Below are 71,569 nucleotides of genomic sequence, written 5' to 3'. Positions count from 1 at the left end.
AAGGTACAGAATTATGAATGATAGGTTGATATGAAATCATACAGGCTACCTTTTACTGTGTAAAGGCTAATGACATTAGTTCAATATTCTGGTACTTTTAAAATGTGGTGTTCTCATTATAGGTTATGTTAATCTGTAAGGTATGTCATGATGGGGCACCCTCACACATCAGTCAACCCCTCCAGGAGGCCAGTGAGGGTGGAGCGACGCGATGTGTCTTAGAGTCTAAGGTTATATGAATAACGGACCAAAAGGAAGTCATAAATACATCTACAAAAAGAATAACTGTTGTTTATACCGAGAAAACACCTTTTTTATCAAGGGAGTTTACTCATCATACAGGACTACATAATTATATAGTATGCATATCACAGTAAGATTTTTTTTACTCGTTTAAGTTTTATTTTGTAAGCATGAAACCTATACAGGTATTTTATACTGTTCTTTCTTCTTTATGTTCAATCACACATATTGGTATGTACAGTCTAGGATAAAGTTCAATTATGGCTTTGATATTGGCAATGTTAGCAAGTCACTTTAGCCACTTCAGTCAGGGCATGTTATACTGCAGGCCACTGTGTCTACCCAAGTTTCATTTCACTGAACAAAATCGTTACTATTGGGCATGTTTTAATATCGTTGTAGAAAATGTATGAGTTTATAAAGTTCAGAATTTGCTGTTAAACATAATTTACAAAAGCGTCCAGGACAGTGTAACTTAACACTAGGCAAGTAAAATGCAGATATTTGCATGTTTCTAAACAACTTGTAAATTAATGTGATGGTCAAAAGTTGATGACATCAAAGTTAAAGTCAATCTCTTCTGTCGGTCATATTATGTTGAATTTTTTCTGAGAGAACAACAGCGATTCAGACACAGGAGAATGTAGTTCTTATTAAAATGTTAGGCTAAGCCAAGTTTGCATATTTTCTTTTCAAGCAAAGACACAGATTAATAGTGAACAGATGTACTTATCTGACCTTGAACTTGTAAGGAATGCACAGTATTTGAAAGTGCCTAGATGCTTGCCTTGTTTCTAGAGAAATAAGCCCCGTCCCCATGTGCAATAGTAAAATCGGTTCAAAATCTTTGTACTTTCTATGATTGACATTGGTTCTCCTGTCCCCTCACACACTAAATTGGTTTTGAAGCTATTTAGTTGAATCAGTTTGAAATCACCTGAGGGGAGCTGGATTTTGTACCAATTCAAAGTAAATTTGTTCAAAACCAGATTGTCGATTCATATACAATGCTCATTTTTCTCATAGGGAAAGAAACTGATTTCAAACCGATTTTACCTGAATTAATTCAGTTGGAATCGGCTTTGTATCAAATCAGGTGGGGACAGGGATAATAGTCAGACTTAAATCTGAACTGGCAATGTGGACATCTTTGTTGATTCAATTGAAAAAATTGAAAAATATCTTACCAAATATATTGATATGTTATAACCCATTGGTCTTGAAAAGTACTGTAACTGTTATTTTTAAATCTGCCAAGTCATTAGTACTGTACATCATACATCTCAACCACACTCCGGGTGATATAACTGGCCGCCTTCACAATGTCAAACATTTTTTTTTGGAATATCATTTTGTGGATTTGTCTAGACAATCTACTGATCCATAGTCCCACAACTGTTTGCTGACCTAACTAATCGAACATATTTTATTTAAGGTCTGTAAATAGGTACGATTGAAATAATCTTGGGTAATTTTCGGAGATTCTCCACCTACATGTAAATTACAGTGCAGGGTATGGAAATCTACCACATTTCATCAATATGTAGGCAGGTTTACCAAACCTCAGCAAAAAAAACACTGTTCCTTCTCTATATAACAATTTCGCCATAAGTGAGAGAATGAGAAATCCAAATTAAATGATGATATTTTAGTGATGACAGAAGAAGTCAATCCCATGCAAATAGGGAATTCTGCAGTGTGTTGATAATAGAACCAGAACATTTATACAGAATAGGTGTTCAAGTAAAAGCACTATTTCATTTACATATTTATGTTGAGCCACATCGGTGGGGCTTACATGTATGCTAAACTGTCTGAATGAAAACCGTTATTATTTAGGCACGAAGAGATGTTTTTCCAAGGACGATCTGTACACCTAGCAGTGCCACATAAGAGAGCCAGCCATTCAATCATACCAAACAAAGCTGATGCACAGATGTGACAGGATTATGTCATTGTAGGGTCATGTGACACATAGATGTTACATGACAGACAGGTAGACTATAATAGTGAGCATGCTCAGTAGGCTAAACAAGGGCTGAATTATCACCATAGAATTTTGTAATTTCCAGTTTATAAACATGACGTTTTGTATAAATATTCAGTATTACTCTTTTCATGTAGCATATAAGGCTCGCAGGGACGAAGTGCCCCATGCATCGCTCAACCCTTTTTGTTAGTTTGCAAAAAAAAATATCACATTTTTTCGTTTAATTAAATAGAATCAATTTCACGCATTGGTGTAGGGTAGTGAGCAAAATTATGGAAATGATGGCGGGATAATTATGTATGTATGTATGTATGTATGTATGTATGTATGTATGTGTGTATGTATGTATGTATGTATGTATGTATGTGTGTGTGTGTGTATGTATGTATGTATGTATGTGTGTGTGTGTATGTATGTATGTATGTATGTATGTATGTGTGTGTGTGTGTATGTATGTATGTATGTATGTGTGTGTGTGTATGTATGTATGTGTGTGTGTGTGTGTGTGTGTGTGTGTGTGTATACATGTAGATTTAAAACATAAATTTATGATTCTCAAAATTTGCAACAACATCAAAATACAAAATATATGAAAGTAGAAATCCAATGAAGTTTATTCTGCCAAGGCATAGTGCAATAATAAGGTTTTTGGAATGTACATAATTCTGTGATGTAATAAATTATTGTCCAAATTTGGATTACCACCAAAAGAGTTATATAATTTTCACATGTTGACTGTTGTAATATTTACTGGCAAATAAAACCAGAACAGTGATATAATATCTTGTGTCAGTTGTTAAATTTACTGGGAGAGCTTTATAGTGTGTGACGTGTCATTAGGTCTTGAGTCCTGTCTACAGACTACCAATTCTTGTCATGGGGCTACCGTAATTTGCAGCTGGTAGCCCACTCAGGCTACCACTGATTATGCAATGATTTAAAGAATGGAAGATTTATGGACATGAAAGTATTTTAATAACAAACATATTTTCAATAGTGGAACACTCTGTTTTCAGTTCAGGAATATAGGACTATTGGTCACCATCCTTGGGCTACCACGTTTTGAAATTAGTAGCCCACTAGGACTACTAAAGAAAAAAGTCAATTTTGCGCCCTGGTCATGTATGTTCAGTTTGTTTTTACAAACACATTAAAACATTGCACTCCACCACTTTGTACTTGGATAAATTGTAGCTTTTGACGAGTCTTCTTCAGGGATAGTAATGAAAATTTCTACTCACAGTCAAAATATTTCTTGTATGTTGTTTATGCATGCATGACTATCATAATGTCATTTTGTAGGTTGTCTCAAATATATCTGGACTGTAAGGTATGTCGTGTCATTACAGTTCCACCCTCACCAGACTCCTCAAGTGGGAGGAGGTTGACCAATGTGTGAGGGCACCCTGTCATAGCCTACCTTACAGACTAAACTATATATCTAGCCCTTATATTGCCATGTTAGTGTCTATTTAACATATGTCTCAATATTCACCTGTAAATTTGTCACTGTTTCGGACGAGAACATTTGAGATACTTGTTGAGCAGATGAAAGTTATATAGTTAGCAATATGCACAAAAAATAGACTCACAAATGTAATCATTGTTGGCACTCCGAGTTTGTAACAAGTAAATTAACCAGGTAAAGGAATTTACATAATAAGTCTAAAGAAACGGTAATGAGTCTTCAAATTGTAAATTTTACAGTGCCCCCCCCCCCCCCCCCCCCCTTCCATCATCTTGGTAAAGTAAACAGTTGTGAAGGTCAGACTTGCATACACATAGAGTATGTATTTAAAGTAGCTTGAAAAAGCTTGCTGTGTTGTGAAACTTGTCAAAGATTCAGACCATTTTGATATTCATTTACTACTGAGACTTGTAAGTCAAAACACTATCATAAGTAACACTCATTCAACCTGTAATCAATATATTGCCACCCAACCCCACCCCCTCTCCCTTCACTAGTACCACAAACTATATACAACTGTCAACCTTTCAAGCCAGATCTCATACTACGGCAAAACAAGAGCCAATGTATTATTCTAAATTTTCAGACTTCAAAATTGTACAAACTAGTTTGCATAAAGTCTAGATCTGTACATCAAGCAGGGTTAAAATGATTGCATCTACAAATGAGTTGCTCCTTTCCAAAATCATTTTTCTCAAATGAAAGGATATTATGCATTTGTAAATTATGGTTATGAAAAGAAATCAAATTATTTACATATACATATGCAGACATAGCCTAGTAATATAATATATATATATAGTTTAATGTCTGTATTCTTAGTTATCAGTTAGGAACAGAGGCCAACAAGAGATGGGTAATATGTCAAGTTACAACATGATGACACTGACTATACATGCATTATACATAAACAACAAAATAGCAAAAACTCTTTTTGTTACAATTGAATAAAAAATATTTGAATTGCAGCGTTTCGAAAACCAAAATTGATTCAATTTCATAAAATGATATGATGTGCCAATATGCATAGCCCCCTAATGAACTCAAACTGTTGTGTATTTAGTTGGTAATTTATATAACGTGTATTCAATTGGTCATCATCGCAAATCACAACCTCTTTTACGGCACCGTACAAAACGCGCCACTATTTCACAGAAAAAATAACAGCTCTGGTTTGCGAGAATGTCACTAGGTAAGTTATTTCTGTTCACAAGTTGACCGATGCATTCATTTGGGATAAAGTTCAACCAGTGCAAATGATTCTGAAAATGACCCGTATTGTTTACTTACAGATAATAAAAAAACACACATTTTAGTATTTTGTAATGAAAAAGACATTGTAAAACCATGACATCTTCAAAAATTGCAGCACTGTATAAAATATACAATTTACAAAAATCACCATATATTTCCATAAATAAATGTCCATTAAAATTCAGCAAGTACTCCAACATGTACTTTTAATAGGAGGGTATAAATAGCATTTGTGGAAGGTGATTTAGTATATCATCTATATTTTGTGTAATATTTATAAAATATTACATAATGATTGTATATCAATATCTAATGAGTTTGGTAAGGTATCCTGGAATCCATGCTGTCATGTTCTAGTAGTACAGTATAACATGGCTGTCTGTAGCCTGGAATCCATGCTGTCATGTACTAGTAGTACAGTATAACATGGCTGTCTGTAGCCTGGAATCCATGCTGTCATGTTCTAGTAGTACATTATAACATGGCTGTCTGTAGCCTAGAATCCATGCTGTCATGTTCTAGTAGTACATTATAACATGGCTGTCTGTAGCCTGGAATCCATGCTGTCATGTTCTAGAAGTACAGTATAACATGACTATCTGTAGCCTGGAATCCATGCTGTCATGTTCTAGTAGTATAGTATAACATGACTATCTGTAGCCTGGAATCCATGCTGTCATGTTCTAGTAGTATAGTATAACATGGCTGTCTGTAGCCTGCTAATGCCATATTTCCTGTGTTATGTTATAGAGTCAAATCATGTGGGAATTCAATTGTTTTCCCTGTAGCATTTTCCTGATGGAATGTAGTAGTAAAATTAGACACATGATATGGTAATGTTAATTTAGTCAAAATTCCAATACAACTTGACTCTAAGCCATAGATAAAGAAATAGTATTATGCTATTAAACTTACTGGGGGTCATTATTATACCTGAAGTTTTCTAGAAGTGTCTCCATTTCACCAGTACTTTGTAAAAGTTTTTTTAATTTATGAAACAATTTTATCATGGCTTCCAAAAATCAATGTGACACAACATATGCCAATTTATAGTCCTCAGTTTGTATCTCAATAAATGACAAAATTTTTAAATGTGTAAAATTTTTGTTATTGTAGTTTCACATTAATTTTCAAAAAGGAATTAAGCAATGATAAAATTGTTATATAATTCAAAAATCAAAAAAAATACCCCATCCTTATCCGTATGGCCACTTTAAAACATGTGTACATACATTTGTACCTAGTCACAATTTAGTGTTTGGGAGCTACCAGCTGTTGATTGCCAGCTGGGCTAGTATTGCATACAAAGTGAAAGCATGTTGGTAAAGCTAAGCCACAAGTGCAGAGAAATTAATATATGTTCGTTGTCGACTAATACACACCTATTAACTCACTAGAAATGTTACGTACAAACAATGTGATTCATTCTTAAATTCTACACAGTGAAACAAAAAGTGACAATTTACCCTGGTTTGTGAAAAGTTCCTAAAATTTACCCTGGTTTGTGAAAAGTTCATGGAACTGTCACTATTATACCGGCCAGCATATACTCAAGACTAGTATACAAAATCATAACTTTTAAAATGTATAAGATTCTCTGACTATATGATGAAAATAGTATGATAATTAGGAAAGAGGCTTGATTTGCTTTAAACTTACCGGTAGAGTCTTTTACACGGACTCTATTCAACCTTTGTATTGTGAGCATTAAGAAATTCAACCATAGACCATACAGGAAAAGTGATTCAACCAAAATACACTCGAGATGCACATTGAAGTTTTTTTTACAATTAAATAGATGTATGCTTGTTGTTGCAGCATCAATGGGTATTTATTTTTCTTTTCTTTTTTTTTATGTATAAAGCAACTTTACCATATTTTTTCTACTTGAAAAAAAACAATTGGAAACAGCATCACCAAAGTCTGTGTTTGTACTTCGATACTTTGCAAAAAAAAGTATGTAGAGAAGTTGTTATTGTATGTACAATAACAAACATTTTTACACATTTTTGTCATTTTTAGCAATTTATTGAGGTAAAGCACAGACTTGGTATATGCTATTTGACATTGTATACAAACATAGTAGAGTTGTCTTTATTGATTTAAAAATCCAAAATAAATACCCAAGTGTCATCTCTTTAGTCACTTTCATGAGCTTTACCAGTAAGAGGTTTTGGAATCATCAATGAAGTAATGTAATAATGATACATCAGTTAGGTACTAAAAGTATTCATTGATGATTGAATCAAACTTATATCTCTGCATGTCTATCTGTATAGGTCTGCAGTCATCAAGTGGCCCAGGTTTCCAAGTAGGGTGTATTAAAGAGGATAGGTACCTTGTGTGAATTCACTTGGATATTTAAATGAGAACAAAATGCACTCAGATTTCAGTCACTTTCACTTCCAGTTCTGAGTTGGCATCTATCTGATCTTTTAATAGGTGGAAGTCATGGATGGGTGAGACTTGCAAGGCAACTTCTGCTTCTACTATTGTTATGGTAATTGTGATACAGTTAACAGAAGTTGCCCAGCAACTCTCCTAGATCACTTCCACCTAAAGTTTAGATTTGATGTCAATTCTATACTGATAAGTGAAAGTGAATGAAACCAACACATTTCTGTCATTTTAACATCCAAACGTTTAGCCTACAACATGAACTTACAAGCCTTAGATATCCTTCCACTTTGCGGCCCTGGTGAAGAGTTGCTGTATTAATCCTATTTATACTCATACCTTTCAATTTATAACATGTGTACTGTATTGAATAAATAATTAAAATTAAAATTATCATTGTAACTACCACAACTGGTGAAAGAAATTTGATAAAAACAGTAATTCAAGCAAATCAAACCTCTTTCACAGTGACTATATTTTGAATTACATTGACAGAAGGTGTATCAAAAATACTACCAAAGTGGTAAGCCTCTTTGAAATCTGTTCATTATATTTACTAATTTTTAAAAAAGTTATCAATTTATTAATTATTTAATTTGGTAAATCTTCTTTTCAAAATATTATTCTTGAGTCATCTGTCGATTCTCTAGGCTTTTGGATTCTTGTTCTATAGGCGTGTTCTGAAAAACAAGATAAAATGAACACTATGAAACTGCTACATGTATTTCAAAGAAGGAGAATAAAGAAAAGTTACTATGAAAAATTGCACAATACATACATACATACATACATACATATATACACACACACACATACATACATACATACATACATACATACATACATACATACATACATACATACATACATATACACGCACATACAGACAGACATACATACATACATACGTACGTACATACATGCATGTACATACATACATACATACATACATACATACATACATGCATACATACATACATACATATGCATGCACGCACATGCACACACGTACGTACACACACACACACACACACATATATATTTATATGTATGCATCATGCAATTTTTTATCATAACTTTTTTAAGGAAATATCTTTGATGTAATTGAGAGTGAACCATCATTCAAAGTAAATGTAAGTACTCATGCAAATACTCTGAGTACACCACATTTGTACTCATACATCATGGAATTCTGTCATAGTATGCTTTTAGAATTTGTTATCATTTTTTTTGTCTAATCTGAATTTTGATGTGTCACTGATATTGATGTACAATATCCCCACTGAAATACACCAATAGTTGTGGCACCAGACATACAATTATAAAATCAGCTATCACGGCATTTAGATGATGTATCTGACAAAATGCTTACCAAAGTTTTCATGAAACATAAGAAATTTCCCCAAAGTAGACCAGCGACTCCTATTGCAGCAGCTCTGTAGTGGTGTGGAAATACTCTGAAAGCTAGGAACTACAACGAAAATTGAAAAAAAAAATATCTTTTATTTTAGGAAGAATTAAAATTGTAGCACTAAGGTACAGTTATACATATGTTGAAACAATTTATACCTATAGAATGCTGTTTTGTATTTGTGTGATGCACATGTATGTTTTCTATTCTGAACAAAGCCTCCAATTCTGTATTTGCACACAACAATCAATGTAGTCTTGTAAACAAGACCTCGGATCTGTGCTCGGATCAAAGGTTGCCGAACAAAAGCCAAGGATGAGAGTACCTCTGTGCAGCTCCAGTTTCAAGCAAGCCTTCGACATGCAGTGCCTCTGGTGCTATATCACTGTTTAAGTGTATTAGTATAATTGCTCAATGGTCTAGTACCTAGACTATAAGCAATCATAGAAGTATTTCCCACAATGCAATGGAGACCTGGAAGAATGTATGTTGTACTTTATTTGTATATTAATTTAATTTGTTCAGGACATTGTAGCATATTTTTGTTTATATTCACACACACACACACACATACACACACACACACGCACACACATGCACACACACACACACACACACACGACACTTACCATAAAAGGGGGCCAGAAGCAAAGTCCAAAAAAATATGTCCTCCAGAATTTCTCTTTGAGTTCAGCTAAAATATCTGGTTTGCCTTCTAAGGCATTGGTAACTTTTCATGTAAAAAGGAAGAAAGAAATTAGAACAACAATAGTTTAAATTTCTACAAACATGTTCATATTACAATAATCAACAGACAATGAATAGTTATTAATAGTATATACATGTATTTTTACTATGCATAAACAAATTTCTATGTTGTGAATCGAAATTACTTGTCAGTTGATTAGAAATGAAGCTCAATTCTTCCCTTATTGGTGTATAGTTTATGGGACAAGCTGGGCCCAGGGAGAAGGAAATGATAATATTGTCTGTCATGGAGAGATTCTGAGCCTTACATGTAAGCGACAACAGCCTGGGTCTGAAGACTCTGAACATACATGTTTTTTAGTAAATTTTAATCAACAGTGCTCAATATTTGCGCATTTTAACTATATTACATTACTAACTGCTACACTTGTAATGTAGATGGTATCACTTTAAAAAATATTAATTTCTTTCAATATTGGTGGACTTTGTTTCTCTGCAATGTCTACATTACGTGTGGAGATTTTAATGGGCGCCACCAACGATGGTAATATCAGCCACTTGTTAATATGCGCTCATATCATTATGTACTAATGTAGTAATATTATGTAATGAGTACAAGGTTACACATTATAATAACAATGGATATAGCCATGACAGTGTTTCATCTACCTACCCACGTAAAACATTGAAACTATTACCGGGTTGATAGTAAACTGTCCAATGACAACTTTCACAGCAATCCGTCGTAACGATAAACCCGGTACCTGTCTTTCAATAAAATTTAACCATGCGTAGTTAGCTGGTCCGTGACATGAGAATCCATAAAAGGCAATACGACCTATTCTGGCGCCGTCGTATTCTTCAAAGTTCATTATAGTTTCCTGTGTAACCTCGGAGAGTGCGAAAATTCCGCCATAAAATACGGCATTTCTGAACAGATGACTTCGTAGTATCTTACGAAGTACGGTAGTGGCCATAGTCCAGGTCCCGGGTCCAGGTACTAATCCTTCGATCTGACAGTGCGGTGATACCGTTGGTAGGCTATTACATTTGTAAAACCTCTCGGCTTGCCGGTGACGCGTCGACGAGTAAATCAATGAGTAGGCGTGTCTAACTATGCAAAGTCCTACCATATCCTGACTTGACCTGACCTATATTCATGATATTACTAGTATGACCCTTTGACAACAAAACATGTATACTACACGTGACACTTCCTTGCTTGCAGCTATTAAATGGTACGCGCGCGGATACAGGACGAATAATCACGATTTTCCTAATTTAACGCGCGATCACTCGGAACAAAAAAAAAGACACAAAACGATAGAAATAGAGGTAAATAAAGCATTTAGCTGCTTTCACCACATCATATTTTAATCAGATTGATCAGTTTATAACGTACCCTCAAGATGTCAAAATGTTGACACAGTGTTTGACAGAATTCGCAACTCTCTACCGGGATTGACATTGAAAATTTGTAGTAAAGTTTGTGCAGCCGCTTCCATCAACTTTGAATTAATTAGTACTTTGCTAATCCTGGAACAAACTCACGGGGGTTTTGATTACGCAGTGAGTGTAAACATCTACTGATCCCCAGACCACTATCTGAGAATGATCCGACTAATCACAGACAAGTAATGTCAGTGGACTAATGGAGGTACAAAGAAGGGGGAGGGGCAACTCCAAACGGTGGAGGTTCTATGATGATTCTGACATCTTTCAATGTCATTTTGAAACTATTTTGTAACAATGAGTGGGAATCAATCTATTATTTCATCTCTCAATTCGAAAACCTACATTTTTTTACTTCCGATCTAATACTTATAGTTACAATAATTGTCACAAAGTTGACATCTACAAGGTCACAGTAGTTGATCGATAGTAGTTGATCGATAGCATTTCGGATAACAACACCTTTCAACCGGCAACATACTATCACTACATATATACGTGTATTCGACAGACTAAAAGTGCTGTTATCTATCTAAACAACGACAGTACAGTGGTGGGAACATCGATAATTGAAAAGCTTTGTCATTAATTGTGATGTTCATCTAAAGTACAAAAGTGTTGGGGTCTGTAAATAGGTACTCCGTGACGGGGCGCCCTCACACATCGGTCAACCCCTCAAGGAGGGCGGAACGACACGACGTATCTTATGATCTAACAGAACGCCTTCAGAAATTGAGCTCTTTGAATGATGAACACCTTTTATCAAGAACAATAAATGGACACATTATTTCTCTTTATTTCAATGAATATAACCACTACCAATTTCTAAAAATAGCATATGCTTACATATTATAAAAGCGAAGATGTTACAATTGTATATTTCCTTACTTCTATCATACGTTATCTGCACTAAGCTTTCTATGGTAGCATACATTTTACATGATTGGTTGAATGGCACTTTGCATCGATTTACCGGAGTACAGACATTTATTACAGCTAAAATGATTTTGGTTTGGTGTTTCACTCATCTTACATACTATTTTTTTTTCACATTCAGACATAACTTCCAATACAAAAAAAAATTATTAGAGGTGCTACACACAGTGGGATGTTGAAGTAGTCAAATTGATATTCTGCATGTCATTATGTAAAGTGTGTGTAGACTATCGCCCACACCTTATGTATGTTGATTAGTATTACAACTGCAGCCATTAAAATCATCTCATACCTCTTTTTAGTGGTCTGAGAAATCATCAAGTCCACGTGTAATGTTTTCATTAAAAGCTGTACTGTGAAAGAATAGTAATGCTTATCAGTGTTTCGGCAATGGATCCTTCTGTGTTTGTTTGTTGTTTCTCTGTTATTGTTAGTCTAGAGTTGGAATATGTCTATCTTTGTGTCAAAAACGTAATGTCCATGCATGAGTGAAACACCAAACCAACATCATGTTTAGCTGTATCTTACCCTATATACATGTTGGTGCAGCAATGCAAGATGAGTACATTATTCAAATGTATAGTAGTTCCTCTACTAAAATCTTTTAACTCAAAATATGTGACACCGAACATTTACTGCAAGTGAGGTTTTCCTGTACAATTACAATTTCGATGTATTGTCAAAATTGTTTCACGGTAACATCCACTGAAAGGTATACATCTTTTAAATAAAAAAAGCTTTACAAAGAGATACAGTACAAATGATGTTAACATGGTATTTCACTTTTGAGATGTGAGTTTTTACACATTCTGAGACCTCAAATGAAAAAAAAATTATATATAAAGAATTGAAGCCATTAAAATCATCAAGTCCATGTGTAATGTGTTCAGCAGAAGCCTGTTTCTACTGCACTGTTCAAGAATTCCAATGATTTATCACTTTTTAATGCGATTGGGTGAAGGATCCTGCAGTGCTGTGTGTTTGGTATCTGTTATTGTTAGCTTGGAGTTGAAATAAGTCTATTATTGTATCAAAAACATGTCCCATGGTGAAACACCAAGCTAACATCATTTCTACTGTAAAATCTGGGTTATTATCTCTCATTTTACTCTCTGTAAGGTAATGTTAAACTCAGATGTGTCTGTAAACATATCACCTCTACACGACTGCATACATACTACCACCAGACACTTGCATAACAACCTTACAGCTACTCTATATACATATCTATTGAGTTTATGTGTTCATTATTATTCTAGATCTCTTATGCAACGAATCCCAGCACAGTGACTGATTTCCCTTTTGTAGTATACTCTTCTCACAGTACATGCAATACCAGCTAGTCAAATAGACACTGTGAATAACATTATATATGAGTAATATAAGCCAAGCTTATAGTATTATAATGAGCTCATTATTATTTGTGATATTATGCCCCTTTTCAGTCATGATCACATGGCAGTTTTTGAAAGAAATTGGGATGTGAAGTGTAAGTTTTTTTGTTTTGTTTTTTTCACCCTTTTTCCTTGGGGAATTTTTCTTGGTGTCTGGGTTTGGGGAAGCTTATCTTCCCCTACCTAGGTATCCTCTGTTTATTGCAACAGTGTGTTTTTTGTGTTTTATTCTAGTTAGTGTTTGCAGTTTTGCACTGTTAATGTTCTAATTCTCATCTGTTTACAGTAGTATGTTAGAACATTACACATAAATAATACATAAATAATACAAGTACAAAAATGTATATATATATACCATGCACAAGCCGAGTTACTGTCTTGCAACAGAAAATATGGACTATATTAACCCTGATCGTTCTATGTCATGACAACTTAGGCCTTAAAAAAAAAAATTGTTTGGTTCCGGCTACCCGACCCTACCAAGTTTTTCACTGCCAACCCTAAACTTTTTTTTTTTTACATATTATACATAAAAAATAATAAAATCATGGCAATTGTGAAGTTTCGCCAGCAATAGTGGATGCAGAAACTGACAATATAAAACTGTTCTTCCAATCTGTAATGGCTGGGAAGAAACCAATAGCACAGAGACCATTTGGAAAACAATGGAAAACACATAACTACCTGAACTAGACACTCACAACTGAAAAACAAATATAATGAAATAAAAATAAAAAATCTACCTACCCCACCTATTCTAAAATTGGGAATAATCGGAACCACACAATTTTTTTTCTTAGGCCTTACATCCATGTCATTGGTTCTATGGTGTTCAAAATATGAGTCAAAACTTTCAAAATCACCATTATTTTTCGTAAATTATGCTTGAGAAGGAATAAGTTTATCATTTCCCAATATTTTTCTTCATTCAGCTGAAAACTACTTATGAACTAAGGGTTGTCACTATGAGTCACTAGCGACTCAAGGTGACAAGGACCTTCAGGACACCCATATTTTCCTTTGCTGGATGAAGAAAAATATTTGAGAATATCTAAATGTACAAAGTATATACATGTATACACTACTGAGGTATATGCATGTGTGTTCATTCTTTGGAAAATAACAGAAATATTTGTCTATAATATCCTTGTATACTGATGAACCTAATTTGCATATTACTCTCATAAGAAATCCACACTTCAAGAAGTATTAGTTCGATAAATCTATTATACCTATCTTTACATACTTCACAGAAATATATGCATATTAATCAGATTAATTTGCATCTCATTCTATTTTTGTACTATAAGCAAATGAATATAGAATGTCACTACAGGTATGGCACAGATTGAGTTGTATGTTAATGTATCACCTAATGAAAACATGCATATTAATGAGATTAATTTGCATATTACCATCCTATTTTTGTAATATGAAACATTTTATGCAACGTAATACAACTATATGAATATAGAATGTCAATACAAGTATAATGGTCACATTGAGTTTTATGTCCACAGATGACCTAATGAAACCAGATATACAGATAAACATGCATATTAATTATATTAATTTGCATATTATTATCCATGATGTCATTTCCTAGTCTTACAGACTTATCTAACTATTGTGAGACTGTTAAAAGCTGGAAAATGGAAACTCAATAAGAATTTTTATGTGATATAAAACTTTAAAGAACCATGAAAATTTCAGAAAGAACCTAAAAAGCAGTCAACCTTATCAGTTTGGAAATAAATACATCAGAAAATTAGAATTTTGAAATTTGCTCTGAAATAGTGCCAAATCGTTACATCTAAAATGAATCCGTTCATTAAAAAAAACATTTGGAGTTACACATTTATGACTTTTGGCAGATATTTCTGTGAAAACATGGTTGATACTCAACTACAGCTGACTGTATGAGCTTTGATATTATATAATATTTTGGACAAACTTTCCTGTGTTCACAAAAAAAAATACAACAATGGAAATCAAGCTATCAGCAAATTTCAACAGAAACAAGCTAAAATTATTATTGACATTAGCCATCAATGGACACCAGTGTACTTACACTCACAGTAGGGTAGCATCTCTGATAGAAAGTTTTGCGACCGCACATTCAACCATTTTCATTGTTTACACTACTTTTGATTACAGGGTTATTACTTATCCACATTACCAAGACACTGTTATCACCATATGTACTACATGTACTACACTTCACACTACCACATACAAAAATAATAGTGTTAGCTTGCATCTATTTTAGTTTGCTGATATTACACTGAAGTAAAGCACTTTCTCTGTGTGCTACACTCGTTTATAGCATTCACATCAAGTGTAAAGGTATGCTGTTTCAATTGGTTTATTTACAAGCCTAGCATGTGGCCTTTCTAATGTGGTCAATTAGCAAATGAACACACAGTATACTTTTACACTTGATATGGATGATGCTATAAATGATTGTAGTATATACAGAGAAAACGCTTTACTTTAGTGTTATGGGTTGTATGTTTTTCCGTAAAGTAAACTGGACCATAGACTCTGGAGTGATTCAATTGAGGGTCTGTGATTGGACATGAGATACTAGTAAAGTCACCAGTATACAGGTGGCAACAAACAACAAATTCTTCAACATATTTTCGTGATTGCAATGCATTTAAAAAAAAGAAGAAGATAATAAACTTTAGGCATAAAAAAATTTGTGTGGTTCCGATTACATTTTAAAATAGGTGGGTAGATTTTTATTTTATTTTATTATATTTTTTTTCATGTATGAGTGTCTAGTTTAGGTTTTCCATTGTTTTCCAAATGGTCTGTGTTGTTTATTTCTTCCTATCAGATGTACAGCCATTACAGATTGGTTTTAGAATTTGGAATAGTTTTATATTGTCTTTTTAAGTTGATGTCAGTTTCCGCATCCACTATTTCATGTGAGATTTCACGATTTTCGTGATTTTATTATTATTTTTCTCGAATACGTTAAAATAAGTTTAGGGTCAGCATGAAAAACTAGGTGGGGTCAGGTAACCAGAACAAAACAACTTTTTTTATTTGGACTTATACAAAAATAGTGTTCAGTACATGGCATTTGGCATTTTCAAAGTTTTAGGAAAATCATCTTTAAATTTATGCGAATGTGAATTCAGTGGTATGTATATTGCACAATCACATGATGGTTCTTAACCAATCAGAAGAAAGGAAATGGCACTTGTATACAGGTAAAATAAAAATATATGTATGCACTCGGAGGGATATTAAAATTGCCCTGCCTCATACAATTAAAATTCAAGATTTCTTAAAATGTTATTTGTGCAAAAAAAAAATCTACCAACAACAAACTGTGCTGGATCATCTTCATATTTTGTATCTAAAAGATATCCTGATTTATATTAATATCATTTTAATAAATTATAAGAAGTGTCCTGATTGGATAAGGGACTTCACAGTTGTTATCATGTTTTGACTTCTACACTCTTCTCCACCACTTCATTCTCCACTATTTCACTCAAATCAACTTCTGCACTGTGCTAAAATTTGAAGCAAAAAAAAGATGAAAAGGGTCAGAATAATAAAAATAATGTATATGATATATATGATGTTGCTTAAACGCTATCATAACATAACTCTAGCTACCATAAGTGGACTCTCTGCATCAGCGCATGTAGTTTCTAGCAAGATTTTGTTATCTCATTAATGATTCTAACATGTGTTTTAACTAGTTAGTATTCACGAAAATTCAAATCTCTGCCTTGAGTCAAGGAATTGTAAAAATTTTATGGTGACAAACTTGAAGTTCAACTACAGTACTGACTACATCACATATAGCTATTGTTTTGAATTCGAAACTGATCATGTCTGTGCATTAATTTATCTTAGCTCCAATGTGTTCAAAGTTAGAATACAATATTCCAACCAGCTGGTTCTAACCACTCAAGAAATTACTCAGGGACCACCAAATGATGGTTTTTAATATACTCCTACATGTATGTGCACTGAACTCAGCTATGATAAAACAAATCATATCAATAAATCTAGTCAGAGACTCAAATGTATCGCATGTTCTATTCGGAAGTCCTTGAAATAGACCAGTCACAATGAATTTGTTTAGTCCTCTTCGGTCATTTCATTTATTCTCTGCTCATATATTTGTAAGCTTACTATTCCTGATATACAAACATGTATAAGTATAGCATACATACATGTATATTAATAAGTTATAGCTATTATGAAAAAAAGAACTAACCATCATGTGTGATGGAACCATATCCACCATTGTTATGAATCAATGTACAGATTAAGTCGGAACATTAACGTTTGAATGTTAGAATTCTAGTTTTATTCACAAAGATGTTACTTACAATGTGCAGTACACTATAGCTTTGTTATTATGTTTAAAGGGACATGGTCTGCATCTTGTAAGTATTTTTCATCATTTTCATTTCCAAATAAAAGGTTTCTTTATATTTTACCCTTCACTGTCACCTGTTTAATGATTAGTAGTCACTCCCATCGAATTAACTGCTGTGATACTGTATTCTCATACTACATGCATGTGAATAAAACAAAGTCACTTTATTCTTATATCATATCATATATCATAATCGTATCAAATCACAGCTAAAAAAAGGCTGATAGCCTATGAGCTGATCAAGGTCAAATTGTCCAAAAAAACTAATAAATCACCAAAACATACATTTAGTAACAAAGTATGTGTGAATAACTTCATGGTCCGAGTGTTCATCTCAAAGTACAAGTTTTTGCAGAGTTCAAGATACGATCAGACCACAATATCACAGCATTTTATACAGTGGGAGTTTTGCCAGTGGCGACTGGCGTTTAAACAATTGCCAGTGAATGGTAACATATAATTTACATTTTATTTTGAAACAAAAATTGAAGTAAAATACTGAACATGTCCCTTTAAACTGAAATATTAGGATAAAATACCAAACTTGCAGTTTCAGTTATTTTTATAAAATGAAACACTTACTCTTCTGCGCACATAACAAAGGAAATTAGCCCATAGAAATGAGACAGTGCCAACATACACAACTCGTAAGTAAGGTGGTACAAACATGAAGTTGATTAACTGAAAGGAATCAAAATTATGAAACATTCAGTAACTTGTAACTTATAGCAATTGGGCTATATAAGTCATTATGCTTTTTTTTTTGTCGAGTGGTCTCCTGGTTATTTCAACATTGTCTAACCACTGTCATTTTGTTTTCTAGATTTCGGACGTTTAAAGCCTGTTGGTCGTGCTTTTATTGTCTGTTCCCCATTGCTGAGTAAAATGAAGTGGGTGTCCAAGTCACATGTTCACGTCATGGGTTCCTATAGTCTCGGTTACCCAGACTTTTGCAGTTCAGGGCTCCACCCGTCAGCAGAGTCTGGAGAAAATACAATGTTGCCAATTGTTACAAGATGGCTGTACGGAGAGCTGACCCATAACATGACTTCTGTAGTAAAATCACATGGTAGCAACTATTTCTAGGAGTATTTTGATTTATGTCCTGATAAAGAAAAGATGATCTTCAAAATGTTTATACCATGATTTCTGTTTATATATACAGAGTTGATGAAAAGGAAATTCTGAATTATTTTGTCCAGTCAGTGACTGTCCCAGATCTTGACAGCGGCCATGTTGCTCCATTATCCATACAATAGGAGACTTTCTATTTCCCCAGACTATGCTGGGGTGTGGAGCCCTCAACGGCAAGAGTTGGGTAACTGAGATTGGGGTTCCTCTACAGCAAAGTATTTACTTAACATGGGACAGAAAGAGACTCAAATAGGTACAATTATGAGAACATATCAAACCAAGATATACCTTGGGATTACATACAATTCTTGAAAAACCATGAAACTTTTGAATTTTTAGTGCCAAACTCTTGTTTGTATTCTTCCCAAAATATGTATTATGTACACTGGAGGATGCACAGTTCACAACCTCTGAGTTTTAAATTACATTGTGCTCTAGGCTACCCTGCTTTATTGGAGAGAACATTGTTATGTGAACATTTACATATATTTATTTATTTATTGATGGCAATGCATTCATTAAATTTTCTTTTTTCATGCAATTGAGATCAATATAAAATAAGCACATTACATATGCACAAACTAATATTAAGTAAATTATATCAATACTTCTAGGGCGGGAAATGGGGTAATGATACATAAGTGCACATTTTTGGCCTGAACTGTTTCCTTCATTAAGTCATCTTTAAGGGGAGGGGCACTCCAGGAAATGAAATCATTTTCATAAACTGGGGGTTTTGGAGAGTCATTTCATGATTTTACATCACCTGCAATTACTTGTGATTGTAGAGACGCATCAAGTTGATCTTGTGAAGTTTATAGGGTATCTTTGCTGTGGGACATCGCCTCATGAGAGTCAGTAGAAATAATATATTCATGGTTTCACAATGAATATTCATGAGAGATGTTTTACACAGAAAAGAATAAGCACTCAAGAATCATATACTTTTGTGCTTTTGTAACTTTGGTTCTCAAAATCTAATGTATGTGCATGGATTTCAGTGTTTTTGTTAAGTAAAAGTTGGTAAAACTGGCAAAGTTTCTTCTTACACATTAATACCATATTAATTTTGCTGGGGAACTCCAGTAAAATGACAGGGGAACTCAGGTAGATTTAACCTGCTTACCACCATAGCAAAAACACTGGATTTATCTGGATAAACAGTTTCTAATTATTTCTATAGCCTAAAAAATGAAAACTTCAACTTCACCTGTGCTGGAACCCAAAATCCACAACCAGCAAGCCATGTAGCTGGGCCCTTGTCTTTAGCTTCTTTGAAAATATCATCTTTCCTTTCCAATATATCCATTCCTTGGATCAGAAATAAATAAATAAATAAATTGAACAATATATCAATTTTTAGAAATACTACATCGCCATAGCAGCAGCAGTATGTGGACATTTTCTCTGACTGAAATATGGGTTTGCTTGAACAAACACACCCATGAAAAGAAACAGGTCACAACTGCCATAATTTTCGATTAAACTTAGTGGACTTGATTGAGCAACCCGTCGATTCCACTGGGGTCATGACCGGTTTACACCATCAGGTCTTTGGGATAGTTTGGCTGAGGTACCCAATCAAGTGTCAGCTGACAGTGTTCACTTATTCAAATATGACATCTCCCGACAGATATCATAAAACTTGCACAGCTACTCTAAAATTAAATTTCAACTCATAATTTCATATGCAAGTACGATATTTTGCTAATTCAACTTTAAGTACATATAATAGAAATATGAACTTTCAGATTATGTTTATCATTCCCCGCTGTCATGTTGACTGTCTACAACCGACAAAATCGGTCGTACTATTCGTATATCCCCCGAGAGAATGTGCACACATCATCCTCAAATCAAACAAGTATTAAAAAAAAAAACTGAACTGGTGTATGGACACCGTTATAAACTAGGGATGCCAATCAAGTGTATACCCATTGCATGGCTGGCAATTTACTGAAACACATGTCTGCTATTAGACTGTCAACAGTCATCTTGATGTTTTTTGTAATTTATCTTTAAATACCATTTTTGTTGATAAAATAGACATGGTAGTTTTTAGAACTCGATAAATGTATTCTAGTGTTTGCATAATAGATGTATGTGTTTAATGGAAAACACAGTTGTGTGCATAATTGTCTGTTTGATGAAGTATTGGATTATAATATCTATGTGTTCGAATTTGATACTCAGTGAATCTGGTGTGTGTTCTGTATAGAATGTGCTTTTACATTCTGATCATTATATTGCATTGTATGTGCACACAATTAGCAATAAATAAAAACATACTTCAGAAGTGTTTTTTTTTCAAGAATATGACAAAAAATAATTCACGTCTGAATAGACTAGTGTAATAGTGTGCTTTCTATTAGTGTTTTGTGATAAACAGGTATTTGCAACTAAACACAAACATTAAATAATACTAAATGCAGAATCCAAAATACCACATAATTGACCGCATGTTAATTGTTATTATCACAACTATTATTTTATAACTGGCGTGTGTGTATAGTCCTGTTGATAGACCGAGCACAGGACTCGATTCTGACACTGTCCCTATTATGAACACAAGGAAGGAAACGGGAGGGGAGGGGGATCAGAATCGATCGAGACTCGAGTTACTGGACATGGGGGTATGGTCTCCCCTTACACCTCCATGCTCAGGACTAGTGTCGGTGATACTGGCAAGGAAAAACTTACCAACGAAGAATCCTGCTACAGCGACAGGAGCAGCCACAAACTGGTCTAAAGCTAACTTTCTTAGAGCGATTTTCATCGTCTTGCCAGGCATTGCAGCATCCAGTAATCTAAACCAAGTGAAATTGAATGGTCCATTGAAACAGAGTCCAAACACTCCAAATCGACATATTTTGCCAACGTCATACTTCTCTACTCCGATTATTGTTTCTTGAGTAAATTCTGATGCTGCAAAAATTCCGCCCACAAAAAATGAGTTTCGGATGAAACTGTTTCCAGCAAGCGATCGCAACACTGATGCAACTCGAGACATTGTAACGTTACAATTGAATATTTAGAGCACGACAATGATCACAAGATTCATTTGGGTGTCACTGTATAATGACTCAGACATAAATCCGTTATCTTCATTGACATAAACATAAGTACGCATATGGACTTGTGATAAACCACGAAACCAAGTATCCACAGTGCAGTGCTAGCGTGCTATTCCCGATCACCGGTCAACCGGTGAAGACAACACATGTGCGAGACCCATGCATCTGCCCAGACCTGACATACGCCACCGACGTACTAGAAAAGGGAAAGTCTTCCTTTCGTTTTCAAAATGATTGAGCGCCGCTTGCGTCGAGGCGAAGCGAGGCTTCTATAACTTTACGTGATGAATTACTGGATAGAATTGTTTTACTCTTAAAGCAACATTGATATTTTCCAACAGCTTTCTTTATTAATCTCATGGTTTGTAAATTTATGTGTCAGCTTCCTTGAGGGAAACAAATCATTCAAAAAGTATCAATCTTTTGATACATTTTTTTTATTACAAGAGTTGCATAAGAAACCTGGACGCTTAATTAGTAAATTGGCCAGATAAATTGCTCTCACTCAGAGAATTCATTTGGTAATTATTAAGACACTTCTGTGTTTTGAAACTAATGCTATGCCATTAAATCTGCCCCCTGTCCTTCTGTATAACGTCTCAGCCGACTGAAAGTGGGGAGATAGTGGTCTGAGACAATATTTACCTAAACTCCGATAAACTTTTCTTTTCAAATACTAACCACTTTTAGAGAGATGACTGCTTCGTGGAGCATTAAACAATATAAATGTCCTATTGTAGGTTGATTTTGTAATTCATTCGATCCTTGAGGGCCATGGAAATAGTTCCCTAGGAACAAATCAAAGTCCATGGACCAGACATTAGGGCCTAAAAAAATTGTTTGGTTCCAGTTACCTGACCTTAGCTAGATTTTCACTGCCGACCCTAAACTTTTTTTTTACGTATTCAAAAATTGTGAAGTCTCACAAGAAATAATGGATGCAGAAACTGACAGCAACTTAAAAAGACAATATAAAACTGTTCTTCCAATCTATAATGGTTGTACATCTGATGGGAAAAAACCAATAACACAGAGACCATATGGAAAACAACAGAAAACATAACTACCTGAACTAGACACTCATGCATGAAGAAGGAATATTTTAAAAAATAAATAAATATAAAATCTACCTAACCCCCCTATTCTAAAATTGAGTGTAATCGAAACCACACAATTGCTTTTGTTAGGCTTTACGACATTTAAAAAAAAATTTCATTTAAATTTTTATATATTTTTTTTTTTTTATCTATTTGTATTTGTATTTTTTTTTTTGGGGGGGGGGGATTAATGAGTTACACAGCAACAAAAATACATCTTTTGTAAATATAAGGCTGCTATGCATGAAAGGTTTCTACCGTAATTCAGTGTTCTACCGTCCTCTGATCCTTGAATTTCAGTAATCATTAAATGACAAATTTTTTTTAATATCGTAGTACCGGTACTTCCACATGAAGAGAAATGGCTGACCCTAATGTTGGTATGTGAATGTGTTAAACATAAACATATCAGAGTAGGGGTCAATGTTGAAGACATGCATATTACATGCTAATTATTATGCAAATAATTATGCAAATTACCAAATTGATAGATGTATTATTATGCTAATTAGTCATCATTCTTGCACTCTCAGGCACCTGGGGAGTACACTGGTATCTTGTAAACTATAACATAATCACATGACAACTCATGGCCAATCAAATGAATGGAAGTCATAGTACTGAATAGTCTTAGGAAATATCCGAGTTTATTCATGAAAGACATTACAAGTACACATATAACTGAATACATGGTTTCTCGAAAATGTGAAGGAAAAAAAAAATTGTTCAAATACCATTATCTATTTCATCAAGATTCAATTATAAATATCATTTGCATAAATAAAAAAGACATTTTCTTTTTTTGTATTCAGGATTTGTCATGTTTTACCATTCGCAGTCAACTCCTGAGATTCACTCAAATCAACCTGAGAACCATGCTGAAATTATAGAAAAGATCATCGTCACATAAAAGTTAAAAAAAATACCAATGCTTATAACTTTGGCCAAAAATCTACATGTTGTAAGCTAAATAATTGAAGTAAAGTTGTACATGCACATGTGTTTTGTTTTGCTTAAAAGGGGGACACTCTGTAACTTCATTGTCTTTGGTGAATGGTGATTATCAATTAATTCTAAAAAAAAAAAAAAAATTGTCAGTTTCAGAGACTGTATATGTACAACTGAGTATTTGAAAACAATTTTGGTGCCTCTTCATGTCTTGTATTAGTTCATTTCCTATATACATTGATACCAATGTACAAATATCCAGGCCACCCCAAACCCTACCCCCAAAAGAAAATTACAACAGAAAAACATTGAGGCAAGCTGTATACAGTGAACAGTTCAGAAGAAAGGAATAGATAACAATATGTGTCTATACCTAGGGAAGCAATGATAAGGGTAAAATTAACATTCACATACATCATACTTTAAAATGACTGACACAGGATTTTTGAATATATTAGATATATATACAATATACATTACCAAACTTAGGCAATGTGGATACTTTGATTTGCATAAAGGTTAACATTTTTAATAGGCAATTCTATGTATGTTCACATGTCATATTTTGCTAATGTTTAGGAGCCTCAATAACACAGGGAAAAATTTGGTAAATTTTGCATATATTTCCATACCCTGACTGTACCATTGGTGGGGAACCCTGGTAAAATACCTTTGGAGCTCAGGTAGATTTCACCATGGATCTATTATTGAGATAATAGATCCATGATTTCACCTATTTATAACTGCCCTTAACAGAAACATTGCAAATAGTCACATAACATTTCCCACACAGATTTAATTTTGGGCTACTATCACAGCTCTGACCAAACCTGTAATGATGGCTTCTTCTATAAATATTCTCTATAAGTTATTGTCTGTAAGGTCTTCTCTTAAGGTACATCATAACAGGGCACCCTCATGCATCAGTCAACCCCTGAGAGGGTGATAACTGATGGGTGTGGCATGACACATTTTATCTTACAGACTAATTGAGTTAATTCGATAATACAATTAACGAACAAAAGTCTACTTTCGCAAACATCATTTCTGAAAATCCCTGTAAATGTAGGCAAGCTGTGACAAAATCTCTTTGCCAAATAATCAGCCAATCGTGAAGCTGTATTCATATATCCCAGGGGGTGGGATCAAAATAGGTGATAATTCTTGGCTGATAGACTGGGATTAACATCTTAATATGAGGATTACTACTAGGATATCCTGTTCATTTCTGCAAAAGGGAAAATTTGGAATGCAGTAGGTATACTTCTATTACAGGAGAAACAGGCAATGATCAATGAAGGACTGTGCATATCATACAAATTTGTTATGTTCCCCAAGAATGATTTAAATAGATAAGAAACAGGCTTCCCACAGACCACTTATTACAAAATATAAACAACACTACACAAGTTTTGCATGTAAGAGTATGTTCAGAGATGAGTAGGAGATGAACACGTTTGTTGACATGTAACTAAAGTGGAGTTGTTAAGTTAGTTTGTTTGGTCATTAAATTTGTAATTTATTCATGAAAATTATATGAATTTACATCTTTATGGTTATTTCTAACTTTGAATCAATACATGTGCATATGTTAAAATCTAAGTCTGCAATGTGATGACATTCAATAGATTCTTTGTTAAAGGGACGTTGTGTGTGTGTGTGTGTGTGTGTGTGTGTGTGTGTGTGTGTGTGTGTGTGTGTGTGTGTCAGCTGGGTGTATCAGTTGGGGTCGGATGGTGTTGTTCTATTTGTAATGAGCAGTCAGTGTGAAATCTGTTTTTATCTATCTAAATGCTTCTTGGGGAAAATAAAATGTGTATGATATGCACAGTGTTTTGGTGATCATTGCCTGTGTCTCCTGTAGGGAAGAATAAGACAAAATGTCAATGTTTGTAACATAAATCAACACTTACTCTCCTTCTCACGTAACACAGGAAGTTAGCCCAGAGAAACAACACAACACCAACGTAGACCACTCGATGTTGTGGTAGTATAAACCTAAAGTTTATCAACTGAAATTGAAAAATAAAAAAAATTGAAAAATGTAACAATCATGCAACCATTATCTAAGACAGAGTAACTTACTTTATAGCGATATTGTTTATAATAATATCAATAATAATAATGTTGGTGTTTTCTATAGTGCTTTCCCACTCTGTGTTCAAAGCGCTTTACAATTATTACCCCTGGCATGGATCTATGGTGGCACAATGACCCTTCATACTTCCTTAACTCCCTGGGGAGTATCCAATCCATTGCAGCCTTTATAAGCGCATAGGATTAAAGCATTCACAGTGCAACCTCTATTCTACCAGGTTCCCAATTAAACAGCTGGGTTGACTGAGGCACAAGCATGGTTCAGATCTTGCCCAAGGACTTTCATGACTTTAGCCATTCAGAAACAAACAACAGCGATGGGGCTCGAACCTGCAACACACATATTTAAAGCCGGCCACTCTAATTTGAGCTTTCATATCTAAACCACTTTTTCTTATAAATTACAATACTTAATATTATTCTATCTAAATTGCAGATTTTTTTTTTAATTGTTTAAAATCAAATTCAGATATTATAGTATTTTGCACAAATGTTGTAAGTTTTTTTCTGTGAGAAAATAAACTCTAATGAATATATCAACAACATTTCATTTAATTTCCAAACATTACTGCTCTAGAAAACATTACTGTTCTAGGAGAAAAAAAACCTGTTCCATCCTAACCTGTATTGGGACCCAAAATGCACATCCAGCCAACCATGTAGGCAATGTTTTCTCTTTGGCTTCACTGAAGATATCATCTTTTCTTTCCAATAAATCCATACCTTGAGATGAAAATATAGATAAATATCTAATATATCAGCGCTATTAAATACTTTTACTTTGCAAAGAAGTGTGGTCAGTATTAATCAATCAGTTATATTTGACAAATGCCAATGTTGCAATTGCTTTCAAGTCATCACAGTGTCCAGATCTAATGTTAGATCTTTCTTTATAAGGGACTCTATCGCACAATATCGCACATGCTCAATAAGTAAACTTCATAACATGGGGGGGGGGGGGAGTTCTGGCGTCAATGCGATTGTTGAACTTCATTTTGGCACTTCTAACCAAATTTCAATAGAAAACTTTCATCCTTCAATGATAACAGCTTTTGTATTTACTACTGAGATGTTGATAAGTTGATAAAAATTTCCCTCTAATGTGAGACATGGTGCTAATTTTCTGGTAGTATTTGTTAATGTATTTACAATCATGTTTTTTACATTACATCGATCGTATTCATTGTTGTGTGGCCACTACAGTTTTCCTCATAGTTGACATCATACATAAACGTTTGATGTCTCACTTGTGAACGTTTGTTTTGGGGGAGGGGGAGGGGGTTTTGACCGAAATAAACAATGTTCGTTTGTTGACCTTGTGTGACATTGTGTGATCGTCCCTAAATAACATCATGCCAATTTTTAGTCTTGCTTGCAGTTGGGACTAAATTCTGACATATTTATTGATTTAATATGTATAACTTGTATTTAAAGTGGCCATATGGATGAGGATTTGGTATTTAGTTTGGATTTATACAACAATTTTATCATGGCTACCTACTTGAGAAAATCAATCTGAAACAGCATATACCAAGTCAAGATTTAATCAGTTGTTGTTCATGTAATAAATATTTTTGACAAAGTGTCACCCTAACACCATAACTCTTATAAGCACAGTGGTTGAAGGACGTGATTCTGCTCACTAACTATGTAACAGTTTGGAATCTTATGTACTGTGAGTCCACTGTTCTATTCAAAAAATTCAAGCATGATTTTTCTTCTTGTTCTGTAGTAGTGTAAAAAAAACTTTAAAAAAAAACTTTTAAAAAACCTTGAAAATAAAAAATAACGTGAAATTAATTAGTTGATTACTAAATCGATTATGAATGTATAAAAATTGCACGTACAGGGTAAAATCAAGTGTTTACCATTTGATTTGTTCATCAGGTCCGTCCTCAAAACCTACCCACAAAGAATCCGGCTACCTCGATAGGTACAGCAAACAACGTGTCCCAAGTTAGCTTCTTCAGAGCAATTTTCATCGTATTGCCTGGTAATACTGTGTCTAGTAATCTAAACCAGCCATAATTGAATGGTCCACTAAAGCAGAGTCCAAACACTCCGCACCGACATATTTTAACAGCGTCGTACTTCTCAACTCCAATGATCGCTTCCTGGGTTAGTTCTGAAGCTGCGAAAATACCACCCATGAACACAGAGTCTCGTAGGAATCTACTTCTCCTGAGCGATCGCAATATCACGGCCACTCTAGACATGTTATACTAATGACAGAACAATCTAAAATCATTACATGAAGCCTCATACAATAAACATGACGAAAAGTGAGCTATAACACCTGTATACGTATCGGAATACTTGCATGTGCGGCTACGGGTGTAAAGTGACCTGACCTGACCTGACCTGACGAGCATACGCGTACACCACCAACGGTGTGAATAATGTGTCTTTTGTTTTTGATAGTTACTTTTTTTTCACCAGAAGTACCGGTGTAGCTAGGTGGCGATATTGCTGACGACTCTCGCATCACGATGTAAACTTTCCTTGAATTCTGGTATGGAGCATAATAAGCAAACCAGACATTTGGTGTGTTTTTAACCAACCCTTTTCCATGAATCGATGAACACGAATGGTGTACACTTTTTGATGTTGTTGTCGCCAATTGTAAGTTTTATAAATATTTTTAGTGTATCAATTCTTTATTTCCATTTTAAAATGTTCTGCAATTGTAATATTGTCGCAATTCAGCCAGTAGACTACTGTGTACAATATAAATAAATGAATAAGTGTGTGTGTGTGTGTGTGTGTGTGTGTGTGTGTGTGTGTTTATCTGTCACCAAATAAACATATACGTGTGTTAACTCTCTGTGGAAGTTTAAAATATAAGTGCGAATCAAGTTTCAAGTTATTTACACCACATTCAACGTATTTATAACCTTTCCAAAGCGAAAATAAGACAAACATTACATTTTGAAGCGATACTATTGAAAAGAAATTGTCTGTGGTTATTTGTATGATGTTTAGCACGTCAAAGTTTTCCATGAGATTTATATAAGTAAAACACAGAGGGCCTTACACATGAGCAGAACAGAAACATCATCAAGGGAACGGAAGAAGTTCTTATTTGTCATGATGGCGTTATTCTTTTGTAATTTTCTTGACAATCTCCTAGATTAACAGAGAAGGGCGGGGGCGGGGATCAAACTATCCAGTAACATCTATTATCGGTTTAACTCCCCAGGGTTTTGTTACGCGTACTCTTATACCACTGAGTCTATGTTGGTGGAATAGAGGGTCTGTGGTGGAGTCAAATAAACACCTTGAACATCATACCGCCACCTACAGGTCATCTGTAACTATGATTTATCGTTCCGGGATGAGCATCGTCGACAAGACTAAATTGAATTTATTGTGTGTTTAGCCTAGTTCCTATACAATATCGTTACCATTAAACGTCCACTCACAGTATAGTCAAAGTCTTTACACTAGAAGTCCTGAGCTGCATAAGGTGTAATTTAAAATTCATCCACAGCCACTTACACAATCAATAACATCATGTCATTGTGTATAATCAATCACAAAATTCTAACCAATAACACAGTCCCTCCCTCATAAAGTTATAATTATTGTTTATTGGGAAGTTATGTAAGGGAACCTTCAGTATTTACAAGGGGGGGGGGGGGGGCGGAGGGTCACATTTTACAAACCTGTTCTTATATAGGGGAGGCCGGGTCATATTTTACATTACAATATTTGGTGGAGGGTCACATTTTACAATCCGTAGTTTTGTGACCAAATTGAAGATTCAATTATTGTCAATTTGTTTTTTGTGTTTTGATATGTAAACGTGAGATGAGCACTCAGCGAGTACTTTACATGCCAAAATAAAAACATAAAAACATAAGCATAAAAACACACATATTGTAAGAAATTGTTTAATAAAACGATGCATTTTGTTGAGTGTACCCATCTCACCTTACTTATCACTCACACTGTACGCGAATGTTGTTGTTAAAATATGATGATGATGATGATGATGATGATGATGATGATGATGATGATGATGATGATGATGATGATGATGATGATGATGATGATGATGGTGATGATGATGATGATGATGATGATATGATTTAGTTTTGAATGTCATAGAGAACACGGACAGTGATACATGTACTGACTCAAGTAGTACCAGTGAGTCAGATTAGAGTGACACTGATAATGGCAATAGTGAAGGTGAACGTGATGATTACGATATTGATATCAGGGACCTTTTACAAGTGACCAGATCAGAGTATGCACAACATGGAAAGCACGTTTTAGATACTAACTAGATTGTGTATGATTATAAGAGAAAGGTAACTAGCCAGTCTTTTACTGTTTGTCACTCTACATGTAGAAATTGCTTTCTAATACAAAGTTAAAATCTTTTCATTTATATGTATACATATAATGGGAATATTGATTAACGTTCAGTATATGAAATTGTCATGGGGATGGTCATGTTTTACAAAATGGGACAAAGGGGAGGGTCACATTTTATAAATGGAGAATGGGGGGGTGTCATGTTTTACTTAACAGACCATGTGTGATTTCCTCCGGCCTCCCCCCCCCCTGTAAATACTGAAGGCTCCCTTAGATCTCAAAATCCCGGATTTCGAAAAGGACCGTGTACACAAGCGCAGTTGCTAAAATACAAACTCCATGGTCACATCCTTTGTAAGTATTCATTGCAGACTTGAATGGTGTATATGTTTTGCTGTATTGTCATGTCACGTGTGTTGGCGAATTTTCGCCCAAAGCTCAACATATAATCTATACACTGAAAGTTTATTTTTAGATAATAAGAATTTTGTCATTTAATATTTGTGGCCGTGAGCCAAATATCTAGCATGTTTGATTGTTGGCCTTGCATGATTTTTTCTCGTGTGTGCGCCTGAACACACATTAATTGTGCTCGCGACTTTGGTATATGCATGGCGATGATGTAGGTACAAAATGTTTGCCCCACGGTCTAAAACAAAAGTGAGTAAACTTCTATGTCAATAACTACGGTATTTCTTATGATTTTAGAAGACAGATTAGTCGATTTATTTTAGGTTAAAATACCCGTAACCATTGCTTTACTGAGCCCTGACTGAGCGGGAATAGTCACAAAACTATACCAAAAGAGATACTGTGACTATCTCATGCTAAGACACAATGACTAGCATCTCAATTGTTGACGCCTGTGCTTGTTTTAAATTTGGATGTCATTGGCTGAACTGATGGCCAGAACTCCCAAAGAGCACACAACTGACAACCTCGGGACCGAGGTCAACATCTCCACTCCACCATTATCCCCAATATCTTGTCACGCTATTCTCCCTTTACTACTGGTACAGGTAGACCCTCTCCTCTCCTCACACCACAACTAGCAGTTAAATCACTGCATTTCACTGATATGCTATATTATAGTAATAATCTGGCAATTTGACTGCCAAACCATCCACAGAGTCTTAGAAATGTAATTATTTTTCTAATTCTTTTCAAACACAACAAAATCAATTGATTATGTATTTTCATTTTTTATTTCGACCACCAAACCATCGATTGGGGAGCATAATTTTACGAATCCTGAATAAAAATGGAGAAAGTTAAAAAAAAAAAAAATGATTGGCGAAGAAGAAAACTCATTGGAATATTGGACTCACTCACGTCTTGCAGTTCGACTGACAAATTGCAAATTAATTTTCATTAATTAAATAATTCGACCATTAACAAATCGTAATTTTTAACATCTGGCCGAATTGATGGTGTTATTATGGTACTTTACAATGGTGGAGTGTTGGGAGGTGGAATCAGGCAAAAATAACAAAATAATGCAAAGTTAGATAAAAAAAAAAAATAGTCATAGTACAATGTGACCCTCTCCTAATTTCTTTTTTATTTTCTAAAATATTGCCCTCCCGAGGACCGGTTTGTAAAAAGTGGCCCACCTCTTAATTCCCTGCCCCCCCCCCCCCCCCGTGAAGGCTCCCTTACTATATGGGCTGACCCGTGCGTGCGTTAACACACATCACACGTCACAACATTGAATATATATTGTTGCCATTGTCCATGTCATGTGACCACTTTGAGAAAAAAAAATATCACTCAATCACTCAGTCAGTCAGTCAGTCAGTCAATAAAAGTTTTGTCTCAATATGTATTGCAGTCGGCAGAGTATTGTGAATAACAGTAACTTATAAATCGAAAAGAAAACTTACATAATTTTCATTTGTCAACCTAAAACCCTAGAGTCGTCAGATGTGGCCCTTGCATACTATTATCGTTTATGTAAACAACAAAGCCGAGCCGATCACGAGTTCAGACTGGTTTGGTCCGGACTTGTTATCTAGTCATCAATAGTTCAACTTCTAGTTGCGCCCTAGCTATATTAGCATAATATTTGCATACATCTGTATCTGTACGCAGGGCTATACGTACTTTGAGCGTCGATCGATCGAAGCCTAGCCATAGCTGTGTAATCAAGTAGAGCCGGGGATTCCTGTCTGCAAACGCTAGAAGACTCTGTAAGGACTCGACTCTTACGATTAGGTAGGTTATTTGCATACGCGTAAGCGCAATGAACCAAAATCAAGGTACGTGGACGATTGGAAAGACGACGTTGCATCATCCCCAGCGTTTTTTGTTGTTATCGATCAGCTGATCTCAGCTAATTCAGTGTTGTGAGGTCAGCGCGGTCAGATATACGTATTTTTAACCATAGACCCTCCACCCTTTCCTATCATGTTGACCGTGATTTTTCAGCATAATACCGCTAGTAATCACTCGATGAAGTCCATATCGGCAAACAATAACCTTGAAGTTGAACGCATAGCATTGTAAGCGTTAAATGAATATTTGCATGGAATGACAATGGTGAGTTATTTATAGTCACAATGGCAATGGACATGCTCTCTCTCTCTCTCTCTCTCTCTCTCTCTCTCTCTCTCTCTCTCTCTCTCTCTCTCTCTCTCTCTCTCTCTCTCTCTCTCTCTCTCTCTCTCTCTCTCTCTCTCTCTCTCTGTATGTATGTATGTATGTATGTATGTATGTATGTATGTATGTATGTATAATAAAAATAATATTAATATTATTTCTTATATAGTGCATTACATAATTGCATAAAAATCTGAATGCGCTTCACATGATAAAATATACATTAAGTGATTGGAGAACAAAAAAAAAACAACTATAAAAACGGTTTTAATAAAACTGACACATTGTGTCAACCATGAATAAAATACTTTATTGAGCCATGCTGGAGGAATATGCTTTTCGAAAGAGGTGTGTTTTAACTTTGAAAGAAGACAGAGAAAGTGCATTGCGAATAGACGAATCCAGAGAGTTCCACAGCCTGGGAGCAGCGACTGAAAAAGCGCGTTTGCCATAATGCTCCTGGACATAGCGCAGTTCGAAAAGTATTGTCACGACAGCAGAACGTGTTAATCTTTCTGGCCTGACGACAGTGAGAAGTTTCGACATATAAGTTGGTGCTTGATCATGAAGACATTTGTATGTGAGCATAAGAACCTTAAACTCAATTCGGTGGACAACAGGGAGCCAGTGTAAATCTTGGACGACAGGCGTTATGTGTTCGTATTTCCGAGCGTGAGTGACCAAACGGGCAGCAGAGTTCTGTATACGTTGTAAGCAGTTAAGGGGGGAGGTGTCAAATTCAAAAAAGACTTTTATAAGATTTTTCTTATACTTTGCATACTTAAACATTGATATCTGAATATTTTAAAAAAAGCAGAGAAAATACTATATCACCACCTTTGTTTTCAGGATAATGACCGTTTCTTGTATGTACATGTACATTATTGAGTCAAAATTAGTAGATTTACAAGTTAACTACAACATGATTTTTTTGACAGTTAAAGATTATCCCCAGAACACCAAATGAACTTATATATTTAATGTATAGTAGGTCCAGACATATTTTTTTTGTAATTGATATTCATTATTTCGTTATTTTATCTCCAGCTGCTTTACTATTTTTTAAGAAAAACGTAAGAAATTTGCAAAAAAGGATAAAAGACCATGATAGATTTCTTATATGCTGTATATTTACATTGTATATTCCAGCTATTTATCGATGACAAAAATAATATGTGGTCACCATGTCCATTTGAATTCTAGAATTGAAATTGTCACACCCACCCCATATAAATTTTGACAGTTTCGACAGAAATACTTCATGAAATTTTGACAAAATTTAATGAGTTTGTTTATCTTTGCACATATGTATAATTTACCAATGCCACTTCATAATTTTACAACAAAAATCATTGTGTGTATGCTAACTTGAAAATGGCAGTAAAGAATGTGACCACACCCCATCAAAATTTCAACATTTTGGAACAAAAATCATATGAAATTGTACACTATTGGAATACACAGGCACCAAGGGATATTTCTATAAGTACATATGTATGTTAAAGAAACTTAACTATTTATATGTGGAGTTTATTTCTTTCTCTAAATGCCAAAGTGTTCATAATATTCATAATTGTGACCCCCAACCCCATCAAAATTTCAATATTTTGAACAAAAATCACAGGAAATTGTACAATATTGGAACACACAGGCACCAAGTGATATTTCTATCAGTACATATGTTTGATAAATAAACTGAAGTATTCACATGTGGAGTTTATTGCTTTCTCCAAAAACCAAAGTGTTCATAATATTAATAATTATGCCCCCCCCCCCCCATCCAAATTTCAACATTCTTGGACAAAATCCACATGAAATTGCAAAATATTGGAACACATAGGCACCAAGGGATAGTTGTCAGTACATAATTATGTATGATAAATCAACACATTAGGGGGGAGGTCAATATTTCAATGTAGTATAAAAGTTGAAACAGTTAAGTGTTGATTTCATGTAAGGAAATTGCTAGTTTCTATTGCAGAGTGTGGTCACTATGAAAAATAGGAAATAACTCATCAAATTGAACTATAAATGATACTATCAGTAACTGCAGCTGTTGATCCCCTGAACACAGCATCCAGTATATGTACCTCTAGCTCTGCATATGTGGCACTGCACTGTGTGGAACCAAAAGCTATGCTACTAGATGTATTTATTGATTTTGGGTACAAAACTAGAACCCCTCATTCAGAGCTTATAGTAATGTTACCATGGATACTTCTTTCATGGGGTGACAATGTATATAGTTTTTTTCCTTCCGTAAGGAAGGAGATACTTTAGGGCAGAAATGGCTCTGTGTGTGTGTGTGTGTGTCATCATTTTCTAAAAATCGGCTGGCTCAATTGTAATGAAATTTGGAATGTATAATCTTTAGGGTAATGGCTAGACTGTCGACAGTCGCTCGCGCCTTTTTTCCTACGTTTTATCTAAACTCCGATCCGGCGCAACACTAGTCTAATCGCAAACTGATATCGAGGGCCGATACGATCAATATGGCCACCCAGCAGCCATTTTGTTTGCGAATTGTCCATGTCCAAAGCCATAACTCAGACATGCTTGAACATATCTCATTCAAAGTTGGTATTAGGACAGTGTTAGTTATGACATACATGTGCATATCCATTTTTGTCATGATACGATCCAATATGGCTGCCTGGCAGCCATTTTATTTGTAATTTTTCCATGTCCAAAGCCATAATTCAGACATGCTTGAACAGATCTCATTCAAAGTTGGTATTAGGACAGTGTTCTATGACATACATGTGCATATCCATTTTTGTCTTTATACAATCCAATATGGCTGCCTAGCAGCCATTCTGATTGTGAATTTTCCATGTCCAAAGCCATAACTCAGACATGCTTGTACAGATCTCATTCAAAGTTGGTATTAGGACAGTGTTCTGTGACATACATGTGCATACCCATTTTCGTCTTGATACAATCCGATATGGCAGCCATTTTGTTTGCGAATTTTCCATGTCCAAAGCCATAACTCAGACATGCTTGAACAGATCTCATTCAAAGTTGGTATTAGGCCAGTGTTCTATGACATACATGTGCATATTAATTGTTGTCGTGATACGATCCAATATGGCTGCCTGGCAGCCATTTTCTTTGCGAATTTTCCATGTCCAAAGCCATAACTCAGACATGCTTGAACAGATCTCATGCAAAGTTGGTATTAGGACAGTATTCTATGACATACATGTGCATATCCATTTTTGTCGTTATACAATCCAATATGGCTGCCTGGCAGCCATTATGATTGTGAATTTTCCATGTCCAAAGCCATAACTCAGACATGCTTGAACAGATCTCGTTCAAAGTTGGTATTAAGCCAGTGTTCTATGACATACATGTGCACATTAATTGTTGTCGTGATACGATCCAATATGGCTGCCTGGCAGCCATTTTCTTTGCAAATTTTCCATGTCCAAAGCCATAACTCAGACATGCTTGAACAGATCTCATGCAAAGTTGGTATTAGGACAGTATTCTATGACATACATGTGCATATCCATTTTTGTCGTTATACAATCCAATATGGCTGCCTGGCAGCCATTATGATTGTGAATTTTCCATGTCCAAAGCCATAACTCAGACATGCTTGAACAGATCTCGTTCAAAGTTGGTATTAAGCCAGTGTTCTATGACATACATGTGCACATTAATTGTTGTCGTGATACAATCCAATATGGCTGCCTGGCAGCCATTTTGTTGGCATAGTTTTCATGTCCAAAGCCATAAACTCAGACATGCTTGAACAGTGTAGTGATATCAAAAACAACCATATGAGGCGAAACAACATTAACCAGGTGTGAAAATGACAACATAAACTGCCAGTTCCTTAAAACCCAATCATAGCGGGGTCTATGTCATTCACAATAACTTGTTAGATATGAAATTGTAACCCCACACACTATCTAAATTCTGAGTTTTGACAGAAATATCTCATGACATTTTGTTGAATTTTGACAAAAATTAAAATTTGCTTGATTATCTTTGCACATACCAATTCATAATTATACAACAAAATCATTGTGTGTACGCTAACTTGAAAATGCCACCACACCCCATCCAAATTTCAACATTTTTTGAACAAAACTCATGTGACATTGGACAATATTAATACATTAGTATAGGCACAAGGGATATTTCTGTTAGTTCATACGTACTAGTGATAAATCAACCAAACTATTCATATGTAGAGTTTATTTATTTCTCCAAAAGTCAAAGTGGTTATAATCACAAATAGGACCCCTAGCCAATCAAATTTCAACATCTTTGGACAAAAATCACATGAAATTGTACAATATTGGAACACACAGGCACCAAGGCATATTTCTGTCAGTTCATATATCATTATGTATGATAAATCAACACATCAGGGGAGGTCAAAACAGTTCAAGGTCGCTTCTCTGAATGTTTGTACAATAATTTAAATGTGTAATAAACTTTGTATCACCCTACATGTTTGTTTATTTATTTGTTTGTTTGGATTTTTCAGGTGACTGGCATTAGTTTTGTTCCAATTGTTTAAAGCAGGTACCTGATCCTGTCCTATGGAACCTGCGTCAATATCTAACTGTTTACCAATGGATCGTGGTTTTCGGACTATTACCAAACCACTAAGACAAACCTCGAGTTATGGCCATAGGGCACGTGCTTTAAAACCATCAAACCTTGTCATTGCCTGTAGTCGTCTGAAACCAAACCAACCACAATGATAACATCTTCTGTCCGAAACTCCCTTCACTTCCTTCGACGAATTTCGCAAAGTCATCTTCTTCGAAATGCCGTTTTTGTCGGAACGACTTATGCGTCCTCCGAGTGGGTGCAGCAAACCGTTTTGGGAGAGAAGCGTGACACGGCCAAAGTGAAAAGGATGGCTATATGGGGATTCTGTTTTAATGGACCTGGTAACTATTGCTGGTACAAAGTATTGGATAGATTTCTACCAGGAAAATCCATGAAGATTGCAATGACTAAAGTCCTAGTTGAAAAAATGACCATGTCTCCTATTTGGTATGGAGGATTCTACATAGGTATGGTTATATTAAAAACTGCACTATACTAGCTGTAACTGGAAAGTTTTCTGAAAAGGTTTTGTGTTCAATAGGATATTATATATATATATATATATATATATATATATATATATATATATATATATATATATATATATATATATATATATATATATATATATATATATATATATATATATATATATATATATATACATGTATGACTTATGGTACAATAATTCCAATTAAAATGATTTTAGGTTGTAAACCCACCAAATGTCGAGATTCTCACCTCTTACTGTACTACTTATGGGCAAAATCGACGTCAGACTCTAATTAATATAAAGTCATATACAATACCTAATTATTGAAATTTTAAGAATTTTCAGTGAATATTTATATTGCTCATTCTAATTTAAACATTAACAATCCGGTTACAACTCATGTAGTTTTAATGGACCTTAGTCAACTCTCTGGGTGGAGTACATTTGTAATTTCCATAATTTTGTTATTTTCGACTTACTCATCCAATAATACAATAGATATACAATACAAATTCTATTGTCTCAAATGGCAAATTCTTGTGCGACAGTAAATAAAAGCAGACATGTGTCAACAACGACATGTAGAGATGTGATTTAGTTAATCGGAATGATTGAACGGTCACCAGTAAAAGGCTTAATATTTGAGTAACGTTACAGAATACAAATTACTCCACAAAAAGATTAAACATTTCTGTGAAATTCAACTATTTTAGACTTAAACTTTAACAGAAAACTGTATACTTTCGCATTGTATTCTAGTACTTAATATAATGGAAGGAAAATCTGATATATTTTCTGAAGCAAAGGAGAAGCTGATTCCCACATATCTTGTAGGTTGTACATTCTGGATACCAGCTCAGGTAGGTATTAGTACTCAAAGTAGGGCTCTTGAAAAGAAGGCTTGTAGCTTTTTGAGAGATGAAACATTTACAGAAACTGAATATTATATCTGAGGCTTCATTTATACATCCTTTAGACTACAAACAAACAAACACACACACACACACACACACACATACATACATACATACATACATACATACATACAAACACACACACATACATACATACATACATACATACATACATACATACATACATATAAACTGACAAACGCACACAAACACATTCATACATACATATATACATACATACATACATACATACATACATACATACACACAAACACGTACATACATACATACATACATACATACATACACACACAAACACATACATACATACACACAAACATACATACATACATACATACACACACATACATACATACATACATACATACATACATACATACATACACACACACACACACACACATACATACATACATACATACATACATACATACATACATACATACATACATACATACATACATACATACAACTGTCAGCAAATAACTGAGACCAATGTGAATGATTGAGATTAACAATGTCTACATCTTTTCCAGGCATTAAACTTCATGTTTGTACCACATGTATATCGAGTAGCCTATGTTGGTGTTGCTGGTTTTATCTGGGCAAACTTTCTTTGCTTCATGAAAAGACATGTAAGTTACTTGCTAGAAGTGGTCACAATTTATTACATGTTTACTAGTTGCAATATCAAAAAGTGTCAACATGTTGGCTATGCACCTATACCAGGGCAAAGTCTCCTTCCAATGAGTGATACTGTTATCAGTGTTGTTTGGCAAACTCATTTTTTGTAATTGTTTGTTGTATACGTGCTCAACGAGCCTTCAATCATGCTGAGTAAATTTGACAAATATGGCGTGTTGAAAATTTAAAACAATTTTCCTGGCACATAAGGCTTGTGTTCACATTACATTAATTATTGCATATATTGTTTCTGTCTGTTCCATATAGAGGACTGCTGTTGAAATTTCGCCCAAGTCTAGTGTTTATCCGAAGAATTGCCGAAATAGCTAAACCAACACCATGATGTCAACCTCGTATCCGTTTACGATTAGAGAATATATATTGGAGAAGTGTTATTATGTTAATTCATACTTTAATTTGGATGAAATAGCTGGTGGATATATGCTAACACTCGTTCATCACCCCCCCCCCCCCCCCCCCCGGGGGGTTGTGTTTGAACACAAATTATATGCAAATGTTCATGCGTCCCAGTGAGGGAATTCGCATTCACCCAGGACTGCCATTCATCACAGGTCTTGGATGCACAGTATGGTAGTTGTGTATGGTGTGTGTGTGTGTGTGTGTGTCGCCATGGGTTGGATGAGGGGAGTGGGGTTAGTACATGTACATGATATTATCGGTACGTGTATACATTGATATCAAAGGTACGGTGGTAAAGGTGAAGTAATTCAATATGCTTTGACTACGTTAATTTTGTAAATCTAGTTTGCTATTTTAACAAACAATTGCAGTGCACCCAGATTCACAACAAATATTAAAATGTTAACTAAACACAGGAGACAACTTCTATCGTTACTGCCAATTTTGACAGTGTCATCTGTAAATGTTTAAAATATGGGGTTATTTATATTTGTTGTGAATTTCTATGACTATCGATCACTTGCACTGACCGGGTTAAAACTGTCTGTAAAATAGATGGGTCTGGGCTCTTGCGTCACTGGAGTGAGCCTCTCGGAGGGCGTAGTCGAAATCCACCAGTGCAAAGGGTCCAGACTACTGTACTACAAGTTTAACATATCCAAGATTCATCTGCAATGTAGCATGTAAGTCCGACTATTTGACAAATATAAGTTGAAAACTGCATGACGATATTGAAGTCCAGTTTTTATAGATTTTTATATCCAAGCAGGGGAAATGGTTGAGAATTTGAAATAGAGTGTGATGTAGTTGTGCAATTTACAATTCGATGTATCTGTATGTAGTATTGTATACTGGAATCGTTATTATTATTGCTTAAATAGAATTTTCAGTATTGTATTTTTATCAACATTAGCAGTTACAGCACAGTCAGTATGTGAAAAACTAAGTTTTTGCTCTTATCTCTTCAGATTTGTTATTTTCAATATTATAAAGTGCATGGGATAAAAAAAATGTCCTAAGTTTATAGGAGCACACTCGGGTTCAATGTTTGGATACAATTGAAAGCCAATTTACATTCATTTTAGTTTTGTCTACTCCGCAGTCATATTACAGTGAACTTTTGAACTTTCTTGTGAAAATAACAGAATTCAGTTCGATATGCATTCTTTAGATTGAATATTTACACCCTATACGTATACAACTCAGGAAACTGACACGTGTATTGTCAATATATGTATCTCATTATCGCATTTAGCTGATGCATGATGAGCGCGCCCATCGTCGCAAACCACGACCTCTTTTACGGCACCTTCCAAACCGTGCCGTTATGTCGCAGTGTCGCGGAATAAATAACAGCTCTGGTTTGCGAGAATGAGGGAGCCCTGTCATGGAGAACCAACACAAACTAAAGCTATTGATGTGATATTGTAGCTAAAATGATGTAGGCTTGGTTTTTCACTCATGTGACGTTACGGTTTTGTCACCAATTCAAGATAGACATATTTCAACTCTAGACTATCAATACAAGAGAGGCAGCACACACACAGCAGGATCCTTTACCCAATCACATTGAACAGTGTCAGTGATAAGTATTGCTATTTTTTCACAGTGCAGAAAAAAACAGACTTCTAATGAAAACATTACACGTGGATGATTTTAATGGCTGCAATTGTATATTTTCTAACTGATGGTCAACATTTCAACTTGACTACTTCTCCATCCCCACTGTGCATGGCACCTATGTCATTGTTTCTTTTGTATTATTACCAAGTTGTTTGAGGGTTATATTAAATGTCATGTTACATGAGTGAAACACCAAACCTACATCATTTTAGCTGTAAAGCTATTGAATGGAAGTTCGTTCAATTACACTCACAGTAGAGTGGCGTTTCTGATGACTTCCATGCTCTTGCACTGCGTATAAATTTTGTGGGCCTTTCAACATTTACACTATCTTGATTACAAGGTAATTTATATCCGCACAGGTACCACTATCACCGACTTGTGATCAGATCACAATCAAACAACAACAATAGCTTTAGTTTGGGTCTCCTTGGTAAGCTGTGTAGTGTCATCGTTCCTGACACTATGTCTTGTCAAAACTCACATTTGATTAGATTTTATATCTGCATTGTAGTGAATTTGAACAAACACCGTTTACGGTGACAACGACGTAAGATAACGACGACAAGTAAGATAACGACGACATTAGTTTTCAGAGAATAAAGAGACATTTTGATTTCATGTGAGGTTCACGTTGTTGCTTAATTAGCAGATAGAGAGATTGACGTGTTTTCAAAGTCTGATACGTATACTGTTTATGAGAGAGAGAGAGAGAGAGAGAGAGAGAGAGAGAGAGAGAGAGAGAGAGAGAGAGAGAGAGAGAGAGAGAGAGAGAGAGAGAGAGAGAGTATCTTCAGCAAGACAACTTGGTGTAAAAAATGTTATTCTCACTGAGGGACGATAACTATTTAGTATTTCTCAGATGTTCTTAGATAGGCGTGTTAGGAGAGGCAAAATAAAAAAACCAGAAAGTGCATCTTCTATAAATGATGATAGGAGTGACTAGCATGAAAACGGATGTCTCCAAGTGTATTGCTATATTTTAATTTGTACTCGCACTCTATGTTAACACACGGGGCCCCCGAGGCTTGGTTAGGTACATGGTTATATGTTAACGAAAAACAAAAAATAAATAAGTCTTCTGCGTTCAAAGATACAGCCCCGTCACTATATACATCGTGTTGTTAATTGGTGATTGTTGAATGTCAGTCAGTCAATCAAGTAATCAATCAATCAATCAATCACACAAAACATTCTTTAAACGAGGAAGAACTTAAACTGCCAAGTCAACATATGTGCACAGCATCAAACCCAACGTCTATATGCATTACACAAAACAATATACACATTCAAGAGTCGGTAGTTCTGTCTCATCGTGACCGGAATCAATTGATACTGTAGTCAATAGAGTATTGCAACTGACAATAATATGTTAATCGAAAATTCCATAATTTTATTTTCCAACCTAAAAACCCAATTGCACTTCATGAGGTTATCTGAGTTCAGACTGGCTTTTCTGCTAAGACATCAGGACATGCAGTAGTTGTGCACTGGATATATTAGCATAATATTTGCATACATCTACATATTAATTTGAGAGGAAGACCGCACTTGAAGATCGAAACCATATACCTAGCTGTGTAATATAATCAAAGAGGGCCTGGAGATCACTGTTTGAAAATGCTCAAAACTATATATGCAGAGCGGTGGTACAGTGGCCAGCTCTGGTAGTGATGCGCGGCCAATATCGCAGCAAATCGCAAAATGTAGTTTTCATCATTGTATTTTTTCTATCTCATAGGAGGCAACATTTTGAGGGGAATTAATAGCACAGTTATGATTTGGTAGACAATGGACCACATTTTAGATAAAGCGAAATTGAAAATAATGTAGAGTGGACCCCATGTTAGACTCTTCAGCTCGAAAGAAAGATCCATTTAAGTCATGGTAGTAAAGCTAATTTTCTTCACAAGGACTTCTGAAACTCTTACGAAATTACCTTCCGTTCACCCTAAATCTCCAATTCAAGAGTACGTACAGCGATCGAAAAACATATAACACTTCACTTCACTTACAAACAAACACGGGTTTGTTTGGTGTTCGAATGTTGACAAGAGCGCCCGTTTCAGTCTGCGCCGAAAGTTGCGTCGTTGACGTAATTCGAATTTGACACCTCCAACTTTGTTCACTGGGGCGCGCCCACTCACATCGTCCGTATTTTCAACTGAAGGCTGCTTTCTCTAAATGCTTGTACGGTAAATCTTATGTCGATATTATGAAACGTGCAATAAAATGTGCGTCATCTTCCACGTTTGTTTGTTTGTTTGTTTGTTTTTTCAGTTGCCTGTCATTAGTTTTGTTCCAATTCTTTAAAGCACGTACCTTATACACGTGTTTATTCCTGTCCTACAGAAACCGCGTCAATATCTAACTGTTTACCAATGGATCGTGGTTTTCGGACTGTAACCAAACCCCGAAGACAAAAAATATGCATGTCATATGTTTACGGTTCTCCAAATGTCCGTACCACAGACACCATTAGGTTATGTGTCACATTGTCACACTTGAGAAATTGTCGTAAAAGTGACCTTTGTCTCTCTTCAAATATGGGTCAGTCCTACTCCGATCAATAATGGTAAACTTTCAACGTATATGCCATAGGGTATATGATCTAAACACATCATACCTCGCCATTATCTGTAATTGTTCTGCGATCAACCCAACCATAACTTGATGACATCCTCTGTCCGAAACTCTCTTCACTTCCTTCGACGAATTTCACAAAGTCATCTTCTTCGAAACGCCGTTTTTGTCGGAGCGACTTATGCCGCCTCGGAGTGGGTGTAGCAAACCATTTTGGGAGAGAAGCGTGACATGGCCAAAGTGAAAAGGATGGTTATATGGGGATTGTGTTTTAATGGACCTGGTAACTATTGCTGGTACAAAGTCTTGGATAGACTCCTACCCGGAACATCCATAAAGATTGCGGTGACTAAAGTCTTAGTTGACAAAACGACCGTGTCTCCTATTTTTTATGGCGCATTCTACATAGGTATGGTTATATAATCAAATACAGCTGCACTAGCTGCAACTGGAACGTTTCTGAAAAAAGTTATGTATGTATGTATGTATGTATGTATGTATGTATGTATGTATGTATGTATGCATGCATGCATTAATGGATGGATGGATGGATGGATGGATGTATGTATGTATGTGTGTACGCACGCACACACACGTATGTGTGTGTATGTATGTATGTATGTGTGTGTGTGTGTGTGTGTGACTTGCTTGTAATATTATAGAAACGGTATTGAATTGCCTGAGGGTAAATGCGTTTGCGTAGCGTACACATACGAAATGAATCCTCTAAATGAATCCAACGAGATCACGATTCCAACATCTTACTGTACTACTTATGGGCAAATGTAACCTCTAATTAACATATACAATACCTAATTATTGAAATTTTAACAACTTTCTGTGAATATATAATTGCTGGTTGTCTAATCAACAAAAAATAACACTGTAGTAACAACTCAGTTTTAAGGAGTCTTGGTCACCTCACATATCTAGATTGAATTGTTTTTATAATTATATATTTTTTTTTATTTTCCACTTGCTAGTATTGATGTTATTATACTTCAACTGAAGTACATATGGTCTCTTTGAACTTCAATTTTTAAAACATTGGTTGAGAAAGTATGCACACCAAGTCAGTGTACACAGTGTCAACAACGCGTACGCGTGTAGAGAGGGGATTAAGCTAACTTAAATGATTGAACATTTATCAATAAAAGATTTAATATTTGACTAATTTTAAGTCACAATTACTGAGAATATCGACAAAGACTGTAACCATACCTGCGACGTTCGACCAATTTAGAGATATGAATTTGAATTTAACACTATACGTTCACATTTTATTTTAGTACATAATATAATGGAAGGAAAATCTGATATATTTTCTGAAGCAAAGGAGAAACTGATTCCCACATATCTTGTAGCTTGTACATTCTGGATACCAGCTCAGGTAGGTATTAGTACTCAAAGTAGGGCTTTTAAAAAGAAGATTTTTTTTAGATGAAACAATTACAGAAACTGAATATTATCCGAAGCTTCATTTATTCATCCTTTAGACTGTAGGTAAACACTGGTAGAGTAATGTATTGGACTTACATGCATACACATACACATACACACATACACATACATACATACATACATACATACATACATACATACATACATACATACATACATACATACACACATACACCTAACTGTCAGCAAATAACTGAGACCAATGTGAATGATTGAGATCAACGATGTCTACATCTTTTCCAGGCATTAAACTTCATGTTTGTACGACATGTATATCGGGTAGCCTATGTTGGTGTTGCTGGTTTTATCTGGGCAAACTTTCTTTGCTTCATGAAAAGACATGTAAGTTACTTGCTAGAAGTGGTCACAATTTATTACATGTTTAGTAGTTGCAATATCAAAAAGTGTCAACATGTTGGCTATGCACCTATACCAGGGCAAAGTCTCCTTTCAATGAGTGACACTGTTATCAGTGTTGTGTGACAAACTCTTTCGAATATCATTAATCAAATGGGATACTTATTCATTGTTTGTTATATATGTGTTCTATAAGCCTTCAATCATCCACTGTACCAATAATATTAGAAAAATAGGCATGTTTCGCTTGTCGAGAATTTAAAACAATATTCCTGACACCACAGTCCCTGTAGCCCTAGGGACTGTGCTGACACGTAAGGCTTGTCTTGACATATACACTCGTTAGTCTGATTATTGCATATATACTTTTTGTTTGTTTCATATAGAGAACTGTTGAAATATCCCACAAGTTCCAGTGTTTATCCAAAGACTTGCCAAAATAACGCCTTCACCAACCAACCAACAAACCAAGCTAGTTAGTTAGTTAGTTAGTTAGTTAGTTAGTTAGAATTATGGACACTCATTTTTAAAAGCCTTTGCTGCCACCCTCGTATCCGTTTAGAGAGAGAGAGAGAGAGAGAGAGAGAGAGAGAGAGAGAGAGAGAGAGAGAGAGAGAGAGAGAGAGAGAGAGAGAGAGAGAGAGAGAGAGAGAGAGAGAGAGAGAGAGAGAGAGAGACTCTCTCGGAAGGGGGGGGGGACATTGGAGGTTTCAAGGGGGGGGGGGGAACATGGAGATTCTGATCGTCTGAAATATTTAGCTCATGATTTGAACCAAAGTGCACCTCAGGAGCGGTCGTTTACCGAGAACATTTGAACATTTCTTGCAGCTTTGCCACAATGAATTCGAAAGCCTACAAGTTAGTGTTAAGATGGGTGACTACCATACGAAATCATGTATTTGTGTATGCCTTAATCTCTCTTCTCTATCTATCTATCTATCTATCTATCTATCTATCTATCTATCTATCTATCTATCTATCTATCTATGTCTGTCTGTCTGTCTGTCTGTCTGTCTGTATGTATGTATGTCTGTCTGTCTCTATCCCTCTCTCCCCCGGGCACTCGTTGAAATGCTAGAATTTGAATTTTCGACTCCCATACCATCTCAAATGGATTTTTTGACACAAATTTCGGGCATTTTGTTGCATAAAAGTGTCATAAAATTGTGCAAAACTGGAAAAGCTACCTAAGGATATTTTACTCAGTACATTGTAAAATACACCAATTTTGACTAACGATTTCTAGAAATTATTTGCTTGTCCCTATGTCAATGGAATTTTCCATCATGCAGGAACCAGCGTCTCTTGGTATATAAATGGTGAACTGCATCTATTAACTATATCTTAGTATCAATCACTGTTTTCTGCGCATGTTTCGTGGTCTAGAATCATTAACACTTAAGAAACATTGCAGAAGGTTTGATCCAGTTTTCGAGCAACCACGTAGCTATGGTAATATGGTATTACTTCTAAATAAAAAAAACAAAATATTAATGACACGACGGGTGTTTTCCATAAAAATGTACTAAACGATCGAAGAATTCATCTCTCAACTTTGAAACATTTATATTGGAAATAGTACTTATTACTTCAATAAAGTTTAAATCTGCACTAGCTGCAATTGTGACATTTTCTTTTCAAGTAACCAAAGATATGTTCGCTAAACATTAGTTAATTACTTTTAAAAAAAGACATTCCATCTGTTAATTAGTGGTCAGTATTATCGGTAATTAGTGTAGTGACAACCTAAATCTTGAGCAACAGCTTGGTTTTGATTAATTTGAAACTGTCCATAATTCTGTGCAGTTTGGAAGTTTCCCCTTGTACTTAAGTGATTTGGGTACCCGGATTTATGGTGGTGATTGAGTTATTTGTCATCAACCTATGACAATGGTTTGCAAAACTGTCACTTTCAGGCAGTTGCTTAGCTTGCCTCCTGGTGATCTTCAGCCAAAGTCCATTCCAGATTTCTTTCATACCCATTCAGTTGTGTAACTCGGCGGTTGTTCAACCGCCATCGAAAGGGCATTACACGGTTTAACTTATGGTTGAAATCGCGTAGTTCTAGTCCATTGTATTGTGTAATGTCTGAGAATTTTGGCACATCCTTCTTCGTTGATGGATGTCCTGATTGCTTCGTCTTGTACACCAGGAAATCAGCTCGCAGAAACTGTGTGAATGGAGTATTGGTTTCTGCATACTCGACAAAGGAAGTCTGTGCGCCATAAAAGGACAAATTTCTGATAGAGATGCCAGTATCTTGTATTATGCCTGGTATTTTTGTAAGTGAAAAGCTCATGTCGCCAAATCTAAATGGATCCGGACATACTGCTTTCACAAGGGACTGCCAGTTGATGAGTTCTGTTATGATTACAGAATAAGGGTTGAGCGTGTTGAGGTACTTTTTGAAGAAATCTAGGACGACAGGCACTCCGTAGTAGTCGGCTATGTTAGATGTCGAAATTCGATCGAACTTGGTCACTCCAGGGTTGACATCTCTTGTCAATACGCCGTATTCCGGTTATCGAAGAAGCCCCGAAAAGATAAAAGATATGATTGTTTGGCCACTAGGGGCGCTGTTTTAGAACCGGAAGTGAGGGCCAGAATTGTAGAGTATCGTTGCAAAGCATAGAGTCTATAGGCATCGTAACCACTGACTAAAGATTTTCTGTCATTCCCCGTAACTTTACGCTATAATATTGCATTATCGCCCATCAAATAACGAAATAGCAAATTAACCTCTTGTTCTCCTAATATTTCGCGTAAGTTTGGCTCTGCAATTCGACCGTGAGGAAAACCCAAAAGTAGCAACATTTTGAAACGGGTAGTACACTGGCATCTCACTCACGTTTTCAGTGTGACCTCGTCCATTTGCGTTACCATTGGAGAAATTGTAGCGATTGCTTCCAGTCAAACATCGGAACGGAAAAAGGTACAAAAACAGAGGAAAGAATCCTCAAAATCACAATATACGCTACAGTTATTGCAGCTTGTATAAAACCAATCTGATTAAAATCCGATGTAGATGTCGGCTAATCGTTCATTGCTATTTTACTTTCGTTATTGTGCCTGAATTGACCTTCGTGGTACATGTTTGATCGCCTCCTCTACCGATCAGGACAAAAACGTAAACATGTACCACGAAGGTCAATTCAGGCAAAATAACGAAGGTAAAATAGCAATGAACGATTAGCCGACATCTACATCGGATTTTAATCAGATCGGTCTAAGACATGGTATGATGAGTGAACCACGTAAACGTTACATGGAAGGCCGATTCATTGAAGGGGTGGGCGGTGTGGTACATCAATCACAATAACAATATTTATGATTCGTTGCCGACTTCAATGCGTTTTTTTTATACACTGATGGTCCTGAATGAAGAATAGCAAGCTAACCAAAGTGTGATAGTAAAGATGAGTATATCAATACAAATATGTTTATGCCAACTTATAACCAGTACATGAAATGGTTTTTTTCCGTACAAAGTTTTATGATTTCACCCGTGGTGCTACACCACTGTTCTAATAAACAAGAAAGGCCTAAGTATGCGGCGACATCAGTTACAATATAAACATGTGGCTTGGTAATAGTCGACCGAACTCTCAATATTGCAATGACTGTAGCTGGAAGCTGTTCAATCGGATTAAAATCCGATGTAGATGTCGGCTAATCGTTCATTGCTATTTTACCTTCGTTATTTTGCCTGATATTATTTTTCTTGGTACATGTTTACATTTTTAGCCTGATCGTAGAGGAGGCGATCAGGCAAGCTAAAAAATGTAAACATGTACCAAGAAGGTCAATTCAGGCAAAATAACGAAGGTAAAATAGCAATGAACGATTAGCCAACATCTGCATCGGATTTTAATCAGATTGGAAGCTGTTGTCAGATTTGTAATTTTGTAATCGTTCTTTTGTCAAGCAACAGACACCAGTAAGGTAAAGAAATATGTTTATCATGTCTACATCGGGTATATTTCGAAGGTCCTCCGTCCAACTTTCAATGTTTCCGCTGTCGATTAGTTCTATCTTTTGATGCCCGACATCCACTATTCGTCTCCTCTTCCGTTCTCTCAGAAAATTATCATTTTCTAGTGTTTCAAGACCAAGATTGACAGCATTTCTGGTGATATCTAGTAGATTTAGAAGTAGTAATTTTCCACTCTTTTGTGAATGCACGGAGTTCTTTTACGCCCATTTTGTTGACAGCTTCATACATCGCCATACTATTAGATGCCATGACGAAAATTCTGGCCCTCACTTTGTCAGATATGGTGCGCCCTCTCGCGATACTTTCCTGCGAAACAACCGGAAGTTCGATAACCGGAATACGCCGTATTGAAAACAATCACCGAGCAGAAAATGGAAAGACATTCGACTATTTCTCAAGTTGACTGCGAACTTCTGGATTACATCCGAAATGTAGCTAGAATACATTTTCGATACATCAGGATCATTGCAGTGAGACTTCACATCCAGATAATCCCAACATGTGAAAGGTACGATATCAGATGTAATACTGTACACTAGCGGTTCGCTCTCATACCACTTTGAAAGGTTTGGTTTCATCAAGTGACCTCCTAAAAAGCTTGTCTGCGAAGCATATGCTAGTGCTGGGTCTTGACGAGTCGGGTTATTTCGCAGCAGTGTAACATTCTGGAAGTTAGCACCTGACTCTCGTTGACCTTCAGGTGAAAGGAGGATACCACTTTCCCACCATTTCTGCATAGATTTCTTGTGGCATTGATGAATACTATTAAGGTAATTATTCCACCCTTCCTCTGCGTCAGCATCACATAGATACATATATTGGCGTTGTTTAGATATGTGATATTTTGGACCTCCATCTCGAGACAACCCTAGCCAGCTGGACCATATTGGCTTGATACTGCAAAGATGTTCTTCAGATATCTCAATCCGACTGCCAAGTTTGGCTGAAAGGTCGGCATTATCAAGCTCTAATAATTCGTGAAGTGCTTTCTCCAACACCTTCCTTTGTATGTCATTGATGCATACAGAATACCATAATTGGACCAGAGTTTCTCCAATCTTGCTGATGTCATCACAAGTGAAAATTATGAACAGGAACAATACGTTACGGGCTATGGTGTGATCATTTTCATCATTGAGATAAAACTCAATGTGACCTTTGAACTCATTTGGTAGCGAAGCACCTGTTTTGATGACATTTCTCAGATCACCAACACCAGCTAGCAGCAGACGGAGCTTTTCAGGATGCATGCTACCATGCAGTTCATTTTGGTGCATTTTAAGCAAATCAACAGATGGCGTGTTTCCAATATAATACGTAGAAATAGATTTGTATTCCCTTGCAATTGTTCTTCGCCAGGGACAATCTGTCGAGACCTGGGACATTCTGACAATGTCATCGCGAATAGTCTTACAGATCAATTTGTGAGACCTCCAGTCTTTCTGTTGACATTGGCTTCCGCAATACCATACCATCAGACAGGCTGAACATTGCCTGGCAGCAGGGGTAACCCTCTTGCAAAAATGACACTTGTGTGTTTTTCTTGCATGGCAACACTCCATCTGAAATCATGCAAAATGTTTTACTTGTGAATGAACATTTCTATAATGTTCTTTTAAGGGTGAGATACAGATTCGTTGGCGAATTTTGGTCATATTTTTTGCTCATTGTGAAGCTTCATAGTGTTTTCCATCATTTGGTTAAATTATTGTTTTTAAAATCATTTATTTTTTCGACCAATAAATTTGAAAGGAAAAGATGACATGAACTCAAACACGATGTGTGTTTTATATGGTTTCTTTCGCGAATTTTTATGTACAAGTAAATTGACAGGTATGTTGATTACAGAAATGGTCTTTACATATGAGGCCTCAGTGCAATTACTGGGGCTTGAAATTGGCCATATTTATTTACGAATAATTGTTTTTTGTTAACGTTCTTTCTTTACAGAAATTAGTCTTTGTTTATTTTCTTTTTTTATCTTTAAAATCTCTTTTCTCTACAAGGTGCCATGTAATAAAGTGATGATTTAAAAATCTGTTGTGTTTTTTTCTATGTCAATTTCAATTTGTTCTTTTGTGGATTTTAGTAAACCACCTTAACTCTCAGACAGCTATAATAGTTCTCTCACCTTTACTGTACTGACTAACTACCTTATCAATTAGTTATGAGTTACTGAGCGCCCCCGTGATCACTCTTCGACCCTTCCTCGCCCCACACAGAGCAGGTCCCTCACACATTGAAGAGTCTCTTGGTGAGTGGCGCACGGTAGAACTAACTCATAAATTATTAATAAGGTAGTCAGTCAATACAGTACACATGTAGAGATCAGAGAATCATAGTTATTTCAGAGTAAAGGTGGTATACTAAAACAAACAAAAGGACACGTTAAAACTTATTCAGAAAAAAAACACACCAGATTTTGAAATCATCACTTTATTACATGGTACCTTGTAGAGAAAAGGTATTTTAAAGAAATAAAAAAGTAAACAAAGACTAATTTCTGTAAAGAAAGAACGTAAAAATAAACAAAAACAACTATATATTCATAAATAAATATGGCCAATTTCACGCCCCTGTGGTGCGATGACTGATGTGACATGATCCCCCAGCCGGGTGGTTGTACAAAACCTATCAAACAATTATTTGACAACAGCCAGCAGGTAAGTTTATGGACAAATACCAACAAACAACCATATTCGATGTAAATGCCTCTGAACGTGTATATATCCATATAATGCGAAATGTAAAGTGCACCCTCGACGGTCAGACTGGGAATGTTTGGACAAAACGTTTTATGGTGGGGATATCACTAGATCACAGACCGAAAACTTTTCACAATAATCTATATGTGCTAATTTCATCATGTAGATTTAAAAAAATATTAACCATCACTCTGTACATGAATGATTTTGTACCGAATTTCACTTGAATTGAGCCAGCCGATTTAGAGAAAATGGTGACCCAGACAAACAAACACACAGACAAACAAACAAAACATAGCCATAATTACCTCCCGCTCACGTTAAACTAGCCAGGAATCCAAAAGTAATATATATTTTTTTCTTATCTTATTCATATTTCAATTTTTTAAAATTGATTTCTTAACTTCCCTCGATTTTTGTTTTATTCCTGTGGCGTCCCCCCCCCCTCCAGTCTAGGACCACTAGATTTCCATAGCAGGGGTGTAGCTCTGATTTGACCGACTTCCGGTAGGCCTAACACGTCGTTGTACTCACTCGATCGCATGCACATTTGATTTGAATACATACGAATACATACAATGGCCCTCCTACTGCTGGCAGATGACAGACCTTTCTGTGTCACAGTCTTTGACCAACCATTCAACTCAATGCGCTAATCGTGACGTGCTAGGCCTACCGGAAGTCGGTTATATCAGAACTACTCCACATCCCCGCTATGGAAATCGAGTGGTCTAAAAACGCTAACAAAATCTTGAAAAATTCCTGAAGAAAAAAAATATCCCGAGATTTTTTTTAAGTTTACTGCCAAATAAAGATGAAACTGACATAAAATGAAAAGAGTTGCATTGTGTTTATAAGACTACAGTATATTCAAAAAGTGACGAAATATATCTAAAAAGTCAGAAATAATAATATAAAAAGCCTACAACTAATATAAAGAAAGTGGACATATAAAATAAAATAGTACAACTAATATAAACAACTGGAAAATAAAACTGCAATTCAAAATATTCATTTTTGGCCTACTCGGCTTGCCATTACTTGAGAGCTGATAAAAAAATATTTACCTCGTGCCTGAATTTGTCCGTTTTTAAACACGACCTCCCACAATAAAGAGCAAAGTCACACTCCGGGCACCTGACACTTCCTGGTTTCCCACAACGCCAACATGACCCGATCATAGAATCCATGTTTGTTCCTATTGCAAAATTCACATATCATATTAATCATTACAGACACATGTATAAACGTAAAGGATAACAAATATCAAATTTGATCCCATGTTTTCTAGGTCATTTGCAAATGAACTGGGCTTTTACAATGCAGACGTTTTATACTTTCATATTAAAGCTATGCATGTAGTAATGCGTCGTCAAGTCGTTCATATTCATAGGCTTTCAATCAATATTTACATTAGGATATCTCCAAACAACTAAAGCTTTACTTTACGTCAATCAAATATATTCTGTCAATTGTTACTTACGTTTTTAAATCTTTGGCGTCAGGCTCTGTGCTAAGGGATATTTATGCTGCGTTAGGACACTGCTGATGTTCTGAACTGAAGAATCTGTACTACTCAGTGTTGAGTCACAGTATATGTTACACTGTTGACTATATTCTTAAGAACTGTTCGATCAAGGACGATATATAAACACAACAATATCGTATGCACCACTATTCCTCTGATAATAGTATTCTTTCAGTTCCTAATTAGGATTGTCGCACCACCTGACAACCTTTGCTCAAGTTTCAACCACGGAATCTGTTGTAAATGAATGCCAACCGAAGTGCTTTCGTATTTGGTGCTCATGCGCAATTGCAATATGACCTCAGCAAACGAAAGTCAATGGAGGTTGCTGAACTAAAGGACATTGATTTCGTAGAATTTTTATGACAGGGAATTCGTCGAATTTCTTCTCCTTTTTAAAAGGGTCTTGTGACACAGATAGCTGCTATTTTGGGAATGTGTCGTGTGCTTGATTGGTGTATAGAAAGTCAATATTGATCAATTGGAACAAGTGACATTAAATAGTTCTGAAATATAAGAAACTACTCATGCACTTTTAAGGTCAAGAAAAATGAAAGTGGTTGATGGTATTGCGATTATATGGTTTGTATTTAACAGATTCCAAATGTAATATAAGTTACAAAGCGAAAGCTATCGTTATCCCCGACCTGTATAGTTCATTTAAATTCTAACACTCATGGTCTTCTTTACACACACCCCGCGAAAAAACACCAATGCGTTTGCTTGAATGAAGTGAGCTAAGGAAAGACTTCAGGTAATTACAAAATCAGGTAAAGACAATAATACAACTGACACAAGAACAACAATGGGTGCCTCTAATGTAGGTTCAGGGGACACTGTTATGTGTTTATATCTATGGAAGTCACAAAGTAACACAAACAATCCTACTTTTTTATGCTTTGATAAGTTACCGGCGCTAATTACATTATAGTATGTATGTCTTTGCATTAAACATGCCTCATTCTATTACGGGCAAGCAAACTCACCGGTATTTTTCCGGCCCTAGGACAACTATCCCACGGAAAACTGCCCCAGAGACAATTGCCCCATAGAACAACTGCCTCTCCCGGATAACTGCCCCAAGATATCTAACATCTGTTAATTTTGTGCCTCACATGAATCCATTTTGTATAACAAACTAAACATAACTGTGAAGTACACTGTAGTAATTTTACCAATTTTGCAAAATTATTTGAACATTTAAAAGGGGTGCGGTCATATGTTCAAACCTCAAGACCAGTTAGGTAGATCTACATGGACAACACAATTCCTTCCTAAAAGTGAGAAAAGTCTACTAGTTTCTTATGCATATCATTACTTACATTTTGTCAAGACGATTTCATGCTAAAATGTAGAAATCTGAATGGGGTGAGGGGTCACAATTTTGATTCCCTGACCACTTTGGCTTTTGGAACAAGCAAAGAATTACTACAACTGATATTAAAGCAAGATTGATTTACTTTACATATTCACTGAGAAAAATGTCCCCAGGTAGCATTTATTCCGGTTTTGAACTATTTCATGAGATTTTATGCCAAAATTGTAGGAATTCAGATGGTCTGAGGGGTCACACTTTTGACAATCATTTCCACGCTAGCATACGTACAATGATTCTATTTATACAATTACAAAGAGAGGTTAGTACACTACACATATATACAAAGATAAACAACTTCCTTTAAATTTTTGTCCAAGTTCTACAAATTTGTGTATTTGTTCATGACAAATTTGTGTCAAAAAGGTAAAAATTCAAATTCTAGCATTTAAACGAGTGTCGTGACCTTGGATTTTAGTAATATCAATAAATAGGAGGATTTACACATTGAACGTAAAATTATACAGAGAATATAAAAAATTATATCGTTAATTTCTAGTCTTTTTCGCAGATTTAAGTATTCTTGTAATAGAAAATATGGGAAAACCAACTATTTTTGTCAATCAATGAACAGAAATATCAAGAAAAATCTCACGCTTTGCCCCCCCCCCCCACATGAATTGTCAATTGAAATGATTACACTTAATACTACATTGGTATATAAATATATTGCTATTTGGGCTGGGACAGGACCAAGCTCAGGGCATTATGTTGATTGCTACGGTCAACGTACTAGCCACTTCCAATGACATGGTGTTGAATGAATCATTAGTATTTTCCTGTTCTCTGACGTTATTCCCTTAAAATGCACACACTCCTCCTGAACCTGTATCCCGACTCTTGTAGAATGTAATTGCCAAAGCAAATTGAATACAGCAATCTTGTGAAACACATATTAAAACTTATTTGGTCATTTTTTTCATATCCTGCATTGTCTTTCCTTTGTTGATAAACTACATATTATCTATCTGTAAATTTCTACATGCACCAATGGATCAATTAATTATTCCATCCTGGTATCTATCTAATTATATGTCCGGCTTATTTACTAACTTGCCGGCTTTCCACTTCTAGTCTTCTCTAGCTTTCAATTCAACAACAGCATTGCAAGTACGCTACTATTAAGATCTATGAAGTTATCAGACAACTGTGGAACGTTGGAATTACCTTTGAAAATTAGTGCTTCACTATTTCAACCCATATATTATATAATTTATTTGTTTGTGACATGAATTACACATTACTCCAGTGTATTTTCAAATTAACATGGAAAGGAAATCGAAACGAATGATACACAGCTACGAATATACTTCTCAACAACTCGAGCACATATATCACAAGGGTACTACATATGCTGGTACAGTGATTTTTTGTCGCTCGCTTGTTTGAGATGAATTATACATTTGACTTCATGACAAGGCAAATGGTCATTACAATATTTGAAAACACAATCCATCATAAATACTGTGATTTTAATAATTAATTGTGAACACGGACTGTTCGTAACCAGACAACATTGACAATAAATTTCTTTTGAACCCAACAATGACTTGAGTTTCCCTCGTTCTGTATGTATGTATGTATGTATGTATGTATGTACAGACATGCAGACACGGCTAGCCATGCACACAAGGACAGACATGGACTTAAATAACCGCTCAGGCAATACCTTATCAATTATCAATCAGCAAGCGTATCAGCACACATTGCCATTGACAACTACAAGCAGTCGTGGATGAACAGTTTTACACTCTATGTTCGCAAGATATTATTATGATGGCACGAATAATTAATGAGGTAATCCATTTAACACTGATGTGAACCTCTTTCATTCCTTTATCATTTACAATAACAACATATATGAATGGATGTGCAGTGAAATATAAATGTGTCACTTGATGGTTGTTCTGTCAGATAGTGAAATATTTAAGACCCGATTATCAATTCTTAAAGATATTGCCTGATGACCAAAGATAATTGATTATTCACATTACTAATTAAAATCAAAAGCTACACCTATGAGCGTTATAATGCACGCGCACATACATACATACATACATACATACATACATACATACATACATACATACATACATACATACATTGTACATACAAATAAATAAATAAATAAATAAATAATAGTTACAGCACGATCAGAGTTTTACAGATGATATGTGGGCTTTGTTAAACTCTGGAGGGATGTAACCTGTTTGTACCATTTCGTATTTATAGCATCCGCCTGGGTTTTTGATCGTTCTTGCAGTGCATACCAATTTGACTCGTAATTGTCAATGATTATTAACATAATATATTTGCAAGGGGTGTGTCAAAGTCCTGGTGTCAACTTTGCATAGCGTTTCATGGAAACAAGGAGTTTGTTATGAGAAAAAAGGAAGGCGTGGCCATATTTGTATACGGATATTAAAAAACAAAAAACAGTTGCCTAGAACAAGCTCCTTCAGTTTCACGTTTTGGATTGGGTGCTCTGAGATAAGACTTGACATTCCCAATCATGGATAACAGAGACTTCCTATATTTTGTTTTCAAGTTAACGATCGTGATGTACGCAATTGTACAACCAGTCTGGGGAGACAAATCTCCCTTGTACATTGGCGGCCTTCTGGAATCTATTGGAACAACTGGAGTCAGCCCTGCGGGTGATATTGCTATAGAAAAGGCGTTAGACTTCATACATCGCCAACCTTCTCTCATACCTGACTACCAGCTAATAGTGTTGAAAAATTATACAAAAATTGATTCGGTGAGTAATATGTGAAGGTTAAGTAAACCATTTTTGAGTATATGAAAGTCACAATGGATTCAAATTAAGGTATTTCCTGTGATGGTTTAAACGTTATCGTATCTGCTACGAAATGTACAAAGGTTTTACGGTGTTCCCGGTGAAATGTCAGTCAATTGAGTATAAACTGAATGATTAATAATTGGAATTGCTTTAGGAGAAATTCGAGGCGAATAATAAGGTGGCTCACAGACACTTGAAAACAAACCAAACCAAACCAAACCAAACCAAACCACAAATATAAACAAAGGCAAAATGAAATTACACAACACAACACAACACAACACAACACAACACAACACAACACAAAGGCGAGCTCTTCATGAATGTAACCATATACCAATGATGCTTAATTGAAACAGTAATGACTTTAAAACACAGCATCTTAAGAGTACGAAAATCATCTTTATTCCCTGATGTCCATATCGTCCTGTCTATTCTAGATATTGGAAGGAGAAGCCCTTCACATAATGTATGATTTTATCTACAACAAGCCCCAACTTGTGTTGATACTCGACGTTTCAAACTCGATTGCAGCAAAGCCCACCAACCAATTATCGACCGTCTACAATCTTATCCAGGTAAGAAAAAACTCATCATTACAATTCATAATGATCCATTTGTATGCACTGTACAGTGTCTTGCCGCCAGAGAGAAAGACCATGATAAACGTTAGCGATAACATAGAAGTTCAAAATTGTACTTTTGCCTTTAAAATGAAAGCGAATGAATGTATCTTTATGACTGTATATAAGAGATCATAATCACGTGAACATTTATCATCAATTAATTTCAAGCCCTTTCAATTGACGCAAGGAAATCCCAAATGGTTATGTTTCAAGCCCAGGTCACCACATTAATTAATCGCCCAACGCCTATCATAAATATTCTTGAATTCGAGAAAATTACTGTTGTATCACTATTTAATATATCTCTCAAACCGTTAAAAATTATAAACTAAATCGTATAAAATTCATTGTGTGCACGTAGATAGATAAGGTACGTTGCCGTAAATAGGAAAGTATAGTGTGCAAATACAAAATTAATGTTTACTGTATTTGCATGTGCACAATATGTTGCTTTCAGACAAATTACCATAATTATGTCGCAAATGTTTAAAGGGGCAAGGGTGACTTTAAATTATACACTTCGGGTATAATATTTGGTGTAGATTAAAGCATACATTTTGTTTTCTAATTTCTAAGACAGCCGGTGGCCTTTCTCGAATATGACGATCATCTCCAACGCCCAGGATGATCATTCAATTGAACCTGTCACTCAAATCAAGCTAGACAGCAAGCAGAGCAGGCGTGGTAATAGGTGAATCCGAATTTAACAAAGGAGTGTGCCAATAAAAGATCGATCCTTAAGTTAAGTTGTGTAAAGGCCCGTATATTGACCACAGACTGAAAAGCTACATTAGTAATATTTTCAGGACAGGTGCGCTTTGGTCTTGCAAATGTGTGTACCAAGTTATAATGAATTTGAAGAGTGCATTCTTGAGATATAGCCTAATTACCGAAAATCATTAATTATGTAAATTGCTCATTAATATTCACGAAATTTTTACCAAAACGTAATCAAGTCTTGCCATTACTCTACGGAATACATCTTCAAAATTTGTTTGAATTGAGCAAGCCATTATGGAGAAAACGATGACACAGACAGACAGACAGACACACACACACACACACACACACACACAGACAGACACACAGACTTCCATGTATGTGATGAGGAAGTGCAAGAATGATTGAACAAACAAACGAACGAATTAACAAAGAAATGGATGAGTGAATGAATGAATGAATGAATGAATGAATGAATGAATGAACAAATTAATTAATTAGTTAATGGATGGGTGGATGCCATTCATTTGAACAAACTAATTAATGGATGGATGGATGGATGAATGAATGAATGAACGAACGAACGAACGCACGAACAAATTAATTAATTAATGGATGGTTGGATGGATGGATGGATGGATGAATGAATGAATGAATGAACGAACAAATTAATTAATTAGTTAATGGATGGGTGGATGCCATTCATTTGAACAAACTAATTAATGGATGGATGGATGGATGAATGAATGAATGAATGAATGAATGAATGAATGAATGAATGAATGAATGAATGAATGAATGAATGAATGAACAAATTAATTAATTAGTTAATGGATGGGTGGATGCCATTCATTTGAACAAACTAATTAATGGATGGATGGATGGATGGATTGATGGATGGATGGATGAATGAACGAACGAACGCACGAACAAATTAATTAATTAATGGATGGTTGGATGAATGGATGAATGAATGAATGAATGAATGAATGAATGAATGAATGTACACTGTGGAGTTTTGTTATATATTGCAAGTTGCCTGGGATACTTTACAATTCGACAGAATATGTTAGAAAATATGTGTTCGCGTGAAATTTACATTTAATTTGTGAGATTCGCCGCCACTGAATTAATTGATTTGACTTATACCATCAATGTTTGAGTACAACAGCCACCTTTCATATCATTACACTGAATTTCTATTCTTCATCAAGCTATTCAATTTAGTGGCGTTTTCGAGGATGTGCGTGGTTTAGTGAGCTGTGCACTATAGGTAGTAGTTCATCATTTTAAATCTGATAGGGAAGGGATTTCAGGGACAGTTGACCAGTAGAGCCGGGAATGAGTTCATGAGTTCTGATTTACATGAAAGACAGAAAAAAAGGGGAGAATAACGTCTCCCCAATCCCTTTCTCTAAAATAATGAAATATTATCTCCATATCAATTAAATCATTATTTTGTATATTTCAATTTTGAACTTCTTGAATGTTTTATAATAGCACAACCAAATGTTGTTGTGGCCACTATATATAACATTACAACTTTTTTTTGTATATTTACAGAGACTTGCTTTGTACCAATTACGAATATACTTGTAATAAAGTTGTTGAAAACTTGTAATAAAATTGCCGACATTTGTAATAAACTGACGACATTTGTAATAAGATTTCTGACATTTGTAATAAACTAACGACATTTGTAATAAAATTGCCGACATTTGTAATAAACTAACGATAATTGTAATAAAATTGACAACATTTGTAATAAACTAACGACATTTGTAATAAAATTGCCGACATTTGTAATACAATTGTCGACATTTGTAATAAACTAACGACATTTGTAATAAAATTGACGACATTTGTAATAACATTGCCGACATTTGTAATACAATTGCCGACATTTGTAACGACATTTGAAGTGAAACTGACAATAAAATATACAATAAGTGCCTCATCTTCACCAATCCTAGATTTCAACAAATTAAACACCTGAATCTAAGAAACTTTATTAAAATTCCCTGTGTAATAACTTATTCTACAAGTTAAGCCAGGGAAGTTTTGCGCCGGTATTTAGCATCAAAAATTGATACAGAACTATATTGTTATGTATTTATTTCTATGATTCAAATCCAAAATTCTTTCTTCATATATCAGAGTTTATCAACGGTTGGCCTGTCATAGGCTTGTGTTAATAAAACCATCAGACAAATATTGGCAAGCGATTATGTTTCTTTTTATACATAAGTACAATTAGTTCACAGACCAACAATAATCGAAACTGGAAACTGGTATGTGTGCCGCTAGACTTTGGTGAGAAATATAACGATATACAGTATCCATAACACCAAATGTCCGTAATGTACGATGTCGGAAATATTCGCCTTTATGCATATTAATCTCTTCACACTCACGGACAAGAATATGTCGATGTAGACTTATTGATATACTAACTAACTTGTTTTTAAAATTTACCGTCTCAAGCCATTACGAGGCTTTCAATTTTTGCCCTCAAATGCACCATAAAATGGGTTGTGGAATCGCCGTTTCTATGTTTTCTAGAGAAATCAGTTTGTTGGTAGTCAACCAACCAACCCACCAACACTTTGTCCGCAATGATTAAAATATATACATTCGATCATACAAGCACGAAGTGTTGATTAAGTGATGATGATGCTAGTTCGTATATTCACTCATCACTCAGAAGACTTCACAATCACAAACAACTCATGCATTCGCCGCTTGTACACTAGAGGAAGTAGGATTCAAGAACTAGATAAAATCAGGTTAGAAAACAGATTGAAATTACTTTTTAGCTACCCTCCATACGCCCGTCTTTCCATCCGCCAGTCGGTCAATCAGTCAGTCAGTCAGTCGGTGTCTGGTCGTTTCGCCCCATAACCAGTTCGCCCCATTGCCAGTCGCACCTACTTAGTCGTTTCGCCCCAGCGGTTTGGTCGTTTTGCCCCATAGGTTTGGTCGTTTCGCCCCATGTGGTAAACAATGGTTATGGGTTAGAATACGCAGTTTTGAGACAGTGCTTTCCCACGATCGAAACATTACGGCCACATTCGTAAAACAAATTACGGTATTTTTTCAGTTTACTACGTACATGTAGTATCTCCTGTTACTAAACCGAGTAATGATGAAAACCACTGACACGTGCCGTGTTTATAGGTCAACTTGAAGTTGAAGTAGAACCTTAGTCCATGATATGAGTACGGACGATCATTCCGCAATTTTCATTACATGTACATGTAACTTGTCTTTTAATTTCATGATGTCGCCCTATTCTGAAGATTCTAGATAAAATCAGGTTAGAAAACAGATTGAAATTACTTTTTAGCTACCCTCCATACGCCCGTCTTTCCATCCGCCAGTCGGTCAATCAGTCAGTCAGTCAGTCGGTGTCTGGTCGTTTCGCCCCATAACCAGTTCGCCCCATTGCCAGTCGCACCTACTTAGTCGTTTCGCCCCAGCGGTTTGGTCGTTTTGCCCCATAGGTTTGGTCGTTTCGCCCCATGTGGTAAACAATGGTTATGGGTTAGAATACGCAGTTTTGAGACAGTGCTTTCCCACGATCGAAACATTACGGCCACATTCGTAAAACAAATTACGGTATTTTTTCAGTTTACTACGTACATGTAGTATCTCCTGTTACTAAACCGAGTAATGATGAAAACCACTGACACGTGCCGTGTTTATAGGTCAACTTGAAGTTGAAGTAGAACCTTAGTCCATGATATGAGTACGGACGATCATTCCGCAATTTTCATTACATGTACATGTAACTTGTCTTTTAATTTCATGATGTCGCCCTATTCTGAAGATTCTAGATAAAATCAGGTTAGAAAACAGATTGAAATTACTTTTTAGCTACCCTCCATACGCCCGTCTTTCCATCCGCCAGTCGGTCAATCAGTCAGTCAGTCAGTCGGTGTCTGGTCGTTTCGCCCCATAACCAGTTCGCCCCATTGCCAGTCGCACCTACTTAGTCGTTTCGCCCCAGCGGTTTGGTCGTTTTGCCCCATAGGTTTGGTCGTTTCGCCCCATGTGGTAAACAATGGTTATGGGTTAGAATACGCAGTTTTGAGACAGTGCTTTCCCACGATCGAAACATTACGGCCACATTCGTAAAACAAATTACGGTATTTTTTCAGTTTACTACGTACATGTAGTATCTCCTGTTACTAAACCGAGTAATGATGAAAACCACTGACACGTGCCGTGTTTATAGGTCAACTTGAAGTTGAAGTAGAACCTTAGTCCATGATATGAGTACGGACGATCATTCCGCAATTTTCATTACATGTACATGTAACTTGTCTTTTAATTTCATGATGTCGCCCTATTCTGAAGCAAGTTTGCTTGAAGTTTTACCGCGATCTGGTCGATTGATACACAACCTCGCATCAAAACCATGTACAACCCGTTTACGTTTCAAGGCGAATGGGTAGAGAGAACTTGTTCACTTTATCTGATAGATGCGTTGCCGACCATTTACAGTGGTTTCGGGTTTTTGGCCCATTAACGCTTTTTCTAAAGTGTCTATGGTCAAAGTATAGATACATTGGTGAGAATTTAGTTTAGTGAGACTGGTCAATTTTTTTGCGTTTATTATGTACTTATACTATTTCTTTTCCAATTTCTATGCCCAGATTTTTTTTCTTTCAAAATTTACGTTGTTACAATGTAGCGACCCGTGACTGATTTTTCAGATTTATGATTACAGATTAGGGTGTGTTACGCCCGGAATTTATTAGGACGGTGGCAGTTTTGATTTTTGTTTAATGTGCGAATAATTAGCCTAGCGACTTGGAGAAGTCATAGATATATGTATCCTTTATCTATGGGGAAGTCTACGTTTACACCACAGACAATGAAAAAAAAAACAGATTAGAAACTCCTATTGTTTGATGTGTTAATCGGTGGTCTACCAGTTCGATCATTACCCCTTGAAGTTGTAGGGTGGAAGCGACTCTTGCGTCACGACGTTATACTTTTTGTCGTACCCACTTTTTTTGGTCAGAAACGCAGATACTTCGTAACATTCACGCGATGTACACGAGGGTCTTGTGTATATTTTATACCATTAAATAATATTGTAACAATGTCATGACATTTTAGCCTTCGATCAACAGAAACTGTTTTACTACGGCTATACCTACTTGGCCAATCAGATGCCCGGATTTAAGGCGATTAGAGAGCTAGCCATAACCCACTCATTCTCAGCACTCAATTTGCATGCATCAAAACTACTCAAGACTTGGATACAATTTAACGACACTATTTATTCCCGCCCAAACACTTTACCACGTCATATGACAAGCACTGTTTTCTTTGAACCATTTAAATTCAAATGAAAATATCATTTCTTGCAAGAACGTTCCAAACATACTGTATTAATGCGTAGCTGAAAATTTAAATTTTGATACAATGTAGCATGTGTAGCATGTGTAGTGGAGTGACCAACGTTTGCATTTCGTTAGTTTCCGTGAATTAGTACGAAAGACCACCAAACTCGGCATCGTTCGCAAAAACCCGAAACCATTGTAAATGGTCGGCAACGCATCTATCAGATAAAGTGAACAAGTTCTCTCTACCCATTCGCCTTGAAACGTAAACGGGTTGTACATGGTTTTGATGCGAGGTTGTGTATCAATCGACCAGATCGCGGTAAAACTTCAAGCAAACTTGCTTCAGAATAGGGCGACATCATGAAATTAAAAGACAAGTTACATGTACATGTAATGAAAATTGCAAAAAAGTCGGAATGATCGTCCGTACTCATGGACTAAGGTTCTACTTCAACTTCAAGTTGACCTATAAACACGGCACGTGTCAGTGGTTTTCATAATTACTCGGTTTAGTAACAGGAGATACTACGTAGTAAACTGAAAAAATACCGTAATTTGTTTTACGAATGTGGCCGTAATGTTTCGATCGTGGGAAAGCACTGTCTCAAAACTGCGTATTCTTACCCATAACCATTGTTTACCACATGGGGCGAAACGACCAAACCTATGGGGCGAAACGACCAAACCGCTGGGGCGAAACGACTAAGTAGGCAATGGGGCGAACTGGTTATGGGGCGAAACGACCTGTAGTCCGTCAGTCAGTCAGTCAACCAACCAACCAACCAACCAACCAGCCAGCCAGCCAACCAACCAACCAACCAGTTATCTTTTGACATAGTCAATTTAACAACACCTCCGCCAATGACCAAAATTTACATTCGTTCAATAAAGAACGATCGACGTGTTGATCAAGTGATGGAATTATGATTTGAACTGATGGGTTGGTACATGAGTACAGCTGGGTATATAATGTAGGTACTAGTAGGTAAGTAAGTAGCTAGGTAGATAAGTAGACTTATTATTGACTATTGCATGATTGATTGATTGATTGATTGATTGATTGATTGATTGATTGATTGATTGATTGATTGATTGATTGATTGATTGATTGATTGATTGATTGATTGATTGACAAAGACTCAAAGGGCCAAGTGGCTGACATAATTGTTGTAAATTAATTCTAGGAAACCTGTAATGACGATATTTTATATCCCTTCAAAGAGAGGAACTCCCTTAACTTTTTTTTATTACAAATTTCGGCAATTTATTACAAATGTCGGCAATTTTATAACAAATTTCGGTTTATTACAAATTTCGGCAATTATTACAAATGTCGGTTGTATAGCGCTCGGCTGACAGTTTTGCCTGCCCTCTAGCGGGGTAGGTTCAAGGGTAGCAAACTAAAAGCAACTACTCTCATGATATAAAATCTACTCCTATGAAATAAAATCTACTCCCATGAAATGAAAATTACTCACATGTAAAAATAAAACTACTCTGAAATATAAACTACTCCCATGGTTTTAAATACTACTTTCTACATATTAAATAGTGTGTATGCTCAACGATAACACGAGGCATTCAAATGGAAATGCCAATACAATGTTCAACTTTTCTCTGATTAAACAGCTTATGAAAGAACTAGTTTCCATATTGAGGTCACGTGATGGATATCACATCCTGACGGTAGAACTTGTTGAAGATGGTATAGAATCGACTGCTCAGATACAGAGTCTGAAGGTAAAACTCTAATGTGATTGTAAGTGTTTCACTATGGGGACTGAATAACTTCAATTCTCATTGTCATCGCTGATAATTTGAAAACTAATGACCCATGAAATGTTTTAAATGAAACGATTAAAGCACTTAATTAACATTGATGAATGTTTTAATGACATTAAAATCGTCTTCTTAGGGGTTCCACTATTACTGATGGAATACAGAGGTGTCCTCAGCAGTTTAGTTTAGATTCTTGATATTATGCCTAAATACCAGGTTTGAGTTGAGCCCCTGCAGCAAGTGACGTAGTAGAGGGCGATGAAATTTACCCTCTAAACTTAGCCTGTACCCCATTACATAAGGATGTCAATGAATTAACTTTTTAGCTGCAGTTTTCGTTAAAGTCAATTCGATCATGCCTATTCGAAAAAATAAGTTATACATACTGACACAAAAAGAAACTGTGCAGGGTGTACCTTTTTTTCATTTATTCACCCACGAGCTCAAAACTGTCCGTACATAAGATTTTTCAGGAAGTCCAATGTTACTGATTAGTAAGCTTACCCAAATGACATTAGTGCATTAGCTCCAATACATGTATGTGTTTCATCTGCCAGGTCAATGTTTACGCTGCAAATCTGAAAGTCACAAGAGTACATATATTTTACACGTTGAGACACAACTTCTTTATTTATATATAGAATATGTGTGATTTTCCATTTTCATCTAGGACCACGATGCCCGAATAATCATAGTTTTGGCATATGAAGAAATGACAAGAAAGATTTTTTGTCAGGTTTGGACGATTAAACATTAATGTCCTATTTATATATGTATTTGACGGATTCAACAATTTACATAAAACAGTACCTTATCGAAACAAAATTTCAATTATATTCTCAATTTAGTGCTCTTGAACAGTTGAGAGAACATTTTTAAAGTCTGGCGCTCAGAACCATGTTATTTTGATTGATTGATTGATTGATTGATTGATTGATTGATTGATTGTTTATTTGTTTGATTGATTGATTGATTGATTGCTTGCTTGATTGATTGATTGATTGATTGATTGATTGATTGATTGATTGATTGATTGATTGATTGATTGATTAATTGATTGATTGATTGATTGATTGATTGATTGATTGATTGATTGATTGATTGATTGATTGATTGATTGATTGACTTACCTTCCCTAAAAGCACAGGACCATGAAAAAAACATCATCGAAACATCAAGGGAAGCTAAAAAGATTGATTGCATTTGACATGGAACATAAATCAGTCTGCAATGTTGACATGCGTTTGTTTTACACCTATATTGTTACCACTCATTTTCATTCATGAAGGCTTACAGGACTGGTCAGTATGGTAAAAAATATGTTTGGATATTGCTGGGTTGGTTGGCCACAGGTTGGTATCGTGACCGCTTTGAAGAAGGTGTTGATATTACGTGCACTGATGACGAAATGGTATCGGTATTGAATGGACATATTGCAATTAAAATGCAATCGTACGCATTGGACTTTAATGATGTAGACTTTCACGGATTGGTAAGTGAATGAACTTTTAAATTCTTCGAGCATATACGACTGAAAATGTATTCTTTTTTAAAACATAGAAGGGGTTTCTTGAGGATGAGTGCTAAATGAAACTATTTCAGCTGACATTTTCCATTTTTTGTCATTTTCACATCAAGAAGAAATAAATTCAAATTTACATATGTTTCTCGAGGGTTTTCTTTTTTTTATATATATATTTATTTTATCATATTATACCAGTATCATATTGATGTGAAATCTGACTGACCGAACATGAAAATGTGCACATTTTCATAATATAGAATAGTTTTCATTGAGAGTGACTCAAGTTTTACTTTGCTTGGTTTACATCCTTAGAAACCAGAACCACAGGATATCAAATTATTCGAGGACATGAAATCTTCGTCCTCTCTCTACTACGCTGGCTTTACTTTCGATGCAATGATTGGTATAGCAATTGCATTAAACCAAACACAAAGATTTCTATCTCAGTTGGAACATCCTAGACGCCTCTCTGATTTTACCTATGACGATGAACACATGGCAGCCATCATTAAGGATAACTATTTTTCACAGCTAAATTTTTAACATAATCCCAACTGTAAGTGAACTGAGACTTATATCTATAAAATAGTATTCGAAATTTCAAAATTTGATAAAAGGATTTTATGTTTTCGTGAAGTTAAACTAAATTTGCCCAATATATATAGGGAATGGTCCAGTTAACAGATACTGGTGCAAGAGTGCCCCTTCTTGTGATTGAACAAATGCAAGGTAAATAAATACGTTTGTTTCTGTCCACTTGAGTAAAACTGTTAATGAAAAAGTACAGATGTACTTGATGAAAATATATCTTCAAGTCAAGAGAAGTCTTCAGTTTGCGCACAAGTAACAGAACAAATAGTTAATTTTGCTCTCGCGATTTTCAGGATTCTAATATTATTTTCTTATTTTCTCTATATTCAAAATATAGTTTTAAATACTGCCATCATAGCTATTGATTCCTCTCACTGTCTATTTCCGATTTTCTACCGTTAGCAGGCTTATCAGAGTTTAGCAACTCTGCATCAATTATTAGATTGCTAATCCTAGAACAAACTCACGGGTTATTTTCCCAATTAACATATTGTGTGGTTACTTATCCGACTAGTAGATGTTTACACTCACTACCGATTGTGTTAATTCGGCAAATAACCCGTGAGTTTGGCAATGGCAATATCTAAAACTTTATTTCAAATATAGAGAAAAAAAAAGAAAATACTATTAGAAATCGGGAAAATCAACTTTTCGTCCTGTTCCTTGTGGATTGCGGACAGAACTACAACATCTAGTGGATATATATATATATATATATATATATATATATATATATATATATATATATATATATATATATATATATATATATATATATATATGCTGGAGAGAACAGTGCTCGATGCAAATATTAGTAGCAGAGCATTATAGACTTAATTCAAAAGAATAAGGAAACGCTGAGTAACGACTTATTACATCGTTATTCTTTTGAATTAAATATATATATATATATATATATATAGTTTTGGTAGTACTGGAACTCTTTCTTGGTTGTAACTCGGAGTTTCACGCATGGTGCGATCATCAGACACTGAGTGTCTGATGATCGCACCATGCGTGAAACTCCGAGTTACAACCAAGAAAGAGTTCCAGTACTACCAAAACTATTACGCTCTGCCACTGCGGTATAGAGCACTGTCTTAGCAGATTGATACTCACCGAGTTATATATATATATATATATATATATATATATATATATATATATGTGTGTGTGTGTGTGTGTGTGTGTGTGTGTGTGTTTGTGTGTGTGTGTGTGTGTGTGTTAATAGGTAGATATTCCCTGTTAGGAACATTAGAATAATAGAATTTAATAGTAAGGAAACGCAGATGCTATAGTCCATTCTACCCCTGATGAGTGAGGAATACACACCTCACGAAACAGTTCTGTAGGGTCAATAGTATGTAATTTTGTTCATATTTTAAAAACCTGTATATAATTTACTCTACTAACCGTATTGAGCACTTTTATGTTGTTATATCAACACCCAGTCAATATATATATATATATATATATATATATATATATATATATATATATATATATATATATATATATATATATATATATATATATATATATATATATATATATATATAAACTAAGCAGTATTTAAATTCTATCACTACTCGATAGAAAATGACCTCTTGGGCCAGACTTCTAATTTCTGGTATGTGTTGTTACAAATTCATTCGTTATGCAAATTATGTAGCTTTGCAAAAAGATCAGAGTTTTTGAGCCTTTGAGTTGACTGTTGGTCATTACACTTTAGGCTGCATTCACAAATAATGGGCAGGGGGGACTTGAAAATTTGGAGGATGGTGGAGGGGGGGGGACCTAAAAATATTTTTCACATATAATAATGATGAAAACACATTTTGAGATATCCAATGTCTTTTTAATAGCTTAAGTGTGTGTTGAGTTGCTTATCTCGCCCATTGTTGATCACAACTATTAATCCAACTATAAAATGGGCACAGGAAGAGACTGCACAATATAGATAGCCCAACATCACTGCAAAATGAGTATGACATAGTCTATGGACAATTTCAAAGCATTGCACTATTTATCATACTCGACATCAGCTGATGGCATGTTGAACTGTCCTGAAGTGAATTTTAATCTTTTCAATAAACGTTTTGAACTATCTTGAACTACATAAATAAATAGATAAATAAATAACAATGATAAATAAAACTCATCCAAAAAACATGTATATAAAATCCTTTATGATTTCAGGCAGAAAGTACTTGTGACATTTCTTACAATTTATATTTGTAAAATGAATGTAAACTGGTAAATAAAAAATGTATAAATATAAATGAAGTTTGTAAAAATTAAATAGTTTAATCGTTTAAAAGTTAAATTTGCACCATCCCTTAATTATTTGTTATCCATTTGTACCTGATTGATTATTGGAAGTTTTGAGCAAAGGACATCAAGCTCTGCATCTGAAGGCACATTTTGATAAATGTGAAATGAGTATAAATAGCCTGTCAGGCTCTCACTGATATTTGGTTGGTGGTGGTGGATCAAC

At 35.4% G+C, this 71,569-nt stretch overlaps 5 protein-coding genes, 1 long non-coding RNA gene and 1 pseudogene across 6 annotated transcripts; 3 read left to right on the top strand and 4 right to left on the bottom strand.

Moving 5' to 3' along the window:
- Positions 1 to 7,966: 7,966 nt before the first annotated feature.
- Positions 7,967 to 10,512, bottom strand: LOC144435965 (mpv17-like protein). The gene is made up of 4 exons (XM_078124609.1): positions 10,145 to 10,512; positions 9,393 to 9,493; positions 8,725 to 8,823; positions 7,967 to 8,032 (listed from the first exon to the last, which is right to left on the bottom strand). Exons 1-4 carry the CDS (start codon positions 10,446 to 10,448, stop codon positions 7,973 to 7,975), a joined length of 564 nt encoding a protein of 187 aa, XP_077980735.1. The 5' UTR covers positions 10,449 to 10,512; the 3' UTR covers positions 7,967 to 7,972.
- A 7,704-nt stretch (positions 10,513 to 18,216) lies between these two features.
- Positions 18,217 to 21,808, bottom strand: LOC144435506 (mpv17-like protein). The gene is made up of 3 exons (XM_078124096.1): positions 21,499 to 21,808; positions 20,009 to 20,109; positions 18,217 to 18,345 (listed from the first exon to the last, which is right to left on the bottom strand). Exons 1-3 carry the CDS (start codon positions 21,806 to 21,808, stop codon positions 18,217 to 18,219), a joined length of 540 nt encoding a protein of 179 aa, XP_077980222.1.
- Positions 21,809 to 23,699: 1,891 nt separating this feature from the next.
- LOC144435671 (mpv17-like protein) lies at positions 23,700 to 28,290 on the bottom strand. Its single transcript, XM_078124276.1, has 4 exons — positions 27,921 to 28,290; positions 26,637 to 26,737; positions 25,831 to 25,929; positions 23,700 to 23,847 (listed from the first exon to the last, which is right to left on the bottom strand). The coding sequence occupies exons 1-4, from the start codon at positions 28,228 to 28,230 to the stop codon at positions 23,788 to 23,790; spliced, it is 570 nt and encodes a 189-aa protein (XP_077980402.1). The 5' UTR covers positions 28,231 to 28,290; the 3' UTR covers positions 23,700 to 23,787.
- Positions 28,291 to 37,689: 9,399 nt separating this feature from the next.
- On the top strand, positions 37,690 to 40,094 carry LOC144435672 (mpv17-like protein). The gene is made up of 4 exons (XM_078124277.1): positions 37,690 to 37,980; positions 38,766 to 38,866; positions 39,478 to 39,576; positions 39,893 to 40,094. Exons 1-4 carry the CDS (start codon positions 37,821 to 37,823, stop codon positions 39,953 to 39,955), a joined length of 423 nt encoding a protein of 140 aa, XP_077980403.1. The 5' UTR covers positions 37,690 to 37,820; the 3' UTR covers positions 39,956 to 40,094.
- Positions 40,095 to 44,341: 4,247 nt separating this feature from the next.
- Positions 44,342 to 46,512, top strand: LOC144435505 (mpv17-like protein; annotated as a pseudogene).
- A 4,982-nt stretch (positions 46,513 to 51,494) lies between these two features.
- LOC144435673 (uncharacterized) lies at positions 51,495 to 54,585 on the bottom strand. The gene is made up of 3 exons (XR_013480900.1): positions 54,252 to 54,585; positions 53,836 to 53,966; positions 51,495 to 51,625 (listed from the first exon to the last, which is right to left on the bottom strand). It is a non-coding gene; the product is annotated as an uncharacterized LOC144435673 (long non-coding RNA).
- A 3,646-nt stretch (positions 54,586 to 58,231) lies between these two features.
- Positions 58,232 to 69,024, top strand: LOC144435503 (gamma-aminobutyric acid type B receptor subunit 1-like). Its single transcript, XM_078124095.1, has 5 exons — positions 58,232 to 58,432; positions 58,915 to 59,052; positions 66,807 to 66,917; positions 68,245 to 68,448; positions 68,794 to 69,024. The coding sequence occupies exons 1-5, from the start codon at positions 58,232 to 58,234 to the stop codon at positions 69,022 to 69,024; spliced, it is 885 nt and encodes a 294-aa protein (XP_077980221.1).
- Positions 69,025 to 71,569: the final 2,545 nt, after the last annotated feature.

The sequence above is a fragment of the Glandiceps talaboti genome, chromosome 5 (genome assembly GCF_964340395.1).
Source record: "Glandiceps talaboti chromosome 5, keGlaTala1.1, whole genome shotgun sequence".
NCBI lineage: Eukaryota > Metazoa > Hemichordata > Enteropneusta > Spengelidae > Glandiceps > Glandiceps talaboti.
The sequence above is the reverse complement of the archived record's forward strand: the minus strand, read 5'-3'. Positions and strand labels throughout refer to the sequence as shown.

Bases quoted from the DNA above. Each gene is read 5' to 3' on its own strand.
- LOC144435965 (XM_078124609.1), bottom strand. From the start codon at position 10,448: ATGGCCACTACCGTACTTCGTAAGATACTACGAAGTCATCTGTTCAGA. The intron at 8,824-9,392 runs GTAAGTGTCGTG...TTTTCGTTGTAG, and splicing joins GCTTCTGGCCCCCTTTTATG to TTCCTAGCTTTCAGAGTATT. The intron at 8,033-8,724 runs GTAAGCATTTTG...CTTGTTTTTCAG, and splicing joins TATGTTTCATGAAAACTTTG to AACACGCCTATAGAACAAGA.
- LOC144435506 (XM_078124096.1), bottom strand. From the start codon at position 21,808: ATGTCTCGAGTTGCATCAGTGTTGCGATCGCTTGCTGGAAACAGTTTC. The intron at 20,110-21,498 runs GTAAGTTTTTCC...TTCTGATCCAAG, and splicing joins TGTAGCAGGATTCTTCGTTG to GAATGGATATATTGGAAAGG. The intron at 18,346-20,008 runs GTGAAGTTGAAG...GATTCCTTTCAG, and splicing joins GATTTTGGGTTCCAGCACAG to TTAATCAACTTCATGTTTGT.
- LOC144435671 (XM_078124276.1), bottom strand. From the start codon at position 28,230: ATGTCTAGAGTGGCCGTGATATTGCGATCGCTCAGGAGAAGTAGATTC. The intron at 26,738-27,920 runs GTAGGTTTTGAG...TTTCATCTCAAG, and splicing joins GGTAGCCGGATTCTTTGTGG to GTATGGATTTATTGGAAAGA. The intron at 25,930-26,636 runs GTTAGGATGGAA...TTTCAATTTCAG, and splicing joins CATTTTGGGTCCCAATACAG to TTGATAAACTTTAGGTTTAT.
- LOC144435672 (XM_078124277.1), top strand. From the start codon at position 37,821: ATGGCTATATGGGGATTCTGTTTTAATGGACCTGGTAACTATTGCTGG. The intron at 37,981-38,765 runs GTATGGTTATAT...ATTGTATTCTAG, and splicing joins GTATGGAGGATTCTACATAG to TACTTAATATAATGGAAGGA. The intron at 39,577-39,892 runs GTAAGTTACTTG...TGTTCCATATAG, and splicing joins TTTGCTTCATGAAAAGACAT to AGGACTGCTGTTGAAATTTC.
- LOC144435503 (XM_078124095.1), top strand. From the start codon at position 58,232: ATGTACGCAATTGTACAACCAGTCTGGGGAGACAAATCTCCCTTGTAC. The intron at 59,053-66,806 runs GTAAGAAAAAAC...CTGATTAAACAG, and splicing joins CCGTCTACAATCTTATCCAG to CTTATGAAAGAACTAGTTTC. The intron at 68,449-68,793 runs GTAAGTGAATGA...TTACATCCTTAG, and splicing joins ATGTAGACTTTCACGGATTG to AAACCAGAACCACAGGATAT.